Source organism: Jaculus jaculus, chromosome 4, assembly GCF_020740685.1.
Source record: "Jaculus jaculus isolate mJacJac1 chromosome 4, mJacJac1.mat.Y.cur, whole genome shotgun sequence".
Taxonomy (NCBI): Eukaryota; Metazoa; Chordata; class Mammalia; order Rodentia; family Dipodidae; genus Jaculus; species Jaculus jaculus.
Window position 1 is genome coordinate 46,428,843 of NC_059105.1, and position 72,089 is coordinate 46,500,931.

The window sequence follows — 72,089 nt, forward strand, 5'->3', positions numbered from 1 at the left end:
TACACAGTTACTTTTAATAAAAATTAAGATGTTTAGAGAAAGACTGGGGTAGAGTTGCAAGTGTGTGGAGGGGAGTTCATCATGCCCACTTAAGAGGAACTGAGACTTTCAAGGGCAGAGTAGGGTAGAACTGCAAGCATGTGGAAGAAAAAACTTAGGAGCCTGTATAGGTTGATTTATGTATTTTCCCCAGAAAAGAAAGTTAAACGTCCAATAGTGGTAACTTAAGGAAGAACAGCAGAGAGAAAATACCAATGCAGAGACAAAAGAAATTCAGAAGAGAATTGAGTAATGAAGAGATTTATACTCATGGTTACTCTGAGTTTAAAGAAATCATACAAGTAGCAGTCCTGGGGCTAATGAGAGCTCCAATGTGATAGATGAAGAGTGTAAGGGAAATACACACAAATGTGGCAGGTAGGTTCAGAGACCAGAGGAAAATCATGCATGTACTCAAAGTGAGAACTTACTCCAAATTATGAAGCATAGGCAAGCAGAAAAGTTCTCCCAGACCAAGAAACAGTGTTATTCTCTCCCTGTCACCAGACAAGACGATCTGGGTGAGAGAGAAGCTACACTCAAGTGTATCCAAGCAGAGAGGAAAGGGAGTCCAGAGAGAAATTCTCAAAGAGGAAAAAGGCCCAGACATGAAGAAGATGAGAGCCGTTATATGCAAGAGGAACACCTTGTTGGTTTGTAGATTAAGTGGGTGAACCTAAGGCCAGCCCACCTGTGGGCATCAGGGGGCACTAAAATCAGTCTGAATAAGACACCAGTTCCATTTCTGCCGAGAGCTCTGTTCCTGTGTCAGGGTGAAGTGGCATGTTAGGAGGTGACTCCTGGTTCTCTCTAGGTCTCAATTTCTAACTTTTTTTTTTAATTTTTTTTTGTTCATTTTTATTTATTTATTTGAGAGTGACACAGAGAGAAAGAGGCAGATAGGTAAAGAGAGAGAGAGACAGAGAATGGGCGCACCAGGGCTTCCAGCCACTGCAAACGAACTCCAGACGCGTGTGCCCCCTTGTGCATCTGGCTAACGTGGGACCTGGGGAACCGAGCCTTGAACCGGGGTCCTTAGGCTTCACAGGCAAGCGCTTAACTGCTAAGCCATCTCTCCAGCCCTCAATTTCTAACTTAAACTGCCTAAAAGAAGCTAGCTTTTTCCTCTTCTGTTTCAATACCATTTAATGCATATGAGACTACACAATATCTTACTTTTAATTCCATCTTCTCCAAGTTAGTAACCATAGTCATCACATATTATTAGCACAGCTTCTGTAAGAGTATAGATGTTCAAATATTGCAACTGTAATTTCAATATAATTTCATTATGTCAGCCCTCACTCATGTTGAGCCACAAAAAGATAAAAAGCCCTAACTGATGCTGACTCACCAGGAGGCCTGCTGGTCCACACATGTAAAGTAACCAATCTTTTGTCTAGCTCACTAACCTAGAATGAGCCCCCATATGCATTCAAATAAATGAACCAACCTCAACCCACTCCATTCCCCATACCACTGCCCTTGATATTTAGTTTATATCCCCAAGGATATTAAAAGCCCTGATCGTAGTCACTAAGGGGCCACCTGCTTTGAAGTACTCCAAGAAGAGGAGCTTTTCTGCTTTAACTTTTCCAATTTTGCTTTCTTTTCTCATAAACACTTGTGTAACTCACCCTTCTATGATGCCTCCACTAGTAAGTGTTTGCAGGTTGCAAGACAATGAACTAGAGAGCCAATGGCTTGAGGAGTTTGTGTGACCTCTGAGCGTTCAGCACTCTAAAACTTAAGCTAAGCCTGTTAGGAGCTAAGAAAAGTTCTGTCCCTTTCAAAACCCACAAAAGTATGAAGCTTTATTTCTTTTATCTAGTCTCCCTCTTCTAACACAGAAGAGATCATTTTCTTGTTGGGTGTTTGAATGTGAAATGTCACTCAAAGCCTCTTGTGTTTATGATTATGTCATCCTAATTCCACACTTGGTGGTTACTGGGTCAAATCTTGCTGAAGGAAGTGACTCCCTGGGAGAAGAACTTGAGGTTTATTATCACAGATCAAAGCCAAGTACTTAGACAACTTTCTTACTCTACTGCTACTTCTTTCTGACTGTTATGGCAAGATTCTAGCACCTGCTCTGCCATGCCTTATTCACCATGATGCAAATGTTTCTCCAGAATGTAAGCAGAAATAAAGTTTTTCTTCACATTAGCTGTTTTTGATCAGGTGTTTTGTCCCAGCTATGAGAAGCAGCCTGTGTTGGTAGCAGGAGAGATGGGCAAGGCAGTCTTTTAATGGTTCTTCAGGCCTTGATCAGGAGTCTTATCTAATTTTCAGGATACAACATGTCCCATGGAATTCAAGATTCTGAAATCCAATTGCTAATTCAGGAAATAAACCACAGCAATTGACTTTCAGTTCTAATGATCAGTAAGTATGGTGATTGTGGGTTAGAATCAAATGTAGATGTGACAGGAGAGACACTGTAACCAAGGCCAGACTCCAGTGGTGAATGGTAATGAAGATCCAAGATTTCTATGTTGTTGATTTTTCTTTCTTTCACTAGTAATTGTATCTGTACGGATGAAAGTAGAATGTTTAATGTTGTGTACTTTTTTAATTTGATTTTTTTAAACCAATTAATTTATTTTTGACAAATTATTCTCTCTCTCCTATTCCCATTTCCCTGGGGACCTACTCTGTGATGTTATGGGATTTACTGTGGGGTCATGAATGCCTCAGTCAGACCCAACAGGATAGTGGGGAGACTGTGCCTCAAGGTATTCTGTCCAACACTGTAGCTCTTACAATCTTTCCACCTACTCTTTTACAATGTTCCCTGAGACATGGAAGGCCTGTTGGTGGTCTGATTTAGTGTTGAGTTCCTTACAGACTTTGGATTTCTGCTTTGGTAGGTTTGATTGATCACTGTGTCTGCCACCATCACCCTGGAGCTAGTTTTCAGGCTAGCAGTAGGAGCAGGGTTCATGGTGCTGCTTCCACTGCAAGTTCTGCTGGATCCTGATAGATGTGGAAGAGGTGGCAAGTCTCGTGGTGGGAAGTCAGTTATCTTTTTGCCTTACCTATGACCTCGACTATAATTTTATTAAAAAATTAAAGGTGAGCTTCACATCTGACCTGAATATGATTTTTAGAGTAGCTTTGCTTAAAATATATATGATTATTGATGCATCTAATGCATGTGCAGTCTAAAATACTTGCATAAGGCAAACTGACTTAGTTTGACATTTTTTTTTTTTCTGGAAAGGTAAAAGCTTACATAAAGACACTATATTCTCAGCAAGACATTGACTACTCCATCTTCCTGTCTTACTTCAGTTTTTTTTTTTTAATATGATGCAAGTCAGTAAACTGTATGCATACATTTACTTCATTTTTGTATTTATTCTTCACCAATAAAATTAATTCTCTGAGAAAGATAGAAATGACCCTTAGTTAGGTCCAGAGTTAGGCCATTTGCCCAGAACTGTACCTTACACACAGCTAATGTTTGGTTTATTTGTTTTATGGCTTACTTTGAAGGAATACATGAAGACAATTGCATATTGAACTTTCAAGAGTATTAGAGAAACCAGGAATGTAGGAACTCAATAAAACGATAAATATTGATTTAGCATTTTGTTTCACCTGCTTATCTTACTAAATTGTGCTCTATTAATTTGTGTTCTTTGAATAATTGGGAGTATAAATAACAGTGGGTATATGCCTCTGTGTGCTGGCCTCTCTTCCTTATGGCATTTCACAGAATTTGCATGTAAAGTTTGCTCAATAATCAATGAAAAGAACTTTAGTTCAGTTTCTATATCCTTACACATCTCTGTGTCTCTTGCAATTGAGATTAAGGTATACCTTATTTTTACTGTACATATTTTAACTTTTCTTGATATGAATAAGAAGTGCTAATTTTTTCTTATGAAGATAGCATTATAATTAAAGAAAATGAAGGTAACATTTTTACTTGCAAAAGAAAACATATGCTTTCAATATATTGCTTAATAATTTTGAAATAAAATATTAATTTTGTTAATATGTATATTATAGCTTATAAGTTTTGTGCCCAATTTACTTTCATATGTTTTAATGTACACTTAAAATTGTACATTTATATTGTACTATATAATTTTTATAGAAAACACATATATATTCCATAATAGACCAAAATAGTTGATCTGATAAATTAATGATATTTTTCCATGGAGGAGAAAGTAGTAAATTCTTTATCTTTCTATGGATCTCCACATAAAAGAATTAAGGGTCATAACATTTAATCTACTGCAATGAATAGGTTAAAACTATTTTGCTCAGAATATTGACTTTAACTTTTACTCATGGCTACATTATTTCAAATGCAGTATCCTCTTACTTAGGACAAAGATATGGGAAATTGACAGAAAATTTATTCTGGAATTCAACATGTGGTACAAAGAACTATATTGTATTATTTATTACTATACCAAAGAAATAGTAGTAACAAAAGTATCTATAAGTTCTATTTTAGTGTCTGTTATAAAATCTTAAACTATAACAGAGAGGATTGACAGAAAAAAACAAATAACCAAAGATTTTATTAAACAGGTTTGAAAATCTGTCATAAAAGGATCCTATACTAGATTTGCTCATATCCTCTTTGGCATGAATTAAGAGAGTTTCCTGTATCTCGGGATATGACTTAATTCCTCCAGATCATAATGTAAATAAAGTCATTAAAATAAACACTTAGGGCTGGAGAGATGGCTTAGCGGTTAAGCGCTTGCCTGTGAAGCCTAAAGACCCCGGTTCGAGGCTCGGTTCCCCAGGTCCCACGTTAGCCAGATGCACAAGGGGGCGCACACATCTGGAGTTCGTTTGCAGTGGCTGGAAACCCTGGCTCACCCATTCTCTCTCTCTCCTTCTATCTGTCTTTCTCTCTGTCTGTCACTCTCAAATAAATAAATAAAAATTAAAAAAAATAATAAAATAAAATAAATAAACACTTAATGTTTCAAGTCTAGATAGTTCTCCATAAAATTCTCCATCTGGGACATAAGAAATTGAACCCTATCTTTGCTTCTGTCATGTCTACTTTCATGCCAAAAATAACACTTAATTGTTAATATATCAAAAAATAAAACTGAGGTAATATCTTGGATAATCTCAGATTTTTTTCTCTGTGATCATTAGTAGGGAGATAATGAATACTAAACTCAAATGCCTCTTCCTTACTTTATGAGAGATAAGTGGATTAATACAGTTCATTTTAAAATATGGCTTGTGTCACCTTTTCTAGTGTTATATGTGGTAGATTTTAAAAATGTGTCCACTATAGTCTTTTGAAATTGATATCCTCAGAATTCTTGAGAATTAGTTCTGAGATATGGTTTGCATATCTACAAGCACTAGGATGATCTTTATTCAAGGACCTTCTGAGATTTAACAATGAAACAAAACTACACATATGACATGTGAAATAATTCACTTGGTAAGATTCAAATACATTTTTTTTCAGTATTCTGTCCTTCTTGACCGAGATTATCACCCTCTTGGTTCCCTTGATTCACTTAAGGTACATGTGAACTTAAAACTTTTCCCTACAGACTCAGGCATTCAGTAATACAGTGAAAGTGAACTTGTTCCTTTTTTGAAAATTTTATATACTTTATAAAGATTAAAGTCCAACCATTTTTTAAGAATAAAAAAAAAAAACCTTTTCCCTACAGAAGAGAAAGGAAGGGAGGAGGGTACTTAATAGGTTGATATTGTATATATGTAAGTACAATGATTATGATGGAGAGGTAATATGATGGAGAATGGAATTTCAAAGGGGAAAGTGTGGGGAGGGAATTAACATGGGACTTTTTTTTATAATCATGGAAAATGCTAATAAAAATTTTTAAAAAATTTAACCTAAAAAAAAAAAAAAACTTTTCCCTACTGAGTTATCTGCTTTCAAAGGTGGACAAGGTATTCCATATATAACATTGCCCAGGAAAAAGAAGTATCCATGACATAATTTATCATACTTCCTAGTTCATCAAAAAATAGTTCTGTCACTACATTAGGAAAAAATAATGTTATATGCAAGGCTAAAAATATGGCCATGAGAATGAGAAGACCTTAACCTCTGATACTATTGGTATGCTCAGAGAAGCAGTTATACTCCAGGCAAATCACCAGTTGCAATGTTGGAGATAGGCTAGAAAATTGAAAGTATGTGGTGTACATACACTATAGATTTTTTTCTGCAAGTACGTGGTATGCTTTGAAGAGGGGTTATAGAGTCATTTGCAGTTTTGTCAGTGAATTCTTCTCCAGTCACAAACAGTTTCTCTAATCACATTACATCGCTTGCAGGATGTTCAATATGCCAAAACATACTTTTTAATCTTTTACTAACTGATCTTGAATTAGACATGCCTCACCTGTAACACATGAATCATTCTATATATTTTAAGGTTATTTTGAGAAAAAAAAATATATTACCTAAGGTACATGTCATACATTTTTTCTAGATCATAAATTGATTTATCACACTGAATTAACTATGACCTTCATTTTCAGTATTCTAATAGTTTCACTCCTGCTGTGACCTTGTAAACCATGGGTAGAATGACTGCCATTCCCAGTGTATTTAGTTCCTAGAGGTTGTTTAAGTGAATTCTAGAGGCCCAGTGATTTCTTAAATAAAAGTTCATGGAAACATTTCATATATTAGCCTGAAAAAGAATAGAACAGTTAGGAGGATGAATTCTCGCAACTACCAGAACACAGACCTTGGTAGCAGGTAGTAAGTGTACACAAGCTCAGAGTTCAGAGTATGTTCTGTAATCTTTAGAGAAAGTAAATTGCAAACTGTACTAAATATATGTAAGAGTAATAGCATGAGGAGGAGCAAAGACACATTTGGAATATTAAGGCAGTCCCTAAGGAGAAGTAATTGTGGCTTCTAAATTGGTTGGTGTTAACTGTCCTACAAATGAGTTTGTAATTGGGCAATGAGGGATGGTCTGTGATGGATTTGAGCATACGTTTCCATAAAATCTTTTTATTGGCTTTACCTAAGGGTGTTAAATTATTAACATCTGTATTATTGCTCTATGTACCCTTGGGCCTTTGTCATTAAATATAGGAATTATGTGAATTATATTTTCTTTTGTCAAGATAGTAAACTCCTAGCCTATCTGTGAACCTGAGATGCAAACCTACTCATTCTGATCTATACTGTAACATTTTACTGTGTGTAATTGTCAAGTGGAGGAGGCAATCCTTTTTCCTGAGAACCTTCTAAAATTATTCAAATTAACCAATGGTCACTATTCCACCTGCCCAATCTTTTACTTCTGCAGATAAATATTAAGATAAATAAGGGCTTTTGAGTTCAGTCTTCCAACTCCTACTATGTAACTGGCCTGGGACTCTGTGTTGCTGTTTAAATCATGACATTTTACTTCTTTTAGGAACTGTATTAAAATGTATTTTCATTGGCAATAGGACACTGATATAGAGCCTTTACCATTCATCACATATTTTCTATTAGTACACTATGCTTTAGAGCATGTTAGGCCATTTATCTGGTACTAATTTCACTCTCCATTGGAGAATTTGCTACTCTTTTTCAGATGGATGCAGATCCTAAGCAGAGAACCACCCCACCGTACCTCAACAGGGCCCCCACTGCAACTAAGAGTAATTTGGGAAACAAGCAAGAGTGTTGCTTTCTTGGTGAATCTGGTACCAGTACAAGGGTAAAGGAGATCAACACAGAGAAATCTCAACTCCTACCAAATCAGATATCTAGAGACACAGAGGCTCCCAAGATCTCATCACTGAAACAAACCTAAAATGAACACAACATGGCTCAGGGAAAATTGTGGAAGAGGGGGAAGAAAGAATGTTAGAGCCACATGTTGGGTCATTGTACACAGAGACATTGCCTCTTACCCATAATAGCCCCACAATTCATGACCCGTATTCCCCAATGAGGAGGGTCCCTGTGGAAGGGGGAAGACAGGGAAGAGGCAACATGAATGTATACATACTTTGTACATAACTAATAAAAAATAAATAAGATAAAATAAAAATAAAGCATAAAATCAATAGAATTAGTATGTATCCTTGTGACAGAATTCAAGACATTTGCTTTAATACTCATTAAGTTCATTACTACCTAAATTGGATAGCTCATCACAAAACCACCCAATATTTCAGCTCTTAACATGTTGAGCAACATTTGTTTATATCTTGTCCTTTGCTTCTTTTTTTTCTTTTTTTTAAATTTTATTAGTTATGTATACAGTGTGTATACAGTCATGGTGATACCATCATTAGCCTCCTCCTTGTCCTGCCCCCTCTGCAGGGACCCTCCTCATTAGGGAATATGGGTCATGTATTGTGTGATTGGCTATCAGCTATGGGTAAGAGGCAATATGGGTTTGCTTTTAAATGGGCTCTCTGGGAAGAGCAGCATACCCATATTCTGGGAACTTATTGAGGAATGCAAAATACTATCAGGCTGAATAAAAAAAATAATATTTTTGCCAAGATTCCAGGTGATCCCTGAGCACATTAAATTTGATCAGTAATCCTGCTTTAGGACTGGGAACCTTTTATCCTGCTTTCCAAGTAAAATGACCTGAGAGTTTAAACTTATACTGGGCTTCAGAAATTGAATGCTTTTCTATTCCACTGCATATGCCCATGCTTGGTAGATGTCTCTCCTTGTTTGCCTCTTCTTTTTATTCCTAAACAAGTATTTCCTTCAAAATACTCAAGAAACTTTTTTTTTCTTCTAACATATAAAATTTTAAGATTTTTTACATGTTTTCACTGCAACTTTTGATTATTTTGTAATTCAGAATTTTAAGTTTTATTATTTTCTCTAAAACATGAAATTTATTTGTTCACTGATAAACTGTGTTAGTTCTCTTATGGGTGGATAGTGATGTTGACCTCTAGTCATGTGTATTTGCATAGACCTTTAATGGATACATGAGGGAGGGGTCTACATATAGTATGGTTATAGCACCATTTTGTTCTGATATAAAATATGTATATAAAATAGATGTATAACTTGGAACATATCATTCTCAGTGAACTCACCCATTCACAGAAAGACAATTGTTGCATGGTTTCACTCATCTGTGTATCCTAACCTGTATCAGCCTGAGATGCAGACATACCTAATAGGCATCTCAAGGACTGGACAATAGGGATGGTGGGGCTGGAGGGGAGGTAGGGGGAGGTGACACAAAACTGGACCCAAATAGAAATGGGAATATAAAATTTTATAGTCTGGAAGACAGACTAAAAGGTTGAACCTTCATGTGGACCTTAGAGGAAACACCTGAATCAAAGGGCTCTGGAGAAAGTAAGATGAAGCCTAACCTTAATATTCTCGTATCTCTCTCTCTCTCTCTCTCTCTCTCTCTCTCTCTCTCTCTCTCTCTCTTCTTAATTCTTTCTCTTTTATATTACCTTTATTTTTCTTCCTTCTTTTCCCTTGGCAGAAGCCTGTAACTCCCAGTACCAGGATGTGGTTAACATCCACAATGATCTGTTGATCAGAGCCATGAACAAGGTTTCCCAAAAGAAGGCAGACTTCTGTCAGAGCACTTGATTACCCACCGATAATTAATGGTAAGCCTCTACTTCTGAAGACACCATAAGCTGTCAGTTCAAAACATGAAGAGACTTGGCTAGAAGCTAAAAGAAAGTAAGTCCCCAGACAGTTAGCTCGGCTAGTGCCAGAAGGTGCTACATGAGCTAGTGGGAGAAAATGGCCAACATCTGTCCAAGCAACACAAGGTTTAAGCTACTCAGCAGCAAACAACCTGATGTAGTGCTCACCCAAGTGCAACAGTGGCACAAAGCCATGGTAGATAATCAACATATCTTGGATTGGCTAACATATCTGCTCAGTGGAAAGGAACCCATAACTGGGACTAGAAAATAAGTTAGAATCATATCCAAGTAATGAGTTCACTCTCCAATATCAAGGTTCCACCAATTTTGGACTGCAAGAGGGCCTACACCAATTAACTTCTCTCTAAACCAACATTGCTTATCACATTTAACTGGTGCTGACTTCACTCTCTGTTGGAGAATATGCTTCTCTTTTTCAAATGGAAGCAGCATCTGAGGAGAGAATCAGCCCATTGCATTGCACTGGGACCCCAGGTGAAACTATAGGATAATTGGGGACATGAGCAAGAGGGCTGCTTTCTTGGTGAACCTGATATCAGCACAAGGGTGAAGGAGATAGACACAGAAGACATTCAACTCCTACCAAATCAAAGATCCAAAGACACAGAGACTCCCAAGAACCCATTACCAAAGTAGACCTTAAATGAACCCAACATGGCTCAGGGAAATTCTCAGAAGAGGGTGAAGAAAGATTGTTAGAGCCACTAGGTGGGGCATTACATACAAAGACCTTCCCTCTTCCACATAACTGATGGCTACCCAACAATATATGACATACAATACCTATAGGGATAACTGACATCCCCAATGAGGAGGGTACCTTCCCGGGGGGGGAGGGGTGTCAGGGATGAGGTTAAGGATGGTACCAACATGTGCTGTTTACACACTGAGTATGTCCATAACTAAATATTCACTGGGAAATACATATCTTTATACCCAAATAGATATAATATCGATTAATCAAATCTAAGATCAATGAAGGTATTGTTTCTGCTACTTTATGGAAAAGCCATATAAACCAAAAGAAGTTATTTACTACATATATTTTTGTTCTAAACAGTCCATGAATTTTAGATGATATGCTTGTGAAAAGTAGAGATAAGGAAGTATAATATAAAACTTGGTGTAGATGGAAGTGTACTTTTCCCCATGTGATTTTAAAATAATTTGTTTTTACCTTGCAGGATGGATGGCAGGGTTTAATATTCAGCCCCATTTTAAAAGTAAGTTGTCTTAGGACTTGAAATCTGTGTTTGAATGTAGGACCTCAGGAACATGGATGAAAATTATTCTGCCAACAAGTATTTGGTGAAGTTCAGTGAAGTGGTCCAAGGAATAATCAAATGATGCAAAATGGCAGTCAACTAATACCTGCTCAGGAGCCCAAAATACAACACTTGATTATTTTATAAATTTAGTACTCACTCTAGATTGAATTGTCTGTGGTTATGTGACTTACAGACATATGTTCCAAACCAGCATTCTCTGGTAACCAAGATGTATTCAATTTAAGTTTTCACTACATTCATGATATAGTTATTTTTACATTGGAAAAAAAAAAATAACAAACTATTTTTTCCATCAAATGTGGCTTTTTTCTGTTAGTTTTCAAATCACATATAGTGGGAATAACCAGGCTTGATGCTGAACATTCCCTTGAGAATACACTTTTTAGACTCTCATGAGCATACCCCTTCTTTCGTATCATACTTAACATGTCATTTCCACATAATGGCAAGTTTGAAGTGCTGAACAGAGCTCATCAGTCCAGAAATTTAAAAAAAACTATATATATTAAAACCCGTTTTACTTTTGTTTGGCTTTTAGAGGTAGGGTCTCTCTTTGGTCCAGGCTGACCTGGAATTAACTATGTAGTCTCAGGGTGACTTCAAACTCATGGTGATCCTCCCACTCTGCCTCCTGAATGCTGGGATTAAAGGTGTGTACCACCACCCGGGGCAAAAACACATTCTTATTTCTTTCAGCACATCTTCAAATATTGCATCTTTTAAATTTTGCCTTTTAAACAATCTGCTTATGCTAAGAATTTCCCAAATCAAATTCTAGTTCATTTTTGTTTACCTGCCTACTATTACATAAAAAAAAAAAAAACACCTTTTCTCATAGTGTGTGAAGAAACCCTGCTACCCCTGCTGTTCCTCCAACACTTTTCTAGGGAATGAGCTTTAGCTAAGCATCTGCGTTGATTATGCACCAGCTTTGCTTTGGACATAACACTAGAAGAAGATTTAGCGTATTTTACTACCACTGTGTTAAAAGGACAGTGGTCCCTCCTATTTCTTAGTATGAGGTCCTTCATTTCTTTTACGCCTTCACCAGCATTAACTCAGATGCTCATATTCTGCCAAAACACATTTTAAGACACCCAACATTATTCAGTCTTGATCCCTACAATTCCACATAGTGCTGAAGTATGAGCTAGCATTTCAATAACACAGTGTCATGAAAGCTCAGCCTTTTTGTTTTGTTTTGTTTTTCGAGGTAGGGTCTCACTCTAGCTCAGGCTGACCTGGAATTTACTATGTAATCTCAGGGTGGCCTCAAACTCCTGGCAATCCTCCTACCTCTGCCTCCCGAGTGCTGGGATTAAAGACGTTCAACACCATGCTTGGCTCGAAAGCTCAGCGTTTTATGCACTTGGTTCCTAAGCCTAAATTCTGAAAGCAATGTGTTGGCAATGTCACCTTCTGCCCTATGAGATAACCGCCCCGCCTGTCCTTGCCCCTGGGGGCCTTCTTACATTTCTTAAATGAAGATTGCATCTCTGTCTGCATAAATTCACATGCCCTTCTGTTTGGGATATCCAAGCTCACTCTCTGAAGATGCAATTGTGAACATGGTGGCTCACATATGCAATCCCAGTACCTGAGTAGCTGAGGTAGGCAGATCACCATGGATTCAAGGTCCATCTGGACTATATAGTGAGTTCAGGACAGTGTGGGCTACAGAATGAGACAAAACAAAACAAAACAAAAAAAAAAAAAAAAAGAGAGAGAAAGAAAGAAAAGGTGAGTGGTGCTATACATAACACAGCATTTACAAGGTGCAATACAACATAAAGTTCAATATAAAAGAAATGAGAAAGGGAAGTGTTGGTATTTAGGGCACATTTAGATAACCCAAGGTATGTGCCTTCTTTCAACATGCTTTTCTTGTCACATTTGATTTTTCCATAGTCACAGCACTGGAGATAAGCATGTGAAGATCTTAAAGTCAACATTCAACCTATTACACAGTCTCTGATGATCTCTGGAGAATTTTTACACATTTATCTCCTTATTGTATGTGTTTCCTGCAGATTTTTGGGAAACTACATTTATTTTACATGTATCATTCTACCTTCAAATTTTATTATTAGTTTCAATTTATTTATTTATTTTTTTTTTACTAATTACCTTTGTCCTGGCTACTAGTCACATATTTCTGAATATGAACATGTTTTTTGTTTGTTTAATTGATTTTTTGATGCAGATTTCTCACTGTAGCCCAGGCTGACATGGAATTCATATGTAGTCCCAAGTTGACTTCATACAGCAATCCTCCTAACTCTGCCTCCCAAATGCAGGGGTTATATGCCACCACACCCAGCTTTGAATATGAAATGTTACCTTTCCTTTTTGTATTGTTATTTGATTCTAAAATGTCATATACAAGCTAATTGTTTTCAATAATTGGCCTGCAGATTTTGGTATTTTTTGGAAAATAGTAGATAATTCAACAAAGTAAATATAAATGGTTTAAGATAATTGATGGTCATCAGTATACATATGTGATAAATGAGAGATGGAAACTCAAAATGTAACATCAAGCTGCCTTTGACATTTTAAACTGTAAGAACTATGTATGAATACTGCTGAAGGACAGTTCATAAGGGGAATTATTAGACTATTAAGAAAGGGAATTAGGAAAAAAAGATATGTATTAACCTGAAAACTGTAGATCAGGAATAACCATTTTAGTATTTCTTATTTTGCAGTACAAGACTCCCAATTTGCAAATAGAAGTTCTGATGAACATGACCTCATTTATCACATTGACTTGGAAATAACCTCAGATCCTTTTGGGTTAATGCTTTAAGCTTTCTCTTTTTTCGCCATTTTTTAAATCAATTAATGTAACCATAAGAACTGTGCTTAGAATATTTTTTGAATTATTAAATTGATTTTTTTTGCTTATTCTGCCTGGTGCATTTGTGGCTATGAGGAAGGCCGAGGTTATAATAGGAATGGCTTCCAGCTCTATGTACTTTCATGACTTCAGTAATCATTTTGCACTCAATATCAATTAATCTCACTTTGCTATTGATGTCAAATTTACTGTTACTTTAAACATATTTCAAATTGTAGAGGAATCATTATGGAGAGAAATAAGAAGACTTTCCAGTAAATGTTACACCACATAAGATGTTTTTAATTGATTTTCCCCTTCTTAATTTAAAAACTCCCCAACAGTAAGCAGAAAGCACTCTAAAACACATGTTTGTTCTTACTCAGATTATCAATAATGAATATTTTTAGTGCTTAAACAAAAGCAATACTCAGTACTTAGTATTCATTGTACTCCAAATAAAAAATAAGCTCCCAAAACATAATTTTATAAGAGTTAATATTATAAATTTTGAAAACAATTTTGATATTTTGTTTTAAAAATCTCTGGTCCCAGTGGCTATTATATATGTTTTATATGTGACAACATAAGTACCACAGTTCTTTTTTATTGCTACGTAACTATGAAAAGACTGCAGACACTATTGTGGTGTAATCTCTTTTTATTACCTTGTACTTTTAAAAATATTTATTTATTTTTTCAGAAGGAGAGAGAGAGAGAGAGAGAGAGAAGAGAGACAGAGATAATGTGCATACCAGGACTTCCAGCCACTGAAACAAACTCCAGAAGTATTCACCACTTTGTGCGTCTGGCTTTATATGGGTACTAGGGAATTGAATCAGGGATCTTAGCCTTTGCAGGCAAGTGCCTTAAACCCTAGGCAATCTCTCCAGCCCATGTTTGTTTCTTTTTTTCTGCTCCAATTTATTGTTTTGTTGTTGTTGTTGTTATTGTTTGTTTGTGGCAAAGCCTCTCCTAGTACTCAGGCTGCCATCCAAATCAGCATCCTCCTTCCTCCAGCAACAGTATGTTGGGCTCACAGAGTTTTTTTTTTTTTGACAAAATTTTAATAATAATTTTAGAGTTTTAAAATTATTTCCTGTCTCTTTTGGAAATGCTGTGTATATCACATCCAGTTTTCCATTATTACCAATTGGCATTCGTAATGTACATTTTTCAGAAATCAAAAACTGATATCAACATGTTATTAAGTCTTTAGTTTTTTCTTAAGGCCATTTAACATTTTCTTTTATCTCCAGGATTTTAGAAATCACATAGTACATTACATTTGCTTGCCATATCACATAAGCTCTACCACATGGTGATGGTTTTTCAGACTTTCCTTATTTTTGATGACTCCAACAGGATGACCACTAGTCAGCCATTGCATAGCTTTCCTATCAGATTAGATCTTCTGACAGTTTTCTTATGGTTGCACTAATTCATATATATTAGATTAGTTTGCTACAGAAAGTCATATCAAGTGTGCATATTAGAAACATAATTGGTATCCACCTTGATCTTCCAGCTGCAGTCGGTGGTATATACAAAGTTTGCTTTTCTTCCCTTTCCATAGGGAGCTATTTGAAATGGCAACACTATGCCCAGACAGCATGTAAGAGTGCAGAACTGTGGTCCATATCCGAGAGGGTGGACTATCTACGCAAATATGTGACATTCCACAAGATTGATTTGTTCTTGCTTCCTTAGTTTACTCAATAATTTGTTTCTATAAGTAAGGACTGAGGCATTCATTTCATAGTGTGGGTTATAATCTGTTATTTCCTTGTTAGTTATTTTTTTTGGGGGGGGGGTGTTGATTAAATGGTGCCATCTATGATTGTATATACACATATTCATAAAATACCAGTATATCTGTGATTCTATTTAAGTCTGTTTTGGTATCCATACATCCACATATTTATTAGTTCATTTTCAACCAGATATCATCCCCCCCCAAAATTGATAGCATTTACCTTTTCTAACTAGAGTTCAGTAGTTGTGAATAGTCCTTTCTTTATTCTTAAGCTCTCCACTCACTTCAGGGTCACTCTTTTTGCTACATTTCATTCAGTGTCGTTATGTCATATATTTATAATTCACTGATGTTGTGATGTTAAAGTTCCTCTACATTGATGGGCTGTTTGTTTTCTTTATTCTTAAATTATATGGGTTATTTTTAAATTGTATGTGTTGTAAGCTTTTATGAATATTGATAAATACATAGTACCCTGTCTGAATCTCCACAAGATCACACAGTTATTTTCAAATACATAAAATACAGGCAGGCACACTCATACGTATGTGCATACCTGTTGCCTTACCTACTCAATACCTGGTCTCCTTCTTGACCACAGCAACTAATGCTCTAAATTTATCTCTCTTAATTTTTCCTTTCTAGGATAACATATCACTGGAATCTGTTTATATTTTGTTGTAAATTAGAATCTTACATTTAGGATGCATCCATTACTGCATGAATTCATGTTGCATGTCTCTGTTTTCCTTTTTGCAATGTAATTTTTTGTTTTTTTTATAAATTTATTTTTATTGACAACTTCCATAATTATAGACTCTAACCTGTGGTAATTTTCTTACTCCCCCTACTTTCTCCTTTACAATTCTACTCCCATCATAACTCTTCCCCCTCTCAATCATAGAAATGGTTCATAAATATTGACCAGGTTGTATCTGTCCACTCACACATTCAAAGGCATCACTGTTTATTCCAGTGTCTGACAGTCATAAAAAAACAGCTATAAAATTTGTGTGTGCCCAATTTTATTTTGAAATAATTTGTTCAAATAAGTTTACTTAAGTCTCTAAAACAGTAATTGTTGACTTGGTTGATAAAACTATAGACAGGATTTTTTTTTAAATTTTTTATTTATTCATTTGAGAGCGACAGATACAGAGAGAAAGACAGATAGAGGGAGAGAGAGAGAATGGGCGCGCCAGGGCTTCCAGCCTCTGCAAACGAACTCCAGACGTGTGCGCCCCCTTGTGCATCTGGCTAACGTGGGACCTGGGGAACCGAGCCTCGAACCGGGGTCCTTAGGCTTCACAGGCAAGCACTTAACCGCTAAGCCATCTCTTCAGCCCTATAGACAGGATTTTAAGAGATTGATGAATTTTTTACATTTAACTTGTTTACTCTAGGAATTATCTAGTGAATAAATTGTATTTTTATTTTAATGACAGAAACTCTAGAATCAAATTTCACAATAGGAATTCAATTTGAAAGCAAAATTTTGAAGACTATCAAAACATATAAAATTAATATATGTCACTCCAGTTAAATAAATTTAAGTTCCACAAAATTATAATACATAAAAGAGAGAAAGATAAAAGAAGTTGGCTATAGCCTTGCACCAAAGCTTACATAATTATTGTATTAAAGATACATTTCCGGACAGGAGAGATGGCTTTGCAGTTAAGCGCTTGCCTGTGAGGCATAAGGACCCCGGTTTGAGGCTCAATTCCCCAGGACCCACGTTAGCCAGATGCACAAAGGGATGCGTCTGGGGTTCATTTTCAGTGGCTGGAAACCCTGGCGAGCCCATTCTCATTCTCTCTCTCTCTCTCTCCCCGTCTCTGTGTCTGTCACTCTCAAATAAATAATTAAAAAATATATAATTTCCTTTTCCTGTATCCTAACTTATCCAAATATCTACATGGCACAAAAATCAATGAAACTGCCAGTGAATACCTGAAAAATCTGTCATCCTCAAGATAATCACTGATATACTGTGATAGTAACATATATGAAGATAAATGGTAAGCAGAGAAGATTGGAAAGTCTTCTAAGCTCTGATATGCTGGGGCACTATATTGTCCAAATACCTCATTCTACAGAGCTCTTTCTGCCATCCCAGCAAAAATGAGACAGTTAATCTGAATCTGCTTAAGAAACATCTAAGTATATAAAAGAATCACTTACATATTTTACCCTTATATATTATTTTTATGTGCCATAACTTACCAATACTCAGTAAACTAAAATTTCATCTATTTGCCAATTGTTTCAGTAATAGCATATTACTATTACTATTATATTATTATAATTTTGTGGAACTTAAATTTATTTAACTGGAGTGACATATATTAATTTTGTATATTTTCATAGTCTTCAAAATTTTGCTTTCAAATTGAATTCCTATTGTGAAATTTTATATATATATATATATATATAAAATAGTGATATGTGTGTGTGTGTGTGTGTGTGTGTTCTAAGATCATTTATAAAAAATGATTGGCTGAACTATGGTAGAGAAATATTGGCAGAGAAAAGCAGTGAAAACTTCCTACAACAGAAAGTAACTATGTTTATCCTTACCAGCTTGTATTTACTTAATATGTATGTGTATATGTATATATATATATATATATGTACATATATATATGTACATATATATATACCAAATAAAACTTGTATGAATTTAATAACATATATATATTTACACAATAAAACTTGTATGAATTTAATAACATACATACATATATACCACACACACATACATATATATAACTTAACAAGTTTTGAAGAAAATTTTTCTGACCCAGATGTGCAATAATGTTTTAAAATACTAAGAAAGAGTCAATAAAGAGAGTATTGAAAAATGTGAGCATGATTAATATGAAACTGTCTTGAAATTCAAAAGAATAGTTATACATAATTATAATAAGGGTCAGCTTCACATTGCCGGGATGAACTTCCAAACCAGGCACAGTTGTGGGTGGGATATATTGAAGCTTACAAATTCAAGGAAGTTCCATATTAGCAGAAGAAGCTGGTCCACACTGACAGGTTCATGCAGAGAGAAAAGCAACCACCACCAAGACCACAAGCAAGCGCACTGCAGGAACTGCATGATGGCAGAACTCCAGCACTCTGCATGTCTTTTGTCTGGAAACAAATTGGGGCTGGAACATAGGATCCACCCACAGTGACCCCTCCTCTAGACAGGTGGCTGGAGATCTATGTTACAAACTTGAAAAAAATTCCTGTGTCTATGGGGAAACATTCATTCAAACAATCACAAAAACCCTAGACAGAATTAATATCTGTAACAGAAATAAAACCCAAAGAAATCAATGAAAAATAAAACATTCTGAGAGACAAAAAATAAAATTAAAAAAACTCAAATTACCTAACAGAATGTGAATAAAATACATGAAGTAAATTAAAGAAAATAAACTTGAATGAAAAATAAATATTCTTACATGTATTCAGTTTTACTCCTAATCAACAGAAAAACTAAGAATAGTTACAAACTTGAGATAGCATATTACTTCTATAAATTTGTAAAGCTATATAATGACAACTACATAGTGATTGGTAAATATGTAAATAATTATAAAAACCAATATTTTGGGAATGGAAATATAAATGTTATCAATTCCTTTGAAAAATAATGGGGAATGACACTGGAGATGCACATATTCAGTTTATTTTTAATTATGTCTCTAGGTATATTCTGCAGAAAAAACAATATATATATTGCAAGCCTGGCATGTAGGTTCATGCTTCTAATCCCAACACTGAGAAAAGTGGATCAGGAGCAGTCTATGAATTAGAGGAGAGCTTAAACTACAAAATGAGTGTCAGGCCAGCATAAGCTACAGTGAAAGACACTGTATTAAAAAAAAAAAAAACAAGATTTATTTTATATTTGCAAAAGTATTTGCTCTTGGATTAGAAAGATGACTTTAAAGACTGAAGTGTCTTTAAAGTCACGTGATCTCTCTACCTAGATCAACCCAGAGTCACCACACACCTCTGAGGCTTGCTCTCTGTTACAGCTTAGGAGCCACTTCTGAAACTCTTGATATTGTTTTTTAATGTTTTAATTTAATTTACAAAATCAGTTGTACTTCACAGAGTGGTATCTTTTTTTCCTCTTTTACGAAGGCATCACTTCATTTGCCTCCTACTGGCACTACAGGTGATTACATTTCTGTAAATTGGAGGCCAAGGAAAATCAGAATCTATCAGAAACAGAATAACATCATTTAGGAAACAAAGATAATCATTCAAAGCAATGTTGGAGCATAAAATTAACTTTCAGATTTTCCGATAATACTATCACTGTTGCAATCTTAGCATGGCTTCTACAAATTTATCATATCACTTCTTTCAAATACCTGATAGTCTTACCTAATTTAATGATGTAAACTTGTTCTATGAACTACATCACTATTGATATTCACTATTATGCGAATATATACTATGTTTACATGGGTTTATAGTATAGGTAAATCATCCAATATGATCTTTAATGTAATCCAGACATTGGCTAAACACAAGATGAGCCTTTTTGGTATAATATTGCTATGGCCAACCAAGAGCTCTCTGGTTGTATTACAGGCCTGAATAAGAGAAAATTTATTCCCTACTATTAAAACCCTACTGAGGGGATGGAGAGATTGCTTAGTGGTTAAACACTTTTCTTTGAAGCCCAAGGACCCCAGTTTGAGGTTTGATTATACAGGACTCACATAAGCCAGATGCACAATGTGGCACAAGCATCTGAAGTTTGTTTGCAGTGGAATGCCCATTCTCTTTCTCTCTATCTGCCTCTTTCTCTCTCTGTCTGTCACTCTCAAATAAATATATTTTTTTAAAGTTAACAAAAAGAAGAAACAATAGCCTAGACAAAAGAATCTGGCTAGTGAAGTTAGTACTGTAATTTGGCTGAACGTATATGCTTTACCTAGAAAATTATTACCTACATATTCAAATATATGTCGATTATGTTTATGCCCAAAGATCAATGCTGCTCTCAGTTTTTGTCAGAGAAGTTTCCTTTTGCAGTTGGTAATGATACAGCAGAGAATCAACATTCATCTTAGTGGTGAGCTTAAGTGACTGTGGAATACTTAGCACCAAATGAGACACTTACATCACCCAGCTAAAGTAAACATTCAGTCTTGGATGTTAGAGGAAGGGAAAAAGAAAAGATCAAAGAAGGCTGACTAGTTGGCAAGAAGAAGGGTTCACAGGGAGGAAGACAAGAGAAGATAATAGGAGGGATTTCTAACCAAAATATATCGTATACATGTTTGATGAAAATAATTTTAAAATATATATGTCATTCCAATTATATACATTTACATTATTTAATATGGCTAATACTATGGGCTGAATAATAAAACTATTTTGATATCCAGTACCTCAGTATTTGTACATATGTGGAAATCAAGCATTTTCAAACAAGTTAACCTTTTTTGTTAAATTTTTTTGTTCATTTTTATTTATTTTAGAGCAACAGAGAGAAAAATGCAGATACAGAGAGAGAGAGAGAGAGAGAGAGAGAGAGAGAGAGAGAGAGAGAAAATGGGTGCACCAGGGCCTCCAGCCACTGCAAATGAACTCCAGATGCATGCACCCCCTTGTGCATCTGTCTATCATGGGTCCTGGAGAATTGAGCCTCAAACCGGGATCCTTAGGCTTCACAGGCAAGTGCTTAACCACTAGGCCATCTCTCCACCCCACAAGTTAACCTTTTTAACCAAGTTAAAATAAGATTATTATGTTAATATCTAACACAATATGGTCATTGTCCTAAAATAAGGAAAGGTGACCACAGGGTTGCCCACTCAAAGGAAGAATCCTGTCACCATGTCACAATGAAGACTGGATCTGGACAGATCTTACCTTCACACTATCTTATGACTCCTGGACTTCACAGCCAAAGTGTTCAATGTCTTAACAAAAAGATGAGACATGTTTGATTTTTGTGTGTGTGTGTGTGTGTGTGTGTGTAAATCACCCAGCCATTAGTGATTTGTGTTATGTCACTCCCTGCAAACTGTAGAAACTATAATGGTAGCATTTTTGGGGTGGTTTTACATTCTGATTATGATGAATGATTGTGAGAGTATTTTCCTATGTTTACTATTGACTCATAATATTTATTTGGTGAAATGTGCCCTCAATATGTGATCATATATTATGTTTTTGTCATTTGATCTTTCAAAGGTTCATTTGCATATTATGGGTGTTACTTCTTTCCATATATTATTTATTTCTATTTTCTTCAGTGTATGCCTTTTTAATGTTCTTAATAGTAACTCACATTATGTTTTATTTACTTATTAATTTTTAAATCGATTTTTATTTGAAATAGAGAGAGAAAGAGACACAGAAGGAGAATGGATGCACCAGGGCCTGTAGCCACTGCAAACTCCAGACACATGTGCCACCTTTTGGATCTGGCTTATGTGGGACCTGGAGAATCAAACCCGGGTCCTTTAGCTTCATAAGCAAGCTCCTTAACTGCTAAGCCATCTTGCCAGCTCATTATATTTTATTTTTAATTGGGTTTATTGAGATTTAATTGCTATATCATAAAACTTCTTTGTTACAGTGTATAATTTGACTCATGTGACTACATTAGTACTAGTGGAAAATATACCACAATCAAAAAAATTAACATCTAGACCACTAATAGAATAAGGTTTGTTTGTTTTTGTTTTTCTAGGTAGGATCTCACTATAGCTCAGGCTGATGTGGAATTCACTATGTAGTCTCAGGTTGGCCTCGAACTCACAGCGATCCTCCTACCTCTGCCTCCCGAGGGCTGGGATTAAAGGCGTGCACCACCATGCCCAGTTTAGAATGTATATTTTAATCTCTTCACTTACCTGGCATGCAATAATCTAAGGTAGGTACATTATCTAATTGAAGGCATGCTGGTAGATGGGTCTTATGCAAGACATAAACATAAAACAAAAGACAAACATAAAATAAAAAGCAGGCAAATAAGAAAAACCCAAAGAAGAAATAAACACCTAATTCAATGTACTTACTGATTTTCATGTTGCAAAATGGCAAAGTAGTTAGCAAAATGTCTGAGCACCTAGCTTTGAAAAGCTGATGGAAGTTGTCTCCATCACAACGCTGTTGAGTTCTGGTTATAGCTGGGGTGCTGGAAAGAGAAACCAAGATCTCTTCCTATTCCAATACAGGTATTTACTCAAGATAAGTAGAAGATTCCCAACTTAGCAGTCTCAGGTAATCAAGGTATATGACAGGAGACAGGCTGAAGGTTTCTTGAATGAAGTTTCTCTGTCCTCTAAGACCTCAAAAAAAAAAAAAAAAAAGAGGAAATTATCTTTTATGTATTTCTAAATCAACGCAGGAGTCTGTCTTCAAAAGAGCAGGGAGCTGACCTCTAGCAAGTGAGATTTTAAGGGGACACACCTTGTAGTTAAAGAAATAGTAAGAATGCAGTATGTACATGAACCTTGCCTGATGCATCCCACCCCTCACTGACTTTTCATAGACATAGTGCGATGTTGATACTGTGTGAAGGCAGTTTGGCTTAGGCTTTATGACAGTTCTGATGGGTAACTTCCCAAATAATGTAGCTATAAATTCCAGGATAGGTGGCTGCATAGGGCTGATACTAGTGAGTTTCCTTCCAATCTAAAGAAAGGCAGGGATTACATCATCCTGTAGGCTTTGTTATGGTGCTATATTTCCTAAAATTTGAAATTGAAACTCTTCTCTCTTTCCCAAAATACAGTCCTCATATTTGAAACTTCATTTTCAAGACCATTGTCTTTGAAATGTGATTAACTCATTTGGGATTTGAAAACTAAGTATTTAAATCTTTTCTTCTATAGTAAGCCTCAGGTTTACTGTCTATACCTAATTGTGGAAAGGGTTCTAAATAGGAAGCAACCACAAAGAATAGAACCAGATAGCTGAATTTGCTCATTAGAATATTATTCCATAGCTAGAAAAATGCATGTAGAGATAATGACAAACTGGTAAAATGTCTTTTATATTTTACAGGATATATTTTATGATCTTCATGATATTACTAAAAATGAATATTATATACATTCTACTACCATCACAACTCATTTCCTCTGAGCCTGATATTATGGTTCACATCGGTAATTCCAGCAGTCCCTAGGCTAAAGCAAGAATTGTCACAACCACAAGGTTAGTCAAGGAGACAGTGAGTTCCAAGCAAGCTGGGGAGACCTGGTTTGGAAAGCAAAGAAACAACAACAACAACAAAAGTCAAATGAACAAAGCTCCTCAGCTCCTCATTTTCTCTGGGTGCATGACTGAAAGCCATTTCATTGACTTTTATTCAAATTATATCCCTGATTATTTTATATTTCCTATAGAAATTTCTGGCTTTGGTGTTGTAGATATTTGAAAATCTTTAACAAGCTGACCAGGTTCACTCCAATTGGGTTATGTGTTTATGCATTTATTTAATCAGCATCCAAACTCAGTCATAAAATCTATAAAGCAAAATATAAAATTGATGTTAACTCAATATCAGTATGAATGAACAAACAAAAACTTTCAAACATGGTATAGAGCAATTAATAAAGTGAAGGAGTGTATATATTTAGAATATAATAGAGTTAAACATTATGTGTGGGAAAACATGGTGACATACTCCTATAATCACAGCTCATGGAAAGTGGAGGCAAGGAGATAAGTTCAAGGTTAGTCTTGTCTATATACTAAGTTTCAGACTGCCTTTCCTCCAGAAACAAAAGCAAAATTAAAAACAAGGATATTCATATGTATGCACATATAAGAATGGTTAAGAGATCTCAGTGAACTAGTTAAATAGTCAAAACTAAAACACTGCAAAGGTATTTCAATACATTATTGTGATTTTTCTCCATTTTCTGCCCGTTCCTTCGCATTAGACACTTTCCATTATTCCTTTTGATACAAAGATGAAACAGAAAATATTGAGAACAGTTGACATTATATATTCATTTCTTATTACTGTTGGAGTAAAACACCAAAACCAGAATGACAGTTCTGGAAGACAGATGTTTAAATCAGTCCCATCTAATTGCTCTAGATATAACTGTGGGAGCTGGAGGTATGCCTCAACCAATAAGTGTGCTTCTTGTCAAGCATGAAGGCTTGAGAGAAATTGAGACCACCCGATTTCTTTCCCCAAAGCATCTATGCAAAGAACTTGCTGTCCCCATGCATGTCTATAACACTAGTCCAGAGGGGAGAAGAGAGGAGAATTACTGGGTCTCATGAAAACTTCCAAGGTCCAGAATCAGAAACCAGCTGTAAAACACTCCATCACAAGGAAAAAATGCTGGGTGCGTGACATACTGGGCAAAGTCCCACATTCTCCTCTGGCCTCTACAGGCACATGTATAGGGTTGAGCAGCACATGTGCATGTACATACACACATACCACATATACACACCAGGAAGGTTGTCGCTGTGACAACGTACTTCTGGAGGATCCGAAGAAAATCCACCTCCATGACCCTCCCAACTTCTGGAAGAGTATGTGCAAACTGGACCCATGGTTTCTTGCCTCTGTGGTCAAGGTGCCTTTCTGACTCTGACATTGGCTTTCCTCTTACAGTGTCTCTGTTACACTGGGTCCAACTCTGTCACCCCGAATATCCCCTCTTGTCAATATTCTTGATTTAATCACCTCTGAGATGTCTCTTTTTACCATATAACAATACTTAAGTAGGTTCTTGAATCGATATTTGAACATCTCTGGGAGTTAGCAATTATGCCCATCAAAGAATTTAAGTTATGTTAATTTCATTACTTCACCTGAGCTGTTAAGGAAAAATCTGCCTTTCTACCCAGCTCAGTGATCACTAGGATCAAGTATTATTTTTCTTTTTTAAATAGTTATTTGTGAGAGAGAGAAAGAGATAGAGAGAACATTAATGAGGAGCTCCTGCCACTGCGAACACAAACTTCATATGGATGTACACTTCGTGTACCTGGCTTTATGTGGGTACTGGAGAGCATCAGTCTTTGTAAGCAAGACCCTTTAACCATTGAGCAATCTCTCCAGCTTTAGTTTGCTCTTTTCTTATATTCTTTATTTCAGAAGCTGTCCAGTCTCCATGGCCAAGTTCATATTATATGTTGTATAAGACTTTCCTTAAATATTCAGAAGAGAGAGATTTGTAACATTTTTTAAATATTTTGTATTTATTTATTTGACAGAGAAAGAGGGGCAGAGAGAGAATGGATGCGCCAGGGCCTCCAGCCACCGAAAACAAACTCCAGACACGTGCGCCCCCTTGTGCATCTGCCTAAGGTAGGTTCTGGGGAATCAAGCCAGGATCTTTTGGCTTTGTAGGCAAATGCTTTAACCACTAAGTAATCCCTCCAGCCCAAGATTTGTAATTCATTTGAAAACGATTTTCGTACTTTTAGAATTATGTATTGACATCAGTCACACATTATCTCGAATTGCTTTGTTTTATCTTCCACTTTCAAGCTGATAGTGAATTACTTAAAAGAATTGTCAAGTACACTACAGCTATTTTTCATACCTTTCATATGGCACATACAGATTGTGAACAAAGATTTCGTTTGTTAGCTTTAAGCATACATGTTCAAGTAAGAAGAAAAGTTATTATTCACTTCACAAAATTGAACATTCTTTTTGAAATTATACCTCTCTTCATCCATCTTTCTCTGCCAATAAAATACCCTAGATTAAAGTGGGTGTGATGGTGTACACCTTTAATCCCAGCACTTGGGAGGCAGAGGTAAGAGGAGCACCATGAGTTCAAGGCCACACTGGGAGGGACTACATAGTGAATTTCAGGTCAGCCTGAACTAGAATGAGACCTTACCTCAAAAAACAAAACAAAACAAAACAAAACAAAACAAAACAAAACAAAACAAAACAAAACAAAACAAAACAAAGCAAAACAAACAACAAAAAAAATACCCTAATTTGTAACTGCTGATTTTTTTTTGTTTGTTTGTTTTTGTTTTTGTTTTTGTTTTTCGAGGTAGGGTCTCACTCTAGCCCAGGCTGACCTGGAATTCACTATGGAGTCTCAGGGTGGCCTCGAACTCATGGCGATCCTCCTACCTCTGCTTCCTGAGTGCTGGGATTAAAGGCGTGTGCCACCACGCCCGGCTCTGTAACTGCTATTTTGAAGGGAATCTTTATAATAGAATCTAGTAAATTGAGTTGATTTTATAGAGTTCTGACTTAAGACATGGCCTTTAATCACAGTAAATCACTTTTATTTGATGTCTATAAATATTATAGTGTGAATATTCTTTTAAGAAAATCACCTTCAATTTTTTTAAAACTATATATATTTATTTATTTATGAGAGAGAAGGAGGGAGGGAGAGAGAATGGGTGCTCTAGGGCCTCAAGACACTACAAACAAATTCCAGATGTATGCACCCCTTTATGCATCTGGCTTACATGGGTCCTGGGGAGTTGAACCTGGGTCCTTTAACTTTGCAGGCAAGTGCCTTAACCGCTAAGCTATCTCTCCAGCCTACCTTCAAAATTTTAACTTCATTTTATCTACAATATGTAGAGACATATTTACATTAAAATATTTAGACAATAAATTAAACTTGAGATGAGTATAAAACAAAGAAAATTAAAATTATATATATATATATATGCACACATACATACATACATACATATATAAATTTGTTGTTGTTGTTTTTTCTTGGTTTTTTGAGGTAGGGTCTCACTCTACCCCAGGATGACCTGAATTTCACTATGGAGTCTCAGGGTGGCCTCAAACTCACAGCAATCCTCCTACCTCTGCCTCCCAAGGGCTGGGATTAAAGGCGTGCACCACCATGCCTGGCTTAGCATAATATTTTTTTGTTTTGTTTTGATGAGAGTTATGCATATAAAATTGTATTTATTTCTGACAGAAATATGTCCATACTTAATTATCAACAAATATTGAAAAATATCCAAGTACTGATGCTAAGTTAATTCTTAAACATTTTGTAACCATTTTCATCTAAATTTAAGCAAAAATAATTATTTTTCTTTTTTTTAAGAGGTACTGCTTACTTTTCAACCTATGCAATGGAATGATTTTCCCTGACAATTACATTCCACAATTAAAGCCTTTTATATTCTCAAACTTCATTTCTCTAGAAATATAAAATCCACATTTTAGATGTGGCTAAAAACTTCAAATCAATTATATTATATTATAGTATATTAATTATGTACTCTATCTAAAACACCTTCATCTGAAGCTGGCTGAAAATGAAAAACCAACTGGCTATCAATGAACAGATAGGTACTTATTTTAAACATAAGAACAAATAATTTGATCTCTTAATGTGGGAGTATAGATCATGAATCCATTCTCACTGACTGCACAAATCTCCTGACAATTAAGCTCACAAGGGAGAACCATATGGTAATGCATAGTATAATGATTTGCTGTCGAGCAAAAGGAAGATTTCCTCCATCTCAGTTATGTAACCACACAGTATTACCGCATATGAGGTTCTTAGCGTTTTGTCATCTGAAATAAACATGAGAGCAACTCCAATAAAAATGATTTATTTTCTTTTTAAAGAACATGCTCATCACAACCAAGCATCCAATAGCATGTTAAAGAGGAAGAAGGAATTTCATTTCCAGTAAAAAGGAAATAATGCTATACATCTATTATATTTATGTTAAGCTCTGAAGAAAATGTAGGTGAAATTTATTATGGTCCTACCAAGAGAAACGAGAATAGAGAAAGAATAATACATGGAACTTAGGAAAGTGATACGTTCTTGTTGAAGTTTGTCATGATGGTGTTTAGATACTTCGCCTTTTACATCTGTTCTGATCCTGTAAAGAGAGACATGTATTATGATGGTAATTTCGGTCATTTCTGTTGACTTCAAATTGCTTTATCTAATGCTCAAAGCTTGTAGTTTATTCTTCTGACATATGATATATATTTTTGATGTCTTAAAAAAAATAACAAAATGTGGAATCTCATAGTTATTTAATCTGCATTTCCCTGATGATTAGGGATGATGAACATTTCCTTAAATGTGTGCTTGCCATTTGTATTTCTTCCTCTGTAAACTGCCTGTCCAGCTCTTTGCCCCATAGCAAACATCAAAAAATCAAATAAAAATAAATGCTGGTGAGGATGTGAAGAAATAGCAACCCACATCTACTGTTGTTGAGAATGTAAGATGGTACAACCACTTTGGAAAGCAATATGGAGACTCCTAAAAATGCTGACTATAGAGTTTCCAACAGACCCAGTTATTCCCTTACTGGGCATGTACCCTAAAACCTTTAAACCTCAGCCCAGAGAGGTTTGCTCAACCATGTTTATAGAAGCTCAATTCATAATAGCTAGGAGCTGGAATCAACCTAGATGCCTATCACTAGAAGAATGGATAACTAAGATGTGGTATATCTACCTAATGGTTCTCTACACAGCAGAAAGAAAAAATGACACAATGAAATTTGAATAAAAATGGTTGAAAGTATAACAGATCATTTTCAGTTAACTTACCCAATCACAGAAAGAAAATCGCCACCTAGTCTCACTCATCTACAGCAACTAACCTGAATCTACCCAAGATGCCGACATACCCAGCAAGCATCTCAAGGACTAGACAATAGGGTTGATGGGGAGGGAGGGGTGAGCAAGGGAGAGGGTTGCGGAACACAAATATAGACCCAAACAGCAATGGTGCCATAAAATTCTACATCCTAAAAGGCAGACCAAATGGCTGAACATTCACCAGGCCCTTAGAAGGAACACCTGAACCACAACACACTGGAGAGGGTATGATGAAGACTGACCTTAATCTTCTACAGCTTCTCTCTCCCTCTCTCTCTCTCTCTCTCTCTCCTCTCTAACTCTTTTATATTAGTTATCTTTTTCTTCCTTTTTTTAGTGGGCACTGACCTGTCACTCCCAGTCCTAGTATGTGGCTATCATCCACAATGAGCTTTTGATCAGAGAGACATTCAACGTTTCCTAAAAGAAAGACAGATTTCTGTCATAGTAGTTGATGACTCACCAATGGTTAGTGGTAAGACCCTACTGCTGAAGACACCATATGCAGTTGACACATAAAATAGAATGACATGGCTGGAAGCTGGAAGAGAGTCAGTCCCCAAACAGTCAGCGTGTCTAGTGCCAGAATGTGCTACTTGGTTGACTGGGGAAAAATGACCAATATCTGTCCAAGCAACTCATGGTCTAACCTACTTAGCAGCAAATAACCTGTCGTGATGTTCACACAAGTGCAATAGTGGCACACAGCCATGGTGGGAAACCAACTACTCTTGATTTGGCTAACTAATCCCCTCATTGGTAAGGGACCCATAACTGGATCTGGGAAACAAGTCAGAACCATATGCAAATGTGAGCCCACTCTCTATTATCAAGCTACCACCAAATGTGGGCTACAAGAGGGCCTACACTTATTAAATTCTCTATAAAAAAATAATAATAAGGGTAATCCCATTTGTCTGGTGCTAACTTTACTCTCCGTTGGAGAATCTGCTTCTCTTTTTCAGATAGTTGCAGATCCTAAGGAAAGAACCAGCCCATCATACCTCAAAAGGACCCCAGCTGAAACTAAGAACAATGGGTGAAACAAGAAAGGATGCTGTTTTCTTGGTGAACTAGGTACCAGCACAAGGGTGAAAGAAAGAGATGGACACAGAGAACAATCAACTCCTACCAAATCAGATATACAGAGACACAGAGGTTCCCAACACCTCATCACTGAAGCAGACCCAAATTGAACCCAATATAGCTCAGAGAAATTTTGTGGAAGTGGGGGCAGAAAAAAATGTCAGAGCCACACATTGGGTCATGGTACACAGAGACATTTCTCCTGCCCATAACTGTGGGCTAACTCCACAATGCATGACACATAAACCTCAACAAGGAGGGGTCAGGGGGAGGGGTAGAACATTAATGAGCCTAACAAAGGTACAAGCTTGACTGTATTCACTGAGCACAAAACTAATTAATAAAAAAATAAATTAATAAATAAAAACAAAATGTGGAAAATATTTTAAAAAACAATATACTAGAAAAAAGTTGGCATTGAATTTTTTGTCTCCTTATTTAGATATTGATTACTATAGGTGCATGAGCATATTAGAGCCTTTTAACATTCAAAGAAACATATTCTAAGGACAACTTTAGGTAATTATTAGAATGGAAAGAAATTTTATCCTAATTTTTATGGTGAATTCTTTTATAAAATTTTATTTTTCTTTTACTCTGAGACTAAGAAAGTTAAGTGGACTAAGGTATTCTTTATTATTTCTCTATCCCCTGAATCTTGGATTCATTTATAATCAAAAACAATTCATTGTATAGTATAGGCTTGGAATATTAGTACTGCTCTTTGATGAGAAGGCTCACAGCATCATAAAAACAAAAACTCTTAGTGGTTGGGCATTCATAATTTGGCAGTCAAAAGTTATTTCTAGTTATATCCTGAATTATCTATCCATCTATCACCTATCATGCATCTACATGTGGGTATATATATATCAAATTATATAGATTATGGGGTTGATGTAATAACAGCTTTATATGAATAACATTATCTTAAGTATTAATAAAGGTCATGTAAATATTATAACTTTGTTGAGTTTTATAGCCTAGATTTTGTTTAAGAGTTTATCCCTAAGAAAGGATGATGATAGGCCTTCTTTTTTTTTCCCTTAAACAAAATAACTTCTGAAACAATTGTTTCTTTTTTTTCATTTTATACTACTTTTTGGTGTTTAGGATTAATTTTACTTTCTGAGATGAGTTATAAGAAATTTTTGAGAACTATACTTGGCTCCAAGAATTAGTTGTTAGAATCAGCTTTTAATATTATAAAGTTGATGAGACAGCATGATTCAAACTTAATGGCTACATATTTTACATAAATATAGGTTATATTTTAAGTAAATGGAGTGAACATTGACCCACAGAAACTATTGAAGCTAAGACTAAAAGCATGGCACAATATGTTTCTTGGGAATTAAAACTTTAGAGAAAGTTAGAAGTGAACTGACTCATGACCATTTGTTTTAAATGAATGGATTATTCACTCTAGAATGATATTTATGCACTGTTATGTTTAGGAGTGGAACTATAGACTCTTAATTCATTTTTCAAGACTTCTTGAATGCTAGTGTGCAAACTTTTTGTTATTGTTGTTGTTTCTTGACATATGATCTTTCTGTATCCCAGGCTGACCTGGAATTCACAATGTAGTTTCAGTCTGGCCTCAAAAACTCATTTTTATCCATGTGTGATATTATATTTATATAGGAAGCAGGTTGTGAATAATAGTATTATACAAGAATCAGTAACTTTGACTGTGGCTCATTTTTACTGAGAATATTCAGATGTTTTCATAGTTATTTAAAGATATTGGAAGAAAGTTTTACCTAGAGTTAGTGCTTCTATTGAAGAAACAAATATTTATTGATGCATAGTGTATACCCAGAATTCTTTAAGGTACTAATATCTTACCTCTGAGTACAATAAAAATAAAATCTGCATGTATCATGAAAGGCATGATGTATAACAATAAGAAGGAAAGAGTGCCAAGAAGGTTATGTAATAATAAAATTCAAAGAAACAAGGTCGAGGCAAATTAGGGAGTAAGAAGTGATAAAGAACGTATCTTCTGAGGAAACGAGATTTAAGTGGACGTTTTTCTAGTACAAATATTAACAGAGTGAAGAGGAAGAGTGGCTATGAGTAAAATCAAATAAAACAGAATTTTCTATGTTATGAATGATGTGATTCACACCATTAAGAGGACAGAAAGAGAGACAAGGGTTGAAAGTGGAAGACAAATTTGAAAATAGAACAAGAGAGAGGAGTAAGATAATAGGAGAAAAGAATGGAGTGTCAAAAGAGTTTGGAATTGAAAAATCATACAAATCATTGTATAAGAAGTAGTTTCAACCACACAAAATTATATATTTTATAGAAAAGTATGATATATTCTTGTGTTTGTATCAATATTGCATCTTTGGGTGAACATAGTGACTGCATCAAGGTTGTACCCAACTTGTCTATAACAATTAGTTTTAAGAGGTGAGAATCCAGAGAACACACTAAAAGTTATATTTCCCCAACCTATAATAAGAATCATTTCTGGTTGTGTATAGGTCCTACAGCTTGAGTGGCTACAAATAACAGAAATATTTATATTTCTGTAGAGCCTAACACCATTCAAGGTAACCAAGGCAAAATTTTGAAGTCAGTTCTTCCTTTTGAAAGAAAAAAAAAAAAAAAGCTACTCTATGATAAGTAGTAGACAAAAGTTTTAAATCTTCAACTTCCAAAGATAAGAATTAATAGCTATTGGCCATGAAATTATAATTTAAATACAGTATTAACTACATCCCTGCTTGTGTTGTAATCCCATAGCTACATCTACTAGCTCTGAGGAACATCTACTGTTTATAGTCCAGGAAGAGCTACTCCCCTGATCTTTCTTCTGATAACAGAACTGAGGTTGAGTTTTGCCTTTGGAGCTTCTTCCATCACTAAGTCTTGGATCTGCTTGAGAACACTGTTATCTGTATTTTTTTTTCCATTTTCTTCTTTTTGGAATGGAAATGCACATCCCATGACTAACATATCTCTTCCTGGGAATGAAGGAAATGAAATGCTAACAGCTGTCTGCAGACTCTCTAGCCTCCTGGATTTGCCTCCTGAGTGAGTGCTGGCACGCCAGATATGCACCACAGCTCATAGTGCAGCTTCTGTCAAGAATGTAGCATTTATTAGATAACATTAGAACTCCGGTTCCAAACCCATGCTGGGAGTTCTGATGCAAGCCTTTAAGCCCAGCACTTAGGAGGCTGAAGTAGGTGGATCACCATGAGTTCGAGGCTACCCTGATACTACAGATTGAATTCCAGGTCAGCCTGAGCATGATTCCATCTTGAAAAAAACAACAAAAAGGTGTATGTATGTGTATGTATGTATACATATACATATACATATACATATACATATACATATACATATACATATACATATACATATATATATATATATATATATATATATATATAGAGAGAGAGAGAGAGAGAGAGAGAGAGAGAGAGAGAGAGAGAGGGGGGGGGGGGAAGACAGAGAGAGAGAGAAATATCTCCAAGCCAAGTACGCTTCAATTCAAGCAGTATTTTCCATCAACTTCAGGGTCTTTCCAACACCTCATTTCATATCTAATATCATTTTTCTGTGTTGTCCACAATCATACTTTCTCCTGCAGGGTCTGTTTGCTTTCATTATTATAGAACTCAGAGTGTTTCTGTCTTCCTTTGAATCATATAGCAAGATTGTGTCATTATATTCATTCATAATGATAACTGTATTTATTACTACCTCATTGCTGGGACATAATACCTTACTGAAAGCAGTTTAGGGTATGAAATAGTTTACATTTTAGCTTACAAAATATGGGGAAAGGCTGTCATGGAAGAACCAGGAGGCAATGTCAGTTCAGCCAGGATGAGGTAGAGAAAGGGAGAAAAACAAGCAGGGCTATGCTTTTAAGACATAAAGGTCTGCTCTCACTTTCAAACTTCATATAACAAAGCTCATCCTCCTAATGACCAGCCTTAGCAGCACTTCTATCTGGAGATTAAGTATTCAAGCACATGAGTCTATGGAAGACACTTTATGTTCAAGTCACCATGACAATTAACAAAAGAAAACAGATGCAAAAAAGAAAAAAAAAAAAAGCAATCTAAGTTTAATAGGCCAAGAATTCAGGCAATAATTATAATTAAGTCCTTTTAGGACGTGGCAATAAAAACATTGTTAAGGTTTCTATAACTGAAGAGAGAACAACTTAGATTTTTGTAAGCATGGCAAATGGCAGGCTTAGATAGGCATTTTATTGAATTTTGGGTTGTGATTATTGCAGATACCAATAATTTTATTTTATAAAACAAACATTTTTTTAAAATTTAATTTATTAGTTTTCTTGTCAGCAAATATGGACAGTTTGGTACCATTGTTTAGGCTCATCTATGATCTACCCCCTCCCATTGGACCCTCCTTGTTGATGTAAATGGGTCATGCATTGTGGAGTTAGCCCCCAGTTATTGGTATGCTAAATGTCTCTGCAAATCATGACCCAACATGTGACTCTGACATTCTTTCTGCCCCCTCTTCCGCAAAATTTCCCTGAGCCATGATGGGTTCATTTTTGGTCTGCTTCAGTGCTGAGGTGTTGGGGGCCTCTGAGGCTCTGGCTCTCTGATTTGGTAGGAGTTGGTTTTTCTCTGTGTTGGTCTCCTTCCCCTTTGTGCTGGTATCCAGTTCACAGGAAAACATCACCCTTGCTTGTTTCGCCAATTGTCCTTAGTTTCAGTTGGGCCCCTTTTGAGGTATGTTGGGGCCACTCTCTCCTTAGGATCGCATCTATCTGAAAAAAGAGAAGCAGATTCTCCAACGGAGATTAAGTTAGCACCTGGAAAATTGAGATAATACTTACTTTTTTGATAGAGAGTTTGATAGGTGTAGGCCCTCTTGTACCCCATGATTGATGGTAGCTTGATATTGTAGAGTGGGCTTGTGTTTGAGTATGGTTCTGACTTGTTTCCCAGCTCCAGCTATGGGTCTAGTACCACTGAGGGGATCAGTTAGCCAAATCAAGAGCAGTTGGTTCCTCACCATGGCTGTGTGCCACTATTGCACTTGTGTGGGCATCACATCAGGTTATTTGTTGCTAATTAGGTTACACAATGAGTTGCTTGGATAGATATTGGCCATTTCCCCCAGTCGCCCATGTAGCACCTTCTGGCACTAGACACGCTGACTGTCTGGGGACTGACTCTCTCCTGGCTTCCAGCCATGTAGTTCCATTTTACGTGTCAGCTGCGTATGGAGTCTTCAGCAATAGGGTCTTACCACTGGCCTTTGGTGGGTCATCAAGTACTCTGACACAAGTCTGTCATTGTTTTTGGAAACTTTGTAGGTTTCTGTGATCAAAAGCTCATTGTGGATGGTAGCCCCAAGCTGGAAGTTGGGGTTACAGGTCAGTGCCCACTAAGAAATTGAGGAAAAACATAACTAATATACAAGAGTTAGAGAGGAGAGAGATAGAGAGGAGAGGGGGAGAGAGAGGGAGGGAAGATGTAGAAGATTTAGGATAGTCTTGATCCTACCCTCTCCAGTGTCTTGTGGTTCAGGTGTTTCCTGTAAGGATCTAGTGAAGGTTCAGCCATTTGGTCTGTCTTTTAGGAAGAAGAATTTTATGGTACCATTTCCGTTTGGGTCCAGATTACTGTTTTCCACCCTTTGATGCCCTCCCCGCCCTCCCATTCATCCTATTGTCTAGTCCATGAGGTGCTTGCTGGGTATGTTATATTTATTTTCTGAAATAAGATGCTAAACAATTATTACACAAAGTTCTAGAAAGATTGCTTTTCATTTGTTCTTTGTTAATTTTGAAGTTTTACTTAAATTATAATCTGTATATGTGTTCATTTGGGGGAGGTTATATGTGTAGTAAGTATGATATGTGTATATATATGTGTGTGTGTGTGTGTGTGTGTGTGTGTGTGTGTGTGTGTGCATGGTGTGTGCAGATATCATGTACTGATCTCGCAGGTATGCAGACTAGAGGAGGATGTTAGGTGCCCTCTGCTATCACTTGTCCACCTTATTTCTCTGAGACAAGTTCACTCATTAAACTTGGAGCTGTCAATTTTTTGATTGGTCTGACTGACCCAGAAGGCCCAGCTTTTCTCTTGTCTTTGCTACCCTCAGCTACGGGATTACAGGCATATGCATCTATCTCCTACTCAAGCCTTCCTGCTTTCACAGCAAACACCCTTTCTTACCAATCCATCTTCCTAGACCCCTTTGAAATGTGTTTTACCGTGAATAAATAAGGAAACTGAGAGGAAGTTAGATAGCATTGTTAGGTAGTTTAGAGTAACTATGCCCTCAAACTATAAAGCCGAAATATCTTTAGTTCTGCTCTTGCAATCTTCACTTTACAATAAATCAGAAAAGGAGCTCTCCTTGCTGTATCTCTTTAGTAAAGAAGTTACCTAGACCTGTTTTGTTCCATAAACAAACTGAAACCCTCCTGGGAGGGAGTTCTTCCTCCATAGGTTTTAAATCTAAACCTGGCATTGTTGTTGGTTAAACTCAGCTCCAAAACCTGGCATCCTAGTTGGCCTCCTCTTGAGTGTCTCTAGGCCAGACCAATCAGTCATCTCTGGCTCATCTGAGTCTGAAGCTAAGGCCCACCACAATAGCAGTTTAAGTAGATGCTCACTAGGTGGGCAGGTCTGTTTTGTTGCTGGCTATTCGTGTCTCCTGAGATTCTAGGTCCTGGTAAGCCTGCTGTACTCCCACATAGGCTCTCTCTCCCCTGCTGCCCTCCGCATGGCAGCAGCTCTCTGAACTTTCTTTGCTTTCCTCTCTAAATCCCCTGTTTATATTTTAGGCTCATGTTCACTTCTCACATTGGTTCTCAAGCCAAGTGTGTATATCCAATTTCTTTTCCTTGGATTTCCAACCATTCCTCCTTGTCATATATTCTTGAATGATATTTTAAGAAGCTAATCTTCTGTCTGATTTATCTCAGTTCTCAGGGTAAAACCAGATACAATCTCAGCGTTTGAAGTTCAAAGACTTCTCCTGAACACTCAAACACCATTACAAAATGAAAATATTGAAACTCATGAATAAAATGCAAAAATGCTTTAGTTTATGTACATGAAAGTGTACTAGTAAAGTTCAATTTTTCTGATATTTACACTCTACAATGACTAAATCACTCTAAATACTGTGATAGTGCAATACATATATAACCTCCTCAGCTTTTACAATGGGATGTCATGTTTTCCATAATCATACCTAATTCCTTAATGCATACCTAAATCTAAACGAGATCACATGTGACTATTATATATGTTTATAGGTGCAATGTTAACCAATATTAAACTAATATAAAATATGCAAAATATAAATTTTATATTAAAGATGAATGATATGTGAAATTAGTTAGCTAATGTTATGATTTGAACATGAAATTTTCCAACAATTTCATGTCTAAGGTTTGGTTTTGATATGGTGCTAACACTGGTTGCAGAGATAATATTAATTTTGTGGAAGTAGGTCATAGTTAGAGCACTGGTTAGTTAAGGAGTTCTTTGAGATATTTTTGCCTTTGCCTCTTGAAGTCTATCTCTACTTTCTAGCCATCATGAGGTGAATGACTTCACTCCACCATGTGCTCCTTGCCATGATACTAAGGTACAGGCTTGGTCATGTTCACAGTAATGGAACAGGTTGGAAGTGAATGTAAACCTGTGAAACAATGATGCAGAAGATCTTCTCCTTTAAGATGATGATCCCTCCAATCGTTGATAAAACAATGAGAAGGTAACCTAACACAATACTTCCAAACAAACTGTCATGTGGAAGAGACTGTTGAAGTTGCATATTCACACACACACATCAATATGTAATAGCAGTAAGGACATGTTGTATGACTGGGCTTGTCAGTAAGGAAATTTTAAGTAACTAAAATGATAAAAGATAGATATGCAATATGTATAATCATGTATATGTATTTTTAATGTTTATAATTTCATAGTGTATCTTACATACATAAGCATCAAACATATACCATACAATTTTTCTTTTAGGGGGCATTTGAATTTTGATGTTTGATAGATTATTAGTTTTTTAAATCTGACTCATGCAATATATTGTATGGTAGAGACCTTTGAAAGTTTTAAGATTAAAACATCTGAACATTAATTTAGTGAATAACTGTGGTGATGAGAAAATGATACTGTCAAAATTAATATGTAATTAAGAGCATCACTGATCACTCTATTTGCCTTACAGATGAATTCACAGTAGGAGTGTTTATTACAAGTAAAAGACTAAAATGTTCATGCATAGATTATATTTTCAAATAAATTCTTCTTTTAAATGTCATATAATATTTAATAAAAAATCACTTAGAAGTTTTACAAAGTATATAATTGGTAATATTTTTATTAAAACCACATAATTATAAGAAATATTCATAAACAAATGTGCTCAGCCTATATAAGCACAACATTTTTTGAAATTGTAATATGCTTGAAAGACTTTATTTATACAAATATTCATATGTATTTATGCAAGAAAAATGTTGTTTAATAATTCATCTTTTTTTTTGTCTCCCATTCTCCTTTTTATTTATGCAGGAAAAAGTATTAGGAGTTTCTGTTTATAATGGCTTACACTGATTTTCTCCTGTGGGGAACGGCATATATTAGATAAGCTTCTGGGTATGCTTGAGTTGGATTAACTTGATTAGGTTAATTGAGGTAGGAATACCCATGTTAGTTATGGTCAGTACCATTCTATGGATTAGGGTCTTAGACGATAAGCAAAGGAGATAAAGCCGGGTACCACCATTCAGTGTAGTTCCACATGGTGCTGAAAGTCACCAGCCACCTCATGCTACTGCTGCCATCCCTTCCCAACATAGTGGACTATATCCCAGAATTGTAAGACAAAATATTTTTTTCTTCCCTTACAAGGATTTTTGTCCAGTATTTTTTTTTTTTTCCTAGCAACTAGAAGGTAACTAATACACTCCTCTTCCAGTTCAGCATTGGCAAATTCTCTCTGGTCTTTACTGTGATTAATTAGAATTATCCTTAAGTACAGTTGAACACCTGCCTATGAAAAGTACCTCAAAACATGACTATGTGACTCCTGAGCTGGTTAATATTTATTTTGTATACCTGGAAATTTGATAAACTGACACAAGTTATCAAAAGCCTTCATTCAAGATTTAAAACAATTTATTAAAATAATCTCATGCATTTTCAAGCAAATTATAATAATGAAATATTGATATTTCATTGATTATTTTCCTTAGAGTGAAGTGCACTATTGGAACATAATGATGGTCTACAAATAGGACCTCTACAGGTTTCTGAAATCCATCTTCACAAACACACCATTTACAAGAGTTGTTTATTTAAAATATATTCTATTTTGTCATGTAGGGTCTCACTCTAACCTAGGCTGATGTGGATCTCACTATGTAGTTTCAGGGTGGTCTCAAACGCTTGTCAATCCTTCTACCTCAGTCTCCCAAGTGCTTGGATTAAAGGATTGTGCCACGACTGCTAGCTCTATAATTAATTTCAATTAGAGATAATTTAAATAAACAATAGTAAACAGCATATATCATGTTATTTCATGAACTGCACTTATATCATGTTTGTCTGAATACTTAACTACAATTTATATGGTGAGTTGATGATTTTCTTTCATTTGCATTTTTTAAAAATATTTTATTCGGGCTGGAGAGATGGCTTAGTGGTTAAGCGCTTGCCTGTGAAGCCTAAGGACCCCGGTCCCAGGCTCGGTTCCCTAGGTCCCACGTTAGCCAGATGCACAAGGGGGCGCACGCTTCTGGAGTTCGTTTGCAGAGGCTGGAAGCCCTGGCGCGCCCATTCTCTCTGTCTCCCTCTATTGGTCTTTCTCTGTTGCTCTCAAATAAATAAATAAATAAAAATAAAAAAAAACATTAAAAAAGGATTAAAAAATATTTTATTCATTTTTATTTTTTATTTGAGAGTAAATAAATAAAAATTAAAAAAACATTAAAAAAGATTAAAAAAATATTTTATTCATTTTTATTTATTTATTTGAGAGTGACAGAGAGAGAGAGAGAGAGAGAGAGAGAGAGAGAGAGAGAGAGAGAGAGAGAAAGAGGGAGGGAGAGAGAGAGAAAAAAATTGGGCACACCAGGGCTTCCAGCCATGCAAACGAACTCCAGACGCGTGCGCCCCCTTGTGCATCTGGCTAAAGTGGGTTCTGGGGAGTCAAGCCTTGAATCGGGGTCCTGAGGCTTCACAGACAAGCGCTAAACCGCTAAGCCATCTCTTCAGCCCTCATTTTCATTTTTTGGTGATACTTTCCAATTAGATGTATTCATGAGCCCACTCACCTTACAAATAAATTGGAAACCGGTAATATGGATCAGTTCTATCTTAATATTTATTGTAAATTATCACCATAAAGTTACACAATTGATAAACAAACAAGTCCAGTATGTCAACTCAATATCCACGCTCATACTGGAGAGTGCTGGATAAGTTGTTCAATGCTGGATAGCACAGTACAAAGTCACTATTGCTGACAGAGCACAGAAGAATGATTTCCAGTAAACCAGAGGCTGTGAAACTCATACAAATTAAAGGTTTTTGAGAAGATATTTGTCCTAATTAATCATGGAATAGGTATGCGATATTGGGTAGCCCAATTTTCCAGAAAGAATAGGGTAGAAAAGCAGATTATTTCCAATATATCCTTGAAAAGTCTGCAATAGTCAGCCCCAAGTTAGAACATACTTGTCAATGAACTATAGTGCAATAAGTGGTACATTAATTTCAGACTCACTTTTCTGTTTTGACTGTCACAAAAAAGAGAAAATAGCACAAATGACTTTTTAAAAAGAAAGAACAATGAAACAATATAAAATCCAATACTAATGCAATCTGTCGATTGTAAAGCAATAAAATATTCAGAATGATCAAAGCTGTGGTTGTCATTGGTGCAAGATGAAGGAGGAAATCAATATTTATTTCTCTGAAAGAACCAACCTTGACTCGCAATATTGATGTTTCCAAAAGAATGGAAAACCTTTTTGTAAAAAGACTTCTCAATAAAAAAAAAAAAATTAAAAGTCACTCCATGTTTAAAGGTGATTATTATATGAATACAATTATATTTTTATATTTAAAATGTAACATTTCATGCAGATTTTTGTAATATTTTGACTGTGAGCATTCCTATAATTGGATATATGGGGTTATTTAAAGTTATTGAATTAAACTCATTCACATATTCATATAACTAAAATTGAAAAAAAAAACAGGTATACTGTATAGTTACACTTCTTTTCTCTTTAGTGACCTACTACTACAACAACAATAAATAAAATAAATAAATAAATAAACAAGCACAATTGTGTCCTCAATTTTGAGCGGCCAGGTGCCTGCTGGTCAGGTCATTTCTTGTTAGTATCTTTAACATGGCTATCTTGTCTTATTTGGCCTGCTATCCTTGGGGAATATCTTATAGATTTGAGATACACCTCTGTGGGTGACTTTTGGTTATTTAACTTTGATGCTTCTCGGACCTCTTTAACTGATGCTAGCTTGCTGACCTCTGGCTCCAAGTAGAAAGAATTCATTTGAAAATGAAATGCTTCTGGGAACATTCCCAGGTGTTAGAACCTGAATGTAAATGTGAACTGTAGCTTGTTCCTCGCTGACCTGTATTGTCAGTGTGCACTCTGACTCCACTAGGTCTAAATAACTATCATTTTCTCTCATAACAAGGTAGTATTAAAGAGAAAGATTCATAGTACTTATTTCTTCAGTTTTTTGAACTGCTTATTCAATTGACATCAATATAAATGTTCATTTGCATTGAAATGCTTTTATTATAAAAACAAAGGTAAACAGACGTTAGAAGACTATTGTGATCCCCTAAATTATGTAACCATTTTACAAATGTATATCCAAAGTGGCACCTAGATTATTAGATCAAGTGTCCTAAGTAAACACATAGACCAGTTGCTATTAAAATGGTGATGGTTGAAAAATGAACAGTATTTTTTTAATTATTTATTTATTTATTTATTTGAGAGCGACAGACAGAGAGGAAGACAGATAGAGGAAGAGAGAGAGAATGGGCGCACCAGGGCTTCCAGCCTCTGCAAACGAACTCCAGACGCGTGCGCCCCCTTGTGCATCTGGCTAACGTGGGACCTGGGGAACCGAGACTCGAACCGGGGTCCTTAGGCTTCACAGGCAAGCGCTTAACCGCTAAGCCCTCTCTCCAGCCCAAGAACAGTATTTTTTATTGTGTAGGTTTTAAAAGCAGGATTTCCTAGCCTTCCTAACCTATTTCAAACCAGTGACCTACTGGCATCTACCTGTTTGTGCCACTTGCTTGGCTCGGACTATAAATGTGCAGACCTGATTTATTCTAAAATTTGATGAACTTAAGTGTAAAAAAAAATTAGTAAGTGGATATGACAATACGTGAGTTAATTAATGTGTACATTTCTATTCTTCTTGTATAGGTATCTATCAATACAATTAATATAATACAATTTAAATACAACAAAAAGTCAATGAAATATTAGTATAGCCAGCACTGTACTATATATTATGAGCAGAACATAAAGCTCTGTGACATCTTAACACTATGTGGGGGTTCTGCCAACTCCTAAGTATATATATCCCAGTTATACATTCTGGGATTGGGGAAATAACCAGAGGGTAAGCTTGGGGACCCACTGTCAGTCTAACATTTGCCAAAACTCCCTTGATCCCCTGGCCTCCATAAGCACCTCCTTTAACTGGAGGTCCACTATGCTTTTTGGGCTCTCTTGGAATCAATGTCAATTTAAAGCCAGCAACCAGTAGTCCCTGAAAGGTCTGATTATTTCCTTTTCCCCAGTGTACAGTTACCCTAGCAAAAAGCCATAGGTCTCTCTGAGGAAGGACAGGTGTAAACTTAATATTGAAATGTTTGGGGTTGTAGGAGGGTCCTTCCTCAAGGGGACTTGGCAACCCCTCCAATCAAGGGTCTCAGGATCTGTAAACTGGTTCAAGTCTGGAAACTGATTAAGAGGTCTTGATTCTCCATTACTATAATTCAAAGTGACTTTATGTTTTTTTGCTCTGGATTTTTTATGCTTATACAGATCAAGCAGGAACTCAGTAGGCTTCTTATCTATTTGACCTCTAGGAACACTATGATTAATCAGTCAATGCCAAAGAGCCATAGAATTCATACCTATATGTGCATAATATTGCCCATACTATCTGTTATGAAAAACACATTCACCCACCTTTCGTGATTCAGTGCTGCCATTTGGTCTTTGTTATCCTGAGATCCAGTTAGACCCATTGCATCTAAGTCACCTAATGCAGCAACTGCAGCTCCCACTGTGACGCCTTCTTACATAAAAAGGCAATGACTGGGCACTTTAAGTATGCTTGTGCTCCTCTCACAAATCTGTTTCTTATAGGGACATCATCTGGACACTCCCATTGTGGTGGAAAAGATGAGTTTACATAGCAAATCTACTCTAGGATTCCAAGTTCTCTGAGCCTTTTAATCCCTTTGTCCAGGATATCAGGCAGCTTATTCACAGTAGGCCATCTTTGGATCCATACTTCAGCCAACCAATCAAATAAACTCTTGGCACCTCTTCCAAGTGCATGAGCTGCAGTGTTAAATCTATAATCTCTGTCAATGGGCACATTTCATTAAATTCAGCCTGATCTAATCTTGTATTCCTTCTTCCATCATCCCACACCCTTAAAATCCATTCCCACACATACTCCCTATGCTTCTGCCTTTACAATTTAGAAAACTGAAGTTCTTTAGGGGAGCATCTACCCTCCTTTTGTGTCAAACTTTCTATCTCACCTTTAGGGGCCTGCTTAGCCTTCCATCTGGTTATAGGCCTAGAGGTGAAGACAGGTGGGAACTAAGAAGCACCAGCACCTCCTGCTGATTCCTCAAAGAGGGATTAATTCCCTCAGGCAAGGGTGGGGAGGGAATACTTCAGGGTGTGGAGGAGGGGGATACAACTGCTGCTAAGGGAGGGGTGGTCATATCTTCATCCAAAACAACTTCTGCAGAATCTGACATTTTGATGTTCCCAGGTTCTTCAGTCTTTCCACACATCACCATCAGAAGTCACAGGATCCCACTCTCTTCCAATTAGTACCCTCACTTTAACTTCTGATAGCTGGTGAGGCTGGGACTTGAGTTTATGTCACAAGTTAGCCAATCTCACAATGAGAGCTTGGGTTTGGTTTTCTGCAATCTGAGCCCTGTTCTGGCTAGAGAGGAGACTCCCCTGCAGCACACCCTTAGAAACCTTGAGATCATGTACATGGGTCTTAAGCTTGGAATTTTCCTTTTTGAGCTTCTGTTGTTCCCAAGTTTGTCTAGGGACTAGTTTGCCCAGAGACTCTCAAGGTAACCAACTAGCCTCATCATTTGTATTACTTTTCCACAAATATTAAAATGTTTTAAATACAGAGTCACTAAATTCCTTGCTCTTCACAAGACATGACTCAGGATCACCAAATACATCTATCCTACACAGTTTTTTAAGTTAGTTCACAGCATGAATTATTAGTTTTCTCCTTATTTTCAGTAAAAGTGCTCTCCTTATCACCAGTAGGGCCTTGAGTAGTGCTAAAATTGGAAAACCAACCCCAGATAGCACCAAGCCCACTAGAGAAATCCATCCTTACAATTATGTTTCTCTAGAACTACTTCTGGTACTAAAATCTATATTAGTCAGGGTTCTCTAGAGGAGCATAAATTCTAGAATGAATTATATTAAAAAGAGAATTTATTGGAGTAGCATACAGTAGTCCAATAGCAGTTGCAGGTCCAAGAATCAAGTAACCCAGTAGCTGCCCAGTGGCCACATGCCTCCACAGTCCTATCCAGCACTGAAGGCCTGAAGGCTTCCTGAGGAGCCACTGGTTTTCCATCACTGTGGGTCTTCAGTGGGAACTTGTCTTCAGTTTGTGCTGGTCTTCCATCCATGCTGGAAGGCAGTAAGCAGCTCTGGCAGCCAAGTGGAAGGAAGGAAGGGGCTCTTTTCACCCAGAGCTTCCTTATATTAAGTCCCTCTCTGACAGGGGCCACTCACTCTGGGATTAAGGGCTCACTCTGGGAGAAGGATTTCCTCCTTCAGTTAATCCTTCCTGGAAGCAACCTCAGAGACCCACCCAAAAAGGATTTCTTAACTATCACACAGTGGTTACTTTCCAAAGATACATTTGGTTTTCTTTATGAAACAAAAATGCCAGAAAAGACTTAAAGAAATATAATTTGTCTCATAACACTACAATTTCAATTCTCTATTGTATGTAGTTCTTATTTACTCTTTGTCTTACTTTGTGTATTTCCTTCGTCCCATGTGGTTTCCCTGTGTGTGCGTATGTGTGTATTTTCTTACTTAAAGCTTAATACACACTATACTGTATTTCAAATGTACATAGATCATAAGTTAAACTGTTGTACATTTCACTATTTCTTAGATTATAACCTTAGTCATACTTGATCAGTTTAAAAACTGCAGTCATTACAACTTGACTTTTCAAATGGCGCATGTAAAATTATTGTGATATATAATTCAAAAAGTCAAGGATGCTTGAATTTCATTTGGGATAATTGCTAGGATTAAAGGAAAACTCATTATCATTATAAAAATGTAACATGCTTAGAGCTAGTCTGGAAATATTCAATTAATTTTCATTGCAGAATCTTGCTTTGATGAAAATGTAGATTTTGAAAAATATTTCAGTAATTAGAAATTGCTGAAATTGCTATATCTGTAATTATTATGTTAATTTATTCTCTCTGGTTAGGCATTATAGTATTTATACTTCCTACAAAAAGCATACTTAAGGCACAAATTTAGTATTTGTAGAATAAATGAATTAACGGCATTGGATGGAAAACTGATCACTAAGTTCATGCCAACTGAGAAGATAAAATCACAGTGGATAAACAAAAAACAAACTTTATTTGAGAAAAGGAAGAGATAAACAATGAGCAGATTTCGTGTTTCTTTAGAAACAAATTGAGACATACTTATATCAAATCAACTCAGGTGAGACTGAAGTGAAAACACATATAACTTAATTGCTTATCTGAGATTTCCCATTATTCAAAACAAGTGAACAATGAAAGAAAATGAATGAAAAAATATATCATGAAATGACTGATTGTGAAAAAGTCACTATGCTACAAATCAGTTTCAAAGTAGATGTGGTTTGAATGAACAATCCCCCACAGTTTCTTGTGTTTGAGTACTTGATCTCCAGCTGGTGGCAATTTGGAAAAGTTGTTGGGACTTTCAGAGATGAAGCCCTGCTGGAGAAGTTGTATAACTGGAAGTGGGCCTGAGGAATTTATAATACCAGTCACTTGCCAATGTTAGCTAGCTCAAGTTAGCTTCTTCCCAGCTAATGTGATAAGATATGACTCTCCTCTATGTGTTCTTCCATGTTATACCCCTTGATGAAACTTTATGTCAAAATTGTAAGCTGAAATAAATAATTGCCATCCACAGGATCCTTCTATTCAGGTATTTTTCCAGCAATGAGAAAGTAATAGCTATAGTAGGCTTCATAGAAAAGATTTCCTGAAATAATCAAAGTTGGTATTTTTGAAAGAAAATACACCAAATCTAAATATGCTAAGACACAACAGCAGAGTTCAAAAAATAATTATTGTTAAAATTGATAACTAATGGGAGTAATGCAAAAGTCTATACATTTCTGGATATTTTTAGTATTTTGTTTGCAAAATTGTTGAATGGATATGAACAAATTTAATTACAATGTAGGACATATGAAGATAATTTTCAAATGGAAATTACATATATAATACCTGTCAAATGCTATTTGATAAAACCCAGAATTAGCCAGGAATGGCCAAACATGAAGTCTCAGTATATTACAAATGACTTATAATCTGGAAAGTAGATTTAACCACCAGAAAATTAAATTAGAAATTGTATTTTTCCATATATATCTTGTTTCTTTCTTTCCAAAAACTTGTGAGTTTTTCGTGTGTGTGTGTATGGAAATATATATGTATTTATACATATATGATATATGTTGATTATACATATATAAGGCTGTTAAGACAAAGAAGAAATTTGAAGATGAAATTAGAAGTTTTTTATAGCATTCAATTAGTTGTACCTTCATAATTTCATTTGTGCTCATTATTGCTTTCAAAGTTTTCTTATTGCTATAAATCATTCTGCTTTGTATTTATGTTGTGATTATTCATGGTTTATCATCAATGCAGCATATACCTGATGGGATGGATGACAGTGACATTGTTCACTGAAGGTAGATTGATATTTAAATTGGATTTAAATGCTTAGATCTTTCCAGCAATGTAAACAATTCCACAATACTCTTTGGGTTTATGTCATGCACACATGTCAGGCTTGTCTTGATTACACCCTACCTATCTGCAGAGGTGTCCCGGACCTTTGTCCTCTACTCCAGTGTTGTGAGAGCAGTCTTTCTTTTAGAGATTCCATGTAGTCTATTATCTTAAGACTTAGCATAATTTTACCACCAACTTTACTTCCTTATAAAACTAAAATACCTATGTTTGCCTATCTTGAAAGAGGAGAGTAATACCAAGCAAGTGGACACTTGTAGACACAAGTGTCCATATCTTCAGGACTTGGTATGCACTGCTTCCTTTAGGTTGGTTACTCATGTTCTATGTTTCACCTACAAAGAATAAGATGACTCTACAGAAATATTTTTTACATCCTTAATTAGATATAGAGTTAGTTTTGATTTATGGTTTGCTGTTCACAACAGTTTTCCAGTGTGTTCTTATTTGTGCAGCAAAATGACTGGTTTCCAATATATTTAATAATATAAGGAGATTCAATTATCATTATATAATTATCATTATACCCGAAGAAAAGCACATTAAACTCATAACTAACTGGATGTAATGGTAATTTAAAATTGTGATATTTGGAATTGTAAGCATTTGAAAGTATTTTTTTTATACATCATAAATTATAAATAGTAGAAAAGTATTGTCCAAAGTAAATATAAATTAAAAATACAGTTATATTGCACCTTCTGACATTTTCTTCTAAGTGATATAACATATGGTGTTTTGTTTATATAATTTCAAGAGATAGCAAGCTTAAATTTCTAGAAATAAAATTCATATTTATAGGATTAATAGAAAAAAGTTTCCCAAGAAATATATATCTCTGTTGTGGAAGTAAAGTAGCCTATTACTGTAGAATCTGTCATTTTATTAATTAAAATAAATCTAGTATAAATAACTTGTATCAACAACACAATAATCTGTTGGTGACCACTTCATCTCTTTACAGTTCATACCTTATGTTGGACTTCATTTTGTACTGACAAAATGCCCTGGTATGTCCATACTCCTCTCTCTCTCTCTCTCCTTCTTCTTCATTTCTCCTTGCAAATAAATAAATAATATTTTAAAATAAGAAAGGGTAGTAATAACAAAAATTATTATAATAACTTAATGAAGTGAATTATATTTTTCTTTGATAATAATATCTGATCATCCTATTTAGTTCAGACAACTTCTACTGAGTTGATCACAAATAGTCAATAAGTAAGATTACATTATTTATAACCCTGAAATATTGAGAGTTTATTTTCTGCCAGAGGGCTAATTTATAGAAAGAGTAATCAATTAGTTAGCACAAGAGTTACTGATATGCAAAGCATTTAAATATGAAAGAAGTAAGAAAACTATGATGAATCATAAAACACTGAGTTTAGAGACCCAAATTTATTTTCTATAAAGCAAAAAGAGCATTAAATGGAAACGTCAAATGTATTACACTCATTTTCATTTTGCCATTTAATCAGTCATTTTTACCATAGAGCATTATGAACATGAAAGGGTATAATCTTATGGGACAGGGGAGATGACTCACAGTTAAAGGTGCTTGCTTGCAAAGCCTTCAGGCTCAGGATTGGAGACAGGTCCTTTAGGAAACAAGTAAAGTTAGTTAATTTCATGAGGATACAGCCTTTATAAAAAGACAGGGGGAGATGTTCTTTCTTTCTCTGAGATGTGTAGGCTATTTGTCAAATCACTAATAAAGTAATGGATACATGATAACCAGAAACAGATGAGAAACAAATTCTATGCATGAAAAAGCAGGCCCGAGGGAAAGAGTATCTTCTATATACCATGATGAAGATGAAGAAACACCAATGCACGTCACCAGGACCTAGCTTTGGACTCCCGTTGATTCCCCCTGGTCCTTTTTATCACAATTGTCAATTCAGAAGACAGGAACAGAACCTAATTGTAGAGCACAGACAATACACTCTCCATGGAAAATGATGGCAGAGAACATTTTGCTGGTCTTGAGAACAAAAAAGGCATTATATACTAATATAATGATGTAACATAATTATATATACATATATGACATAATATAGGAAAATCTACTAGTAAAATGCAGTCATTTAAATGTAAAGCTATTCATATCCTCAAATGTTCATGATTAAATTCCCTAGGTGGGACCCAGCTGGCAGAGCCTTTGCAAGGTTGAACCTTGCTGGACAAAGAGTTTTGTTGGTGGTGGGTCTTAACATTTATTAGTCTAGCCTTCTCAGGTCCCTCACTCTTCCACTGTCTGTCTTTCTATTTCTAGCTGTACCCATGCTAACCTAACTCAAGTGCTTTGTTCAAATGGGTGGTACCTACACTTAATGTTATTCACCAGGTGTCCATCTTACAATGCTGTGATGTACAAATATTACTACATCAGATGAAAGAAATACTATCAGAACACAATGGTGAGATTTTATTTTTTTGAAGTCCCAAATTTGCACAAAACGATCTGGAATATACTTAAATAATGTCATGCGGCCATTAGCCTTTGACACATTTTGACCAGGATAAGAGACTATTATTTTTTTTCTTATTTCTACATGAACTTATAGGAAGGGAATTATTACATATTTGAGAGAGGCAAATATATCAACTTTGTGCAAAAAAAAAGTGAAAATTCTTGCCAATCAGATCTAATCTGGAATATGCTATATCTGATTCCTAGTTTTTATACTTGTGATTTGGTTCCAGTTCATCAAGGCAAATTCAGTAAAAGGCTAGTCATAACATGCTGATTTTAGGTTTCCTGAGCTGCCCCAATTATCTCCTGACATTTTGATTAGGCCCATATATGGTGGGTAGCTTCCTGCTAGGCTGTTTTTATTCTTTCTAGTCTAGAAGGATTCCACACTTCAATTTCTACTGACTCATTTCTTGGTGAATCCTTCATAATTGAGGGAATTTTGATCCTCAACGTTTAAAATGAAAAGTTAATTTGGCTTGAGTTGAGGGAACCTTTTTTAAAAAACTTATTTGGTACCTGATTTTGCAAATAGCTACAGATAGAGACCTCAGTTTATATGAACAAAGTAACTAGACAAGGTTATCTAGCTCTGAGAGACAGGATCAGTAACTAAGAATCTAGACTTAATATTAGCCTCCAACTAGATCTATTCTGTAGAAACAAAATGTGACCAAGTGTTGCAGTCAGGTTCACAATGCTGTCAGAAATCACCTGAGAAAGAGGAGCTTGTGGGAGAAGACTCAAGGAGCAGCTTCAAAATGGCAGGGGGCAATGATGGCATGGGCAGAAGGTGGACATTACCTCCTCACTTACTAACATCAGGTGAACAACAGCAATAGGAGAGTGTGCCAAACACTGGCAAGGTGAAACTGGCTCTAATACCCATAAGCCTGCCCTCAACAATACGCTGCCTCCAAGTGGCATTAATTCCCAAATCTCTATCAGCTGGTCATCTAGCATTTAGAACAACTAACTTTATGGGGATAGTTGAATCAAACCACCACATACCTCCCCTGGCCCCCACTAAACTGATAACCATGCATGCTGTAAAATGCAATGCATTTAATCAAACTTTAAAATTCCCCATAGTTTTTCATCAATACTAATGATGGTCAAACAGTCCCATAGTCCAAGGTCTTTTAACTGAGCCATAATACCAAGAAGTCCCCCCCAAACCCATTATGGCACAGAATATTACTCACATTACAAAAGATGGCATTGAGAATAACAAAGAAATATTCAACCAATACAAGATTTAAAACAATCATTGCAAACATCAAACTCTGCAGCTCCAAATCTAACAACTCTTGTCAGTGACAAATCTCTAAGTCCAGTAATTCTAACCAGCAACAAGTCTCTGGAGTTCTAATTCCACCCCTCCAGCTAGACTACTTACAGTCCTGGAAAATTTCATCTGGGCTGGCAGCTCTCAATAGCAGTTATCTCACAGTCCTGGCATCTCCACTGGGACTCCACTGCAAGCCACAGTCCATCCTCATAGCTCCATCTAGTCTCCATGCAGGTAATCCTCAGCAGATCTGCTTCACACTGCCCATGGCTATTTCCAAACCGTAAGACTGAGTTGCAAATTCAATGACCCACTATTTCATGCATTTCTTATACTCCGTCATACCAGTTAGGGTGCCAATTTGTTAATCCAGAGGGAAGTAAAGCAGACTTTGAAGAACCGAACACTCCTGCATTCAGGCCTGTTCAAAAGAGTCTACATTCTTCCTGTCATTCCAATGCAGGTCAGCTAGCCCAATCTCAAAAGTTGTCATCTTTCATATAATTGTAACTGAAGAGACAGAAGTTTCAGTTTAAAGATTTCATTTCTGTACCACATTCCACTGCTCACACCAGTCCATTTCTATGCAAAGCAACCCTGTACAAGTTCTCATGACAGGGGCATAAGAGCAAGCCTTTCACACAAATTACTTCTAGTCCAGCCGAGGTAAAGCTCTTTCTCGCCCTCATAAGGCAAACATCACAGTCCATAGTTCTTACTACATCTAGGTCTTTCAACTCTGGCCAGAATAGTTCATCAAGCTGTACTTACAGCACTGCAAGGAGTCTATCAGGCCAAGATTTCAAATCCTTACACATTCCTCCCAAAAAATCAGTTGCAAAAGGCCAAAGCCACAGAGTCAGGTTTCAAGGAGCAATAATCTCACCCCACTCTTGGTACCAACTTTACTGTTGTAGTCAGGTGCGCATTGCTGGCAGAAATCATCAGACCAAGATCGGCTTGTAGAAAATAAGAAAAGATTAATTTTGGTTTACAGACTCAAGGAGATGCCTCCATGATGGCAGGGGAAACATGGCATAAGCAGAGGGTGGACATCACCTCCTGTCCAATATCAGGTGGACAATAGCAACAGGAGAGTGTGCAAATCACTGGCAACGGGACACTGGCTATAATACCCATAAACCTGCCTTCAACAATACACTGCCTCCAGGAGGCATTAATTTCCAAATCTCCATCAGCTGGGAACCTAGCATTCAGAACACTTAAGTTTATGGGGTATACCTGAATCAAACCACCATACCAAGTATACTTACTTGAATAGAAATAAATTTATTGAGTGCTTATTATTTCCTAGGATCTGGCTAAATACTGAGAAGTGCAAAACCAAAAGAAAAGTATTTATCCCCAAAGACTGTTCACCCTTTTCAATAAAAATCATAGAAATAAGAGGCTGTTTCTTCCTCTATGTCAGAAGTCCACTAACATTTATGCCTTGATTGACATCAGAGCAGGAAGGTTAAACATCTGAACACTGAACCTAAACTGCCAGGTTTGTACTTACAAGTGGCTAGTCCAAAAAAAAAAAAAGAATCTCTACAACCTTATATAAAATTGAACAATAATAGTTTTTATAAACTAGGTTGCATCAAATTGGAAGAGCTACTTATTAGTGACATTCTCAGAGAAACTACCTCAAATATCATAAGAGTTGAATAAACAATGTTTAATGATTTTAAGGTACTGTGATTGGGGGTTTATATGGCTTATGTGTAACCAGAGTGACCTAGCCTGAAATATAGGAAGTTGACAATTTCAGATGTATTGTGTTACTCTAATAAGTTTCTAAGCTGAGGGAAAATCAGAAGAATACTTGGGTAGTAGTATACAATAAGCTGGCCAAGCTCTCTTTCTCTGTGTCTTCTTTTCTACTACAAGATTAAATCTGTCTTTTCTTTCTTTTTTTACTCAGAGGTATTAATCCAACAAATATTTAATAAAATTCTATTATAAAGTCAAATATTTGGGCATATTAAAAAGAAAAAAAACTGTACTTTATCTTCTTCAAGGAGCTGAAAAATAATAAAGATGGTGAATGTGTAGGAAAATAGTTGATATTTAGAATGATATGTTCTTATTAAATGATGTTCCCAGAAATAATATGTGGAACAATAGATGTGTACAATAAAGTAAAAATGTAATTTTTGAGGAGGATATCAGAGAAACAGAAATATTTAAATAATATCTAAAAGAAAATAATAGTTTGGTAAACAAAAATATCGCTAAGCTTGTATACAGTGAATACAAACATATAAAGGCAGAAAAGATGAGAATTCAGAAAATCACCAGGGCACGGGCAGATAGGGCCCTACAGCGGACACAGAAATATGCACAAAAGCCAGAAAATGAATGATTCTGTAAAAGCACAAAGAAAATTTATTCCTACTGATAGACAAGGTGCTTTTGTCCTTATAGACAGGTATGGAATGGCTCACAGAAATATAGGTGCCAGGGCTAGAGAGATGGCTCAGTGGTAAAGATGCTTACCAGCAAAGCCTAAAACCCACTGATTCCTCAGTACTCACATAAAGCCAGATGTACAAAGTGGCACATGCATCTGTAGTTCGTTTGCAGTGACTAGAGGCCCGGAAGCACTAATTCTCCGTCTCCCCCTCTCTCTCTCCTTGCAAATAAACAAATCAATAACAATATTTTTAAAAACAAGAGAGATATGGATCCCATCTTACTTGCCCTGGCAGAACTATAACTTAATCTGATTGAGTTTCATCCAAGGCAACAACTTATTGTCTCTTTATCAATTGTCTGGTCCTAGCCTTCAAGGGTGCACGTTTCCTAAGTTAATATTCCTCTGGGGTCACAAATAAAACAAGTGCCTCCCTACACACCTAGGCCATGTGATGATACTTATTCTGATTGGATGCATAATGAATGGGCTTGATACACTGGAAAGGTGCTTTCTATGTATGAGGGAGATTCTCCTAACTTCCTCTGCAACGTCTTTTTGCTTGGGAACTTTTCCAATTTCAAATTAAAACTCATTATTTATCCTTCTGTGAGTTTCTCCTTTCAATTCTTTGCTAATGTAGATGAAATCTGGAGAATGGAAAGCTGTGAGCATGGGAATTCTAATCTCACAAGACACTCTCCTATATCACTACTATATATGAGATATAAGCGGGAGCAGGAGGGAAGAGATGGGTGGAGAATGAAAGAACTATTTGAGGCAGGGGGACTATCTAAATAAATATTTTTGTGGTTAGATTATAGACATTTTAATGCAAGTAATGTTGTTTAAAGAAGGAAAGTATAGGAGAGATTTGGGAAGCATTTAAGAATCAATTAGTATATGAAGACCTTAGAAACAAAAGGATGGCTTTCAGACTTGGAGATGTACATATAATAGACATAGATCCACTTCTTGAGAGATGTATATCTCACCAGAGAAAATTTAGGGGTTATTCTAATCAGTATAATTTGTTAGCTAATTTTAGGGCCCAACTGGGATACATAGGAAATTATATCCTTTTAATAGAGAAATTAGAGAACCTAATTATATTACATGTGGCTGTTTCTTCATCTCATGAGCAATCATAATAGAAACAATCCCCTGCCGTCAAAAAATGTTCCTATGCACATATAAAAACACAACTTTTTTAAAAAAATCCCTTTTTGTGTAACAGACACTGTGATCATTACTTGAAAAAAAAATGAGAATTATCTATGTTAAGAAGTACAATGATCATATAAAACAGATTTCTATTCTATAGCATTAGTTTCTATTTTGAAATTTCCAGGTTTTCTTTTCTTCCTTTTGTTTTATTTTCTTTCTTACCTTTTCTTTCTTTATCTCATTTTTCAATAGAGGAGCAGGCCTTTTGGTGGTTTCCATTTATTTATTTGAGAGCAAAAGATAGAGGCAGGGAGAGGGAGAAAGCGAGATAAAAATGGGCATTCCAGGGCTTCCAACTGCTGCAAGCAAACTCCAGATGCATGTACCTTGTTCATCTGGCTTATTTGGGTTATGGAGAATCAAACCTGGGTTCTTTGCTTTGCAGGCAAGTGTCTTAACTGGTAAGCAATCTCTCCAGCCCTGTTTCTGTTCTATTTTGTAAATATTGTTTTATTTATTTGCAAGGAGCAAAAGAGAGAATATGACTGGCACCATGACCTCTAGCCACTGCAAATGAATTCCAGATGCATGTGCCACTTTGTACATGCGGCTTTACGTGGATACTGTATTTGAATCTGAGTCTTTAGGCTTTGCAGGAAAGTGCCTTAACTGGTGAGCAGTCTCCCTAGCATCTAATTTCCAGGTTTTCTAATGTGCTTACAATTTGAAATAGTAGAGCAAGGTCATCATCGTGTTTATATTTCAGTCTGCAATAGGGATAAAGCAGATTATGGTGACCATTGAGGTGACTGAAAAGTCACTATAGTGCTCAGAAGTGACAGTGGAGTGTTCAGCACTGAGACATCTGTGTCTCATCCTCCAAGGCTCAGGTTCCATTGCAAAAGAAGTGGCAGAATAAATGCAAGAGCCAAAGGAAGGGAGTAGTACTGACAATTCAGTCTTCCATATCCCAAATGGCCTTGCTATTCATGACATTGCAGTGCGTGATACTACTTGCACAAGACCTTCACAATAAGAAGAAAACTGCAGACATCAAAATAAAAGATTAGAGCTGGAGTGATGGTTTAGCACTTGAGGCACTTGCCTGAGAAGCCTAAGGACCCAGGTCCAATTCCTCAGTACACAAATAAGGAAGATGCACGAGGTGGCATATGGGTCTGGTGTGCCCATTATCTGTGTGTCTCTCTTTCTTTCTACCTGACTTCCCACCTGACAAATAAATAAATAAAATGTTTTTAAAAATAAAACTTTAACTGGAAGGGGGAGGGAATTCTATTGAGGGTGAATGTGAGAGGAAGAGAATGGGATTAGGAATTATCATAGTTGCCTATGTTTATAGAAGCTGTCAATAAAAAGATAATTAAGAAAAAAGTTTCTGAAGCCAAACCATATATCCAGAGATACAGAGGCTCCCAAGATCTTTGCAGGGAAGCAGACCTAATATGAACCTAACATGGCTCAGGGAAATTTGTGGAAGTGGAAGTGGAAAGAATGTCAGAGCCACAAGTTGGTCATGACATGCAGAGACATTTCTTCCTACCCAAAACTAAAAGCTAACCCCACAATACACAACCCATATACCCCAACAAATAGGGTCACTGTAGAGGGGGGAGAACAAGGAGGAGGCTACCAATGGTACCGACTTGACTGTATTCACTGACTCAAAAAAAAAAAAAAATGTTTTTGAGTAACTATAAGGAATGGTACCTCAGCCTGAGAGAGTTGATGACCTAACCATCCTGATTCTCTCCATTTGCAAATTACTCATAACTGTGAGATAGTAACTTTGGCAGTGGAACAGTGTGTTGCTAAGTGTTATTCTGGGTCTTCTTACTCATTAACAAGGTATTATCGAACAACTACTTCAGTACTATTGATCATGACTATTCCTTAATAAGTAATCAGTCCATAAACTCGTTGGGGTTATCATTCTTTCTACGATGCATAGTTCACTAAAACTCTGTTGAAATAAAAAAATAATAATAATTGCTTATAGTAATTCAATATTTTCTGCAAATAACATAGTTGCCTCTTTTTATTGGATAACTTTTAATATAGAATTGAATATGTATTATGTTACTATATGTAATGTAAGCAATATAGATATTGATAATTCTATTAAAATATGTCTACACATATAATTGTTTTAGTTTTCTTTTTTACTAGTTACTTTTCTTGTTTTTGTGATCAAAGGCCTAACAAGAAGCAATTTAGGGTGAATGCACTTACTCTGGCTTACAGTCCAGGGATACATTTCACCATGGCAGGGAAGCCATGGCAGCAAGAGCATGAAGCTGGTGGTCACATTGCTTCCATAGTCAGGAAGCTGACAGAGATAAAGACTGATGGTCAGCTTGATTTACCCCTTCTATTCAGCCTGGGGCACAAATCCATGGAACGATGCCATACACAGGGTAGATCTTGTCACCACAATTAACCGAATCTAGAAAATCCCTTACAGATGTTCCCTGGAGGTTTGTCTCCCTGATGATTCTAAATCCTGTCAAGTTAACAACCAGATATTCATATATTCACCATCACAAGAACTTTTTTCCTCTAATAATACAAACTTATTTTGAACTACAATTTGTATTAATCATTGTTTATTTTTGTACGATGATAGGTATTAGCATATGTACACACATAAAATATAAATTTCCCCCAATAAAATCAACTTTAGGAGCTTTGTTTTAATATTATCACATTTCTCACAGCTTACAGTGCACAATTTATCATACTTGCATATGTTAAATAGTAAATTCTATCAGAATTAGCAATGATAATAAACATATTTATAAAACATTTTAATCCAATTTAAATGGCATAAATAATCATAACAAAATAAAGCAGATGATGTCACCAGCACCATAACCAAATTTAAGCAAGCAAAAACTCATTGTATTCATGGTAAGCCTCAGTTTCAATGTGCAATTGTATATGTATGTGGTTCATCACTGTGACCTGAATAAAGTTCCATCTTCTTATAAAGCCAATTTTATTGAAGATCTTTAGTTTATCATCCTTCCAAGAAGCTAAAAACATACTTCCTTCCTCAGTGCAGTGGATTTTCTATAATTATAACAAATGACTTGTTATAATTATAACAAAATTTTCATCAGTATCATATCTGCTATTGTACTTGTTGCCAAGAATTTTAGTGCTAATAGGCTCTGACCAGCTGAGGTCCCTCAAGAATCATAAATTAACACATTGTACCATGAATTTCTCCTTTCACCCTGATGTTATATGTTTTTAGAATTAGACAACTGTATTGTTTGTTTGGATTTATTTTGCTTTGTGTGAATTAATAATTAACCTTAAATCAAAGTAAAATATACACACTAATTAACACTTTTCAAATTACAAACTTCAACATCAATAAATGTGCAATTTTACAAAAGAAAAAGCAATAGTTTAAATAATCTTCAAACAGTAGCTTGAAAATATCCATTACTTACACACTTATTTTTAGTGCCATCTGTTTCTGCATGGGCAATGCAAAAAAGCTTAAACAATAAAATAAAGAAAAAGAAAGTAAGAGCTGCCTTGTAAAAAGTCCACCACACTAATAAAAGTAGAAATACTATATACTGAAATCTATAACACACAGCTAAGGTAGAACTGGGGGAGGTTTCCAGAGAAAATTCCTGCATGAGAAGCTGCACAATTAAGAAGCTAACATTATAATTCAAAGACCTGGAAAATGGAGCAACATAATCCTGGCTACTAGAGGGAAAGAAATCATGAAGACCAGAGTAGAAATGAATGAAACATGCTAGAGGTAAAATATCAAACCAAATGTGAACTATATTTTCAAAAGAGACATTTTGATAAGTGCTCAATTGAACCAAGAGAAAGAAATGATTCAAACAAATAAAGTAAATTAAAGAGAGGGAGACATTTTAAATAACAGCAGAAATATATAGAAGCATTAAAGGCTGCTAGGAATAACTACATATCAACAAATTTGATAACCAAGAATATATGGACAAAATCCTGGACAACTAACCTTACAAAAAGGATTCATGTAGCAGGAGAAATTCAGACATAACATTTATGTATAATCCATTTGCATCATTTAAAAACATGCTACACCAATCAAAGAATAATACCAATTAATTATTCTAAGTAATTGAAAAGAAAATCCTATGGGAATTATATGAGTAGAATAGCGGTTACAGAGGCTGAGGGACTACTAATGCTGAGGCACTGTTGAAGATTGCTAGGTTTTAATTAGACAGGAAGGAGTGCTTTTGGTATTTTATTAAAGAGGTTTGGAGTGCCATATAATGCTCTTATACTGTGTATATTATACAAACTCTAGAAAAGTAGTTTCAAATATTCCCCAGTGAAAAGACAATAAGCTTAGTATGATTGGAACTTTATAAAATTCATACATATATTAAAACACTAAAATATATACAATGAATAAGTTCAATTTTCAGGTTTATTTTAAAGTTATTATATTGCCAATTGTTTAGCTATTAACTAGGGCTATATGAATAATGAGTGGTATTCAGATGATTTTAAGTTTAGTGCATTACTTGAAAATTAATATTTTAGTTATGAATCATGGAATTTATTTGATTGACTACAACAAAAAAGGAAATAATATTCTGTTCCAATTTTAAAATGCCATAGAAAAAATTAACTAAAGTAAAAATAATTAGATAATGTACAGTTAATAATTATTAATAGACTTCATAATTTCAAATATTTATAGCAAATTATTTTTATGAGATTGATCAATTCATTTACAAATTTTATGGAGGTATCCAAATTTTTCTGTTACAAAAATCATCTTTTGATAAATAACCTATGTTTTAAGTTATGGATTCATAGGACCAGCAAAGTAATTAAGAAAAGAATGAGGGCCTTCTCTAACATGAAAGTGCCCAGGAAATATTAGCTAAGCTTAGGAAACACCTCACTTGTATTAGAAAACTCCATCTTTATGTAAGACTTGCAAGTAGTGCAAATATTATATTTCAAAGTCATCTTGCAGCCTTCTTCATTGAAGCCTAAAATAAGTAGAACTAAAATAAAGAATTAGCTAAATATTGAATACATCCACTTTAAAAATTTTGTAATAATTGTAACAATATTTGAGTTGAGTTTATTGAATCTTTTTTGTTATTGTTTTTAGGAACATATTGGCAATATACTTTTCAAACAGGTTGTTTTAATTCTTATAATACTCAATATATTATCCTATTCACATTAATTTTGTAATATGAATTTAGGAAAAGTGTTATTATAGCATACCTTAAACAGTTTTTTTTTTTCATTAAGTAGAAACTTTGTATGAAGACATCATGTGCTCATATCATCATTTCTCTTCCCCCTGCCCCCATTCCTCTGATAGCCCTCTTCAGTGGAATTATTGATATTCACCATGGAGTTGTGGATTAGGAGATGTGAGAATAGCGATTAGTTGTTGTGGGGTGGTATTGTGGGGCAATGCCTCAACATATTCCTTCCCACTGTGTGACTCTTACCATTTTTTTTTTTTGTTTGTTTGTTTTGTTTTGTTTTTCAAGGAAGGGTTTCACTCTGGCCCAGGCTGACCTGGAATTAATTATGTAGTCTCAGGGTGGCCTCGAACTCATGGTGATCCTCCTACCTCTGCCTCCTGAGTGCTGGGATTAAAGGCATGCACCACCATGCCCAGTTACTCTTACCATTTTTTCCACCCTCACTTCCACAAAATTCCTTATGCCGTGATGGGTGTTTTTTTAAGTTACTTTAGTGTTGTCCTCTCAGCAGGTTCTGAGTTTGTGGTTTGGTATTCTTTGAGCATCCTCAGTTTCTGTCTGCATCACTGTGGCACAGGTGGTCAGGGACCCAGCGAAGCAACTCATCTCATCAATTCCTCCGTGCTTTCACCTGGCCCTAGCTGCTGTGTGAGGGTTTGTTCATCTCCTGATAGGAAGTCAGCTATTCCATTCTTTTCTTTTTGATAGATTTGGGTTGTCCTAGGTTCTTAGTGTATTTTGAAAAATAAAAACAGATTCTCCAGTGGAAAGTAAGATCAGGATAGGTTAAAGGGGAAAGAGATTATCAATTTAGAGTGATTTTGATGGGTGTAGTCTCACTTTTGGCCAAAAAGTAGTGGGAGGTTCTCATTGGTGTCCATAATCTTGGTCTCCATAGGATTCTGACTTAATTCTGAATTCCAACTCTGGGTTCCTTTCCACTGAGCAGACATCTTAGCCAATGAGAAAATCACTGGTTACCCACCTAGGCCAGCTGCCCCCATTGCACAGGTGTGCTCATTTTGTCAGGCTGCTTGCTGTTGTATAGCAGTGTTCCTTGCTTGCTCACAATCTTGTTGACTTTTTAAAAAAATTTTTTTCCAGCAGCTCAGGTAGTGCTTTTGAGCACCATATGAGCTAACCATATGAGAACTGGCTTCCTTCCCGATTCCAGCCAGATTTCTCAAGGTTTTGTGTTGGCAGCGTGGGGACCATGTAGATCTCTTTGATCAATAGCTCAGTATGGATAGTAACTGATTTCTGGTACTGGGAGTTATAGGCCTGAGCCAAGTGTTTTAAGTTTAGGCTTCAACCCACCCTCCCCAGGACCCTTCCTTTCTTACCAGACAATCCCTTCATGTTCCTATTGAGTTTTTGTTTTGTTTTGTTTTTAAGGTAGGATATCACTCTAGCCCAGACTGACCTGCCTGCAATTCACTATGTATTCTCAGGGTGGTCTCAAACTCACAGTGATTCTCCTACCGCTGCATCCCGAGTGCTGGGGTCAAAGGTGGGCGTCACCATGCCCTGAGGGTTTTGGCTTTTCTTCCACTATTCAGGGGGAAGTTTTCTATGGTACTGATTCATTATGCATTTAGTTTTGGTGTATCTAGTCCCATCCTCCAAGGGATCTGCCCCCTAAACCCTTCTTATTTATTATCTGTCCCTTGTGCTGCCTGTCAGGTATGCCTGAAACATGACCTGTTCCAGATGAATGAGGAAGAATGTGTGGTATTTTTCTTTCTGTGCTTCTGTGAGTTCACTTAGCATAATCTGTTCAAAGTCCCTTCATTTTCCTCCAAATTTCATTATATCATTTTTATTTACTGCTAAATATAATTCATTGTATTAATGTACAATATCTTCATATCCATTCACCGAATGATGGACAACTGAGTTGATTCCACTTCTCAGGTACTGTGAATTCAGCAGCTATAAACATAGTTGAACAAATATCTCTGCAGTGAAGAATGGAGCCTTTAGGATAGCTGCCTAGTAGAGGAATAGCTATCTTTTTCAGGACTCCCTATATTGATATCTATAGTGGTTTTGTACAAGTTTGTACTTCCACCAGCAGAATTGCACAAGAAATTGTATATGCATTGTATAGTCCTACCCTCAGACAATCACAACTTACAGTTCATTTGCTTTGGCTAAATCCTACAATGGTGTTAGGACCTATTTTCTGCTATTTTAATGACAGAAAAATAATTGGGAATGCTAATTGGAACTATGTCAAAAGATTAAAAGATGTAATCATTTTATAACATTTACTGATTTTTAGTATGGTATTGATAGAAGATTAATAATAATAACCTTAATAATAAATACTTCCTAACTTAGCAATTATATGACTCAGATGTACAGTTATTGCTTGATTGTGATAACACTTTTCACTTGTCATCTAGCCTTTGTGATCCTTTTAAGTTTAATTTTATTGTTAAATGACAGGTAATAATTATATCTGCTAATGAGTATAATTTTAAGTGGCCATAAATGTACACCTTGTCAAATTTTCATATTAGAATGGCTAGTATGTTAAGTGTCTCAAAGATTTAACTTTTCTTTTTGGCAAGAGCATTCATCTACTTGAAATCCATAATATACTGTTATTAACTATATTCACTATGCTGTCCATCCTAACTAGATTTTGGTAAAACATTAATTATATTCAGAATCCTGAAAAGGAAATTCTACAGGGAACAATAACTGAATTGTTGTCATTGCTAAGTCCAGAACAAAGTAGGAATATAGTATGAATATTCTTTTATTCTTTTAATTTCATAAATTGAAGAGAATGAGAAAGATAGCAACAAAAAGTAGGTAGACATTTTCTCTAGTGAATATATTTTTACATAGAAAATATGAATATTGATTCTTTTTAAGTATTTATTTATTTGACAGAGAAAAAGAGAGAGGGGGGGGAGGGAGAAAGAGAGAGAGAGAATGGGCGTGCCAAGGCATCCAGCCACTGCATGCGAACTGTTTACGCATGTGCCCCCTTGTGCATCTGGCAAACGTTCGTTCTGGGGAATTGAACCTGGGTCCTTTGGCTTTACAGGCAAATACCTTAACCACTAAGCCATCCCTCCAGCCCTAAATATTGATTCTTACACCAAATTTTAAGACACTATCATGAAAATGTCAATTTGGGGGGGGCAGTAAAGCATAGCTATAACTAAACAACACAAATGTACTATAAAAGAATGTAAATGAGTTTTAATATTAATTTTAGATTTAAAATAAGGTCACATTTGTATTATCCTTTCTGAAATCAATATAAATGTTTTGAAGTCCAAAATTATTATAAAATAGTAGAATATTAATTGTAAGAGGAGTGGTTTGTTGGTATTTACCTTAGATGTAGTGTCACAATATATGAAATACACATCTCCATTCTTTTTTACCTACTACTTCTTTTCTTCAAGCATGCAATTCAGATCGCATGAAGGTCATTCCATAGAATTCCAGTTTATTCATGAATAAGTTTTCTTAAACTAAATATGTGGTCACCTTACTTGACTACAAGTTTTGTTTTGAATTAATGAATGAATTCAAATAACATAAAAGTTAAATATTTCTCATTTTATTGCAATGTAACTTCATAAATCATTTTAGTAAACAAAGGGATGATATTTGGTATAAGATTAAAAAACCTTTCGTGGGAGCACATCCCTCTAACAGTTTGTATTTAACAAATTATAGCAAGTATTGGGGAAAATTCATAAGAAAATGATAAAATCATTTCAAATAAATTTCATCTTTTACAAAAAATTTTTATTTATTTAGTGGAGAAGATGTGAATAGAACTAAGAATAAGTTAGGATAGCATAATAATCTCATCATGTTAATAATGCAGGAGGCACAGGGAGGTTAATTACCTCTAAAGTGAACAAGTTTTGCTCATACTGTTCTTTCACTGGAGGCCCACTCCACCTCCATAAGAAAAAGCACTTAGGGTCTTCCCCTTGTCTTTCAAAATACATCACAAGTGTGGGCATATAATCCTTAATAAAGATGACTAAATCACACATGACAAACTCATTGCCACCTTAAGTAAATTAATTTGACATTTAATGGAAAGCTTTACTTGGAACATTTTAAATGTTCAGGAGCATCAGGAGTTTTAGTAAGAGAATATGGGAGAATTGTTAAATCAGTTCCCCAAAGTAATGTAAATGCTACAGTAGCTTACATATAAAATGACGTTTAAAATCCCGCAAGTAAGAGTCTTAGCCTCCAGCATAATGTCATTAGGACATGGTAGACATGGTAGGAAGTTTAAGAAATAGTGCATAGTGTGAAATCACTGGGACTTGTCCATGAGCTGGACACTGTGGCCTTTGTATTTTCTCTTCTGTCCACGATGTGCCATGATGTGCTATTTACCACAAATCTAAAAGAAACGTTATAAGTTAGACATGGATTGAAGTCAATAGTGCTATGAGCCAAAATAGATTTCTTCTTTATTCAAAATGATTATATTAGCGATATTTATGCTGATAAACATACATGCCATACATCGCATGCAGAGTCCTCCACATTTATTGCATGACTACCTCCAGCACTCCTTCAGTATTCCCTGAACTGTAGATAAAATATACAACAGTGAAGATGGACAGATATAGCTGCAGCCATTTGGGTTCTATAGATCATAACCACAACAAAACCGGGTGCTAGGAAACAACCTAAGTGATTTTCTTTTCTTTTTTTTTTTTTTTGCTAAGATCATAACTGTTCCTGCCATCTCATAAGTTTGAATGAAAACCTGTAAATGTGACTGGCATTGTTCTGGGGGCCGTTGGGGGACTAGGATATGATAATTACTACACATAGTGTTTAGGAATGAGTAGAATTTAATGGAAGATTTGACAGTGGAATCCTGTGACCTGATGTAGGTGACTGACTTTGTCCTCATCTCACTAGAATAACATGGATTGGAATTCCCAATTCTCATGACATATGTCTAAAATATCTATTTATAGACATAGGTTGATTCAGTTTAGATAATACATAACCCTGTAGATCTCATGGGTTTTTTTTTTATAAATAATAATGCTTTTTGCCACTACTTTACTTTGATAGTAGAGTACTATTATTGTTGGCAAGATAGAACTCCTGCATGTAAATTACTCCAGTGAAGGTTCTAGTCATAGCAAACATAGTTATTTAGAAATCTGAAAGAAAGGATAATAATTTTACAAACAGCATAAATTTGGATGTTAGTGACAGTTCAGTTTTTAAAGTCTTTGGCCTTGCATAAATAAGGATCTTATTTTCATCCCCCCCCCACACACACACAAGTACCCATGTGAAAATGCCAGGCCGGTGGCACATGCCTGTACCCACAGCACTGGGGAGGTGAACACCGAAGAATCTCTGGGGCTTATTGGCCACCCAGGCTAGCCTAATTGGTAAATTCCAAGCCAGTGACAGGTCCTGACTTAAGACAGTAAACAGAATTTCTACTGATGACACCTGAGTTGGTCCTCTGACCTGCGCATGCACATACACACATGTGCTTAGTCATCCCCCATACAGGATGAGACCTCACAACATGAATATCCATACACACATGCATGCATCCCACACACATACAACAAAGAAAAACAATTTAAATGTGTACATTAATAGGAACTAGTCCTTTATAAATCACAAGCCATCATATTTTCTCAAATATCACATCCTATACAGCTCACATCATATTTTGAACTGACTTACACATATTGATAAGCAAAATTTAGATATTCCTAAACAGAGTGATAAAGTCTCAAGTGATTTGGAGAGATTTATAGTGGCTTAAAGGAGAATTACTATGCATTCTACAAATTTCTCCCAGAATAAAGGGAACTATTTTCACTTTATTTTATAATAATAGTAGTACTATGTTCTGAAAACTCACCATGAAAGTAAACAAAGAAGTAAATAGAATTAGAAAATCATTGTTCACTTGAATAGAGAAGAAAATTAATTCTTAAAATATTAACAAAAAATTCAGCAATAGACACAAGTGTTTGTAAAGAATAATGAAGTTAAGAATATTCCTGGGATATTAGGCCACCTTCATATTAAATCAGTCCATGTAACCTAACATATAAGAAAAATCACCTGATTATACAAAATTCATTATCTATTCATGATTAAATCTCTCAGAAAACTGGTAATGTAGCTGAAATTCTTCATTTGAAAAAGAAAATTTACAAGGAACATAGCTATCATATTTAATGGCAAAAAATCAAATGATTTTACCCTGAACTTAGCCATAATAAAATCACTTTTTCTCACAAGGTTCCCTCACATGTGCTGGCAACTCTTATCAATGTAATATGGAAGAAAATACAAGGCATGATATGCATTTTACCACATTTTCCCAGTACAAATTACAGGCACCTTAATTTGCAGAACCTATAATGAAGGAAATTCCAAGGTTCTATGAAAATACAAATCTCATGATATAATCTGCATTAGTTCTAAACATCAAAAATTCATATTCAAATCTAAAAAAAAGTTAGTTCAGATAAGTTCAGTAATTGTATGGTACATACTGCTAGATTCTGATAAAGGAAAAAAAAATATCTAAATTAATCAAGAGGTGGACCATGATCACTGATTAATAAAATCAATATGATATAAATGTCAATTCTTCCCAAACTGATAAACAAGTTTAATAAAATCCCTGTCTATTTCCCAAGAACTAGGTTTACAAATATAAAAATGTTATTCTGGGACTGAAGGGATGGCTTTGTGGTTAAGGCATTTGCCTGCGAAGCCTAAGGACCAAGGTTCTATTCCCCAGAACCCACAACAGCCAGATGTACAAGGTGGCGGCCTATGTGTCTGGAAATCATATGCAGTGGCTGAAGGCCCTGACAAGCCAATTCTCTCTCTCTCTCTCTCACTGTTCTCTCTGTCAAATAAATAAATAAAAATAAACATAAATTTAAAAAGCTATTCTAGTGAAAGTAAAATATCTGCCAAATTTTGACTTAAGTATTAACCAACTATTAACGAATTTTTTTTGAAAAAAAGTTACACCTATAGTTCATCAAAACAGAAGAGAGAATTCAAATACCAGATTTGTAACAAATATTTCTCTAATATTTTTAGATTTATTTATATATTTAAGAGAAAAAAAAGCAGATAGAGAAAATATGAGTGGGTGGACCTGGGCTTCTAGCCACTGAAAAAGAACTCCAGATGTGATCACTTGGGAACTTCCAACTGTGGGTGAGATTTTCTCTTGGCTGGGCCTGGGTTGGCTTGGCTTAGGCCCTAGCCCAAGCCCAGCTAACCCTAACCCTAACGCTAATGCCTAGCTCTTATTCTCCTTCTCCACATGGGTTCTTCATCCCCTCCAGCTCCCCACAAGGCAGAAGGTCCTTGAACTTTATTTTCCCTTTTCTTTCCCTGTTTTATTTATTTTTTCTTCCCCAAATCTGCTTTTTTCCCCAAATCCGTATGTGGTCACATGGACTCCTGAGCTACACCTGGCCCACATTGGCTTTTGGGCTCCACCTGGTGTACTTCTCTTCTCCCCACTTTATCTCCCCTTACCTCCCAGCCTTCCCCTTTTTGCATGCCTTTGTAAAATCTGAACAAAATGTGGTATTTTAAAAATCGTTCACTTGAATCTGTAATTGCCAATTGTTTGATTAGTTTGCTGATATGAACTCAGGGCTTGTAGTTCTAGGAAGCACCCCACAGCCCCACTTTTCCCACTATAGTTTGAACTCTACTAGCTGTGAAGAAGTAGTTTCTGGAGCTGGAGAGATGGCTCAGTATTTAAACATACTTGTGAAAATCCTGTAGAAATAAGTTCAAATTTCCAGTATCCATATCAAGACATTGGTAGACTAGATTTGTCTCAAAGAAGATGGTGAAGAGACACCTCCTCTACCCTCCAGAGGTGTTCTCTAAATAAATATATAAGAGGGCTCTTCTGGCCAAGATGGCTACCACCTAGCTGCCCTGCAAAATACCTGGGAAAGAAAGGCAAGACATTAAGGATTTTCTGTGTCTTCTTGTCAGTGGGAGGGCACAGATGGGGGAAAAATAGGGAATTATGGATCCCCTCTTGGGTGGGTGCACTCCCCTCCAAATAGCCATCACTGTGCTCCCATCGCGTGCCCACAGTGCTGTGCTCCAATCGCACGCCCGCTGCCTCTCGTGTCTCTGTGCTCCAATCACACGTTCAGCGGGCCCAGTCCCACAGCAAGGGCCACACAGCCAAGATTGAGTCTCTCACTAGCAGAAGCTCAGGTGTTATCCCCTACCTGCCTGTCCTCAGCCATCCCCCACTCCTCTGTGGTGGGGAGCAAAGACCGTTTTTGGGTCCCAGGCTTCCCAGCCAGTTTGGGCAGCTTCAGGGCTTGGTAGCTCAGTCCCTCTCCAAGCTCTAAAGCAGGCAGCTTTGGCAGCATTACCACTTGAAAATTCAGACAACTTTGGTGCCCCTGTCAGGCAGTAGATAGGCAGCTTTGGCAAGTAAGAGCCAAAGCCCAGGCTGCTTGGCAACTGCCCCAGGCGCTTCAGATCCCCATTGCGCTAGAGCCTAGGCTGATCCACCCACCTACCTGTTCATACACTGTCATGGGTAGACCACAGCAATAAGAAATACAATGAAAAATCAAATGTAAGAAAATCCAAGCAGATCACCCAGTCCTACAAGGAATACATATAACCAAAACATAGAAGAGCCATTAGGATCAGAACATCAAATGCAAGCCATGAGCAATACAACCCTGACCAACCTATTGCTAGAACTTGTAGGAAAGCAACAAAGGACCGATAATCGTGTGGATGCTACCATCACCACGCTAGAAAAAATTGATGACAGTGGAAGGAGTACAAATAGAATTAAGAGTTTGAGGGAGAGTGAAAAAAAAGAGGACCTTAAAAATCAGCTGGCCACACTAAAAGAAGACATAAAGAAATGCAAGTATGAATTCCAAGAATAATCAAGAAAATTAAAAAAAAAAATGATGTGAAAAGGGAGCTTGACAGAGCAATGGAAATGATACATAGAAAAGTAGGAGAATATGCAAACTTAATTGAACAAGTCCAGAACTCTTTAGAGGCTCTTAAGAATAGAGTCAGCAAAGTAGAGGATAGAAACTCTGATCTGGAAGACAAGATGGAAGAAACAGTACGAGAGTTCAAAAATTTCAATAAGTTCAAAAGTTCCTGTGAACAGAACATGAGGGCATTGTGGACTACACTTAAATGTCCCAAAATCAGAATAATTGGAATACCAGAAGGAGAAGAATTTCAGACCAAAGGCATGGAAAATATATTTTACAAAATAATTGAAGAAAAATTCCCCAGTCTCTTAAAAGAAAGGCCCATCAAGATACAAGAAGCAAACAGAACACCAAACAGACTGGACCAAAGGAGAAACTCTCCAAGACATATTATCATTAACACTCAAAAAATTGTCACCAAAGAGAAAATCCTAAAAGCAGCTAGGGAAAAGCAGCACACCACTTGCAAAGGAAACCCCATCAGAATTACTTCAGACTTCTCAATGGAAACTCTGAAAGCTAGAAGGGCCTAGAATGAAACCCTCCAAAGTCTAAAAACCTATGGCTTCCAACCCAAACTACCTACCCAGCAAAAGTATCCCTCATAATAGATGGTGAAAGAAAAATTTTCCATGACAAACTTAGCTTTACAATTATATGAACATAAAACCAAACCTACAGAGAGTATATCAGGAAATTCTCCACAGAGAAGAAACAAATAACAAAACTCAAATGCCTACAAGAAGCACATCACAACAACCAAAGTCAGAGTAGGCACAAAAAACTTCAAAGCCCATGAAAACACCAACACACATCAACCACCACAACATGGCAGGGATCAAATCAAATCTCACAGTCATTTCCCTAAATATTAATGGCCTTAATTCACCCATCAAGAGACACAAGCTAACAGGATGGAACAAAAAATTAGACCCCTCAATCTGCTGCCTTCAAGAAACCCACCTTACCACTAAAGACAGAAACCTCCTCAGGGTGAAAGGGTGGAAAACAATATTCCAAGCAAATGGTAATAAGAAACAAGCAGGTGTAGCTATATTAATATCGGATAAAATAGACTTCAAACCAAAAATAATCAAAAATGACAAAGAAGGCTACTTCCTACTTATAAAGGGAATGATCCATAAAGAGGATATTATAATCATTAATCTGTATGCACCAAACACAGGGGCACCACAGTTCATAAAACAAAACCTCCTTGACAATAAAACAGAAATAACCACCAACACAATCATAGCTGGGGACTACAATACACCATTACAGTAATAGACAGATCATCCAAATAGAAGCTCAACAGAGAAGTAAGAGAGCTCAACAAAACCATAGATCACTTAGACCTAACAGACATCTACAGAACTTTACATCCCAAATCCACAGACTGCATATTCTTCTCAGCAGTCCATGGAACATTCTCCAAAATAGACCATATACTGGGTCACAAAGACTGCCTCCACATATTTAGGAAAATTGACATAATTCCCTGCATGATATCAGATCACAATGCTATATTGCTAGAAATCAACAAAAAAAAAGACCCACCAAGAATCCCAAAGGCTCCTGGAAACTGAACAGCACACTTTTAAACAATAAATGGATAGTGGATGAAATAAAAAACGAAATCACAAAATACCTGGAATTGAATGACAATGAGAACACATCATACCAAAACTTATGGGACTCAATGAAGGCAGTCCTCAGGGTAAAATTCATAGCACTCAATGCCTTCATTAAAAAGACAGAAATATCCCAAATCAATAACCTAACCATCCACCTAAAGGTACTGGAAAAACAAAAAAATCCAACCCAAAGAGCTCCAGAAGGAGAGAAATAATTAAAGTCAGAGCAGAAATTAATGATTTGGAAACCAAGGAAACAATTAAGACAATTGACAAAACAAAAAGCTGGTTCTTTGAAAAAAATAAACAAGATTGACAAACCCCTGGCCAATTTGATCAAGCAAAGAAAAAAGGAGAATCTACAAATTAACAAAATTCAAAATGAAAAAGGAGAGATCACAACAACAGACATGTGTGAAATTGGGAGAATCATTAGGACTTATTTTAAAAACCAGTAGCCCACAAAAATGGATAATGTGGAGGAGATGAATAAATTCCTGGATGCATACCATCTCTCAAAGCTAAACTCAGAGCAGATTAATCACCTCAATGAACCCATCACAGTAATGGAGATTGAAAAAGTAATAAAAAAAAAAAAAATCCCCAAAAAGATGAGTCTAGGACCAGATGGCTTCTCAGCCAAATTCTATCAAATCTTCATGGAGGAACTCAAACCAATCTTCCTAAAACTGTGCCACACAATTGAAGAACAGGGAAAGCTTCCCAACTCCTTTTATGAAGCTAGTATCACCCTAATTCCAAAACCAGGCAGAGATGCCACAAGAAAAGAAAACTACTCATAGACGCAAAGACCCTGAACAAAATACTCGCAAACTGAATCCAACAACACATCAAAAGCATTATCCACATTCACCAAGTGGGATTCATTCCAGGAACACAAGAGTGGTTCAACATGCGGAAATCTATCAATGTAATACACCACATAAATAAGCTTAAACATAAAACCACATGATCATTTCAATAGATGCAGAAAAGGCCTTTGACAAGATACAACATCACTTCATGATCAAAGCATTGGAGAGAATTGGCATAGTTTGTACATATCTTAACATAATAAAGGCAACATACAGAGCTCCAAAGGCCGAAATAATACTTAATGGAGAGAGACTGGAGGAATTCCCATTAAGATCAGGAACAAGACAGGGATGTCCTCTCTCATCTCTG